A 72,089-nucleotide genomic window follows, 5' to 3' on the forward strand; every position below is an offset into this window, starting at 1 on the left:
GTTCCAAATTAACTTTTCATTTTACCGTACCGTCCAACAGGTCTCATGCAGGAGGTTACGGTCGGTCCATTTAATTATGTCCAGCTACAGGCACTGACCTGAAGGCCATCACCGAGCTGATGAAATGCTATGAAAAAAACTGCATTAACCGAATGTCAGCGACTCATATAGGGCCCAGAGTCCCATCTATCTCTACATGTGATATGACATATGATTGTAATAATGTAGCTTCCATTTTTGGTTTATCTCAAAATCCAAGAGGGTTCACCTTGGTGCAGGTTCTTTTGAGTTGTCAGAGTTCCCCAGGCATTCTCCTCTATGGCCAGTTCCAGCTGAATTGCTATGCTGACTCATACGGGGGAGGGAGGGAGGGAGGGGGAGGAGTTACCTGAAGGATCGGGTTTTTTTGCCATTGGCTGTGAGCGATTCCATTTCCCTCCGGCACCCACACGAAATGCCGTGTGATTTATGGCCGCCCTCACAAACTTAACGACAGATGGTCATATCACCTTCTCTCTGGAGAGAAATATCCACAGTGTTTGTGTCACACATTAAACAGGGTATTCGCTTAACATCTGCACCCTGTGTCTTCTCGCACCCCCCCCCCCCCCCCCCCCATCCCATCCTACCCCACCACACCCTCCCCGAAGCACGAGAGGTCCTCACAAAGGCAAAAGGCTAAGTGTGTTGACCAAGAGGGAACTGTGCCATCTACTGTTCCTTTTCCCTCTTTTCATGTGAAGACGTAAACAGTCTTGATGAGAAAACGTTTGGAATAAGAGTGAAAATGAACCAAATTTGAGGACCAGCCTGCGATATTTGGCAGTGGTACAAAATACATAAATAATGAGAAAAAAAAAAGATATTAATGGGAAAATGTTTCATTATTAAGTCGAGAAATTTAGGGTAATGAAAAATATTTTCACTTGGGAAATTAAAGGAAAGAAGAGCCAACATGAAGATATGGAGGACTTTAATTCTGTGCTTTGTGTCAAATGAAGTTTCTTGAAAACTAATTAATAAGTATGTTAATTATATCATAGATGGATGTTTGTAAAATGGTGTAGCTCTGAAAATATTCGACGTGTGTTAGTATCCTTAACATAAATGTGACATCACAAACACAAACATGTTATTACGTACACAGCTTCTACAGCCTGACGTGACCCCTAAAAATAATAAATCTAAAATAATAAAAGTCACATTTAAGTTAACATTGTTCTGAAGCCTCAGGACAAAAAGACATTTAATGTGGTCCTCATATACACTACCATACTTGCTAAAAATGGCAATGTGTCTCTCCTCAGTATTCTTTGACAAAGTTTTCTCAAAGACAAGTTCATGAGAGAATGTTTAAAGAATCTCTGGGAAAAATCGTAAGCATACTGCTTAGGGGAGCGTTACATATTTCAGCCCCTTGATTCTTGATACAGAGAGAGAGAGAGACAGAGAGAGAGAGAGGGAGAGAGAAAGAAAGAGAGAAGATGAGAATGAATCAGTTGAAGTTTTTTTTTTTTTTTTCCATTTTTTGGGGGTTTGACTGTTAGAGTTAACACGTCAGATTGCACTCCAGTTATTAGCATTGAAGCAGGGTAGTGGGGAACACACTAAAGTTTGGTTTGAGTTATTTCTCATGTCTAAATGTGGCTTATATAACTGGATGTTACAGGGAAATCTTTTTTCTTTTTTCCCCTCAATGAGAAATTAAGTCCGAGGCATACACACCAGGCCAGGTTTTGATTTCACATCAGGATCTCAATACAGAAGTTAATTATAGAAGTCACTACCAGACAGTGGAACAATAGCTGTACCTTTTATCATTGTACTTGCATAGTACTCACCTTGTAATAATTACATAACAGTACATCATTACATCCTGGGTAATCAGTTGCTAGTGCACCAGCTAAGTTGAATCTGCCATGTAAATTTACAGGCGTTTGGTTTTACGACAAGACAATCCCTCAAGATAATTTGAAAGGATGACTTTCAAACATGCTTAAAAACTGATAGCGGCTACCCCTGACACACCTAAAATATGACATTCATTGTGAGTGATGGAGCCACTGGTAAAAGAACACAAACATCTTTTAAATCAGCTGAGTGACTCACTCCTACCTTGTTTATGTGTGAGCTCCTGCCACAAAGATACACTTAACCCAAGTCCTGTGAGAGTGCTCTGTGATGCATTGAGGTGCAGCATATATATATATATATGTGTGTGTGTGTCTGTGTGTGTGTGTGTAAAAGAGCGAGAGAGAGAGAGAGAGAGAAAGAGAAAAATCCCCACAGGTTTTATGCATTGTATTTTCTTTAGTACTTACATATGGGGGGAGGGGATACAAGGATTTGCTTGTCAGGAGAATACAGGTTGTAAGAGTGAGCTCTGTACATTAAGAGTGAGGCATTTACTGCCGCATACTGTGCTGAAGCAGGTCCCCAATAAGGTAACACTCAGAGTACTTCACCACACTGTGTGGTCAAGCCCAGATTCTAGTAGCAGTGGTGTAAACAAATAAACAAACAAACAAAAAAAGAAACTCCAATACATGTTATGCACATTGTCACTGTTGGTTATGCGATAGAAAAAGATGATTTGCATGTACATATATACATGAATGAAAGTAGAAAACAGTCAGAAAACAGACATAGATTGAGAAAGAGAGTCATAATTCTCTGATAGTGTTAAAACTGAAAACTGAAATGTATATTAATAAAAGAAAGAGAAACGACCCGCTACTAGAAACTGACCAGTAGTTATAAAGCAGTACAACTGCTTGGGGGTTGACCACAGCAATACACGGAACAAAATACTTATTTGATGATGATCAAGGTACAGTCAGTACATTCATCCTGAGACACCATCATTGGAAATAATATTTGATACTTGAGTCTAAACCGAAACAACAACAACAACAACAAAAAAGTCTTCAACCAACTCTGTTCCCTTCGCTGTGGCTAAACCGTTAAAAAAAGGTTGAAATTAGAAGTTTGAATTATTGGTTTATTATAAACTGTTTTAGCTTGAATTCTTGACAATAACTTTAGTACATTATCATAGATGAGTATGACTCAGCAGAGACCTTTATGACAGACAGGGTGACTGTAAATTATGTAAGGCAAAGGGGAAATGTTTTAAGGAGTGATACGGTTTATATATAGACCTTCTATGACATTGTGCCAGGATGAGAAAAGACATTTAACTAAAACAAGATGCTGATGCCCAAAGAACAAAAGCAAATCTTAAAAGAAACGATGTAGACCAATGTGACAATGGAGACATTAAAAAGACTCCCTTTATATTGCGCGCACACACACTCACACACACACACACACACACACAACAGGGGAAATGATCCAGACTTGCTTGGTTTATTTTTGTATACCACCTGAGGTAACCGGGGAGCTGCACTCCTGAAACAGATTTTGAATCAGTAAGAAACATCCTTTTCCGCTCGCTGTCATTCCCAAAGCCACTTAATACTTCAAGACTCCTTCCAATCTTAGAAACATTTCTATACTACTAAAAGTCATCGTTTCCTTGATTGTATGGACCTGAATGTGTGCTATTTTTAATGCAAAATAACTAGTAATATAATGAATCTACGGGGCCATAAGGCCAGCTAAAATCTTTAATAAAATAAAATAAAATAAAAAATTAGAAAAGTTTATTTAACATGGCATCAACACCAGCAATTCCTAACAACATTTACTAGTGTAAAAATGACAAAAATCTTGATGAATGAGATCTTTCTGATCAAGTATCTCTCATCATACTACCCAGAATTGAATATTATCATGTAATCTGGGCCATAAGAGACACTTTCATAGAGGACTGTTTCATGTATAATTTAGCATGTGACAGCCAGGCAGAGCAGCTAAAACCTGTCAGATAAAGTAGACTATCTGACAATTGCTACATGGTTTTCAAAGCCTTCAATGTGTGAACCGTTCTTTGTTTTTATTAGTTTATTGATTTTATTATTTTAAATGAAGGTTCGTCAATTGTTATTTACTTGGGCTGTTTTATATGATGGGCAGTCATGGTTAATCTACAGGGAGCGCAGATTAAATTCAAATGTTGGAACAACACATAACGATTTAACCAGCTGATATCCCTGTTGTTAGCAGTAAGAGACCGATTTCCAGCCGAGGTAAACTGCTGGTTATCGTATATACACAAAGGGGTGGGAGTCGTGGGGTGTGGGGTGAGGGGGGGTCCGACACGGCATGCACGTAATGCATGATAACCTAATATGTCCTTTATTATTGTTTATGTATGACTAGATAATTATCACAATACAAACATTTACAAATTTTGAAAAAAAAAACCAAACAAACAAAAAAAAAAATCGCCGATTGTGCCTCAAAAATTTCTCCTTTCATGCAAAACAAATGTTGGAGAAGATATCGTATGTCACAATGTACAAGCTCTTGCCTTTCCCCAAATGTATTTGAATAGAAACCGAGTTATTTGGAGAATTTACCCCACCCTCCCCCTTTGCTTCGGCCCTTTTCCAGAAGGAACAAACCTTCTGTCAGCGCTAAAAGAGGCTGTGATAACTGAAATCTGTTTAGTAAGGCATTTGACTGAATCAGGGAAAGGGAATGGCCCGTCTGTGGCATCCAGTATTAAGCTGAACATGAAATGTTGTGGACATATATGAAAACTTAACTCAAATGAAAACCTGTGGTGTTGTGAAAATTAAAGACAGAAAAAGACAAATTTACAACAAGGGAACAAAAAGACAACCATTCAGTGTATGTCAACATTGGCAAAAAAAAAGAAAAAAAAAAAAAAAAAGAAAAAAAAAGAAAGAATTCACAGCATATCCCAACAAATGTCTTTAACAATTATTGTGGCTGAAACGTGGCTGAGCGTGTCAGGTCATAAGTGATGGCGTGAAACTAGCCTGCTCCGAAAACATCTCTATAGTACGTGAAATCTGCACATCAAAGGCCTCTTTGTTAGAGAGAGAATACTTGGATTTTCGACAAACCTACAAATACAGTGCCAAGATCGTGCACATTCCTCTGAGAGAGAGAGAGAGAGAGAGAGAGAGAGGGAGAGAGAGAGAGATCCCGTTCCATGGCAGAGTGATCCACACATTCCGTAACAGGAGTGGATAAGCACTAAGAAGAATCCACTTAGAGACCAGTGCTCGGGACTAAAAATTTTTTTTGTTTCCCTTAGAGATTGCCCCTTCCTACACACCGAGGAAGGAAGGAACAGACGCGCTAAAGCCATTTTGCTAGCGATTGAAAATCCTCTAGTCTTTGGCCTTTCCACATTTTTGATGTGTTTTTGCAACTTCTCAGAAAAATGTGAATGTATAAGGGAAACAGCACTGTGCAAAGGAAACCCAAGAAAAAAAACCAAAAAACAAAAACCAAAACAGAACTATTGGCCATATTGGTCATATTTGTGAAAAGGTACCTCCACTATAGTGAAAAAAAGAGAAAAATAGAAAGGAACGTCTTTTTAGAAAGCTCTAGAAAGCTCCCAGCCCCATTAGGCTATTTCTTTTATCCTGCGCATATAGTCGTGCAGTTCCTGGGGGTCCTGGAAGCCCATGTCTTGGCATACCCATTGAATGTCCTCCTCATCAGCTATGGGGATAGAGTTGTAGGGCATGTCCTCTGTGGGCAAAGTCGTGAAAGTGGTGAACTTGACTCTCTTACGTTTTGAAGTAGGGGAATTGGCCTCCTCACTGTGCTCTTTGGTTGAGCCACCAGAACTGCCGTCCCCGCGACCGTGAACTTGGCTTTGGACGCTGGTCTGGGAACTGCCGCTGCTGTGGTGGTCTCCATGACAGCAAGTCTGTACCCCCTCCAAGGGGTTGCTGGGACTCTCTATTTGCTGGGGTGAAAGGTCACCCTGAGTGCGCAAGGGTTGTCCATTACCCAGAAAGACCCAATGATGGGAATGGTCCATGTTGGCTTGTCCCTCGGGAGGTATACGCTTGTGACGGTACTTGAGGACAAATACAATGCAGTTTATGAGAAAGACCAAAATAGCGAGACAGAAAACACCTAGAAGAGCGTACATGCCAATCTCCAAATCCGTCATGCTACGGGGCGTGTGTACAAATTCATCTTCCGCCCCTTCCTCTTCTTCCGTCGGCCGTTCCTGGTTACTGATTGTTGGGAAGTTGGTGTAATCGATGGGAACGCTCGCAGGCTGCTCGTTGGACGGTTCAAAGCCTCCGCCACCGACACTGGGATCGATAACCGGTCTCCCCGTGTTCACTGGCTCTTTGGTCTCGCTTTCCGTTTCCACCTCTTCCTCGGAATCTTCTTCCGGGCCGAAGCGAACTTTAACGAACACCGCAGAGGAGGCAATTACGCTCTTTCTCTTCGTCTTCTGGCAGGCTTCGCAGATGGTCATTTCGACACGAATAATCTCTCCAGATCCCTCACCTTCTGCGACAATTAGCGGCCACCGCTGCTGAGGCTCCTGGGAAACTGTGGCCACCTTGTCATCCAGCGTGGAGGCGTTGAGGTTATAGTCCTTGGGGTCATACATGCTCAGAGGGGTGGCTGTGTTATCACTATAATAAACCCAGATGGATAGGCTAGCCTCCTGTAAACACAAGAAGCAACAGAAATCATTCTCAGCGTGAGATTATCCTTAAGTACCAAGCAATTACTACTCGGTCTTTGAGATAAATTGCATAGTGTTATCAGGGAACAATGCACCACGGTGTGATGGAGGGAGAACAAACTACAGCTTTTTTTTTGTTACTACAGGAGTTATTTCTTTTTTCTTTTTCTCATAAACATGAAAAAATCTAAGTTATAATGACAAATGTGTTTGATGCACTTAAGAACTGCATGCCTGCACAGTTCCATGACTGAGCTGCCGCCTTGCTAACATTAGGACTAACTGCCATTCGTAGTTTTGGAATTACGATGCAAAAGAAGTTTTTCAGGGCAGAAATGTGTGTATGTACTGTCAGCATTGGAATATTAAAGTGCTTTCACTTTATTTCGTTTTGAAAAACTCATTTCACTTTGTTTAAACCCATGGATGCACAGAGGACAGCCTTAGGTACGGCGAGCGAGAGACACTGTTGTCCTACGGGCTACGACTGGGGCTGTCACACAGCTGAACACGCTGTTTTCGACAGTTTGAGTTCAGGGTTTAGAGGAATGGCGCTGAAATTTTGCTCGTGTTCATGTCACAGCAGAACAAGGCTGTTCTTGACAGTACCCTCCCTCTGCTCGGCTTCCTCTCTGAAACTAACAACTACTCTTGCCTTACACCTGTGAAGAACCAGTTTAAGGCAAAGACTCTTTGAGAGAGAGGGTTTTCAACTGGCAGCGGTAAAAGTGTTTTTTTTTTTTTTTTTGTCTATTCGTGGTACAAAGTTATTTATCTGACTCTTTCAGTCTGGAGGGCCCCGTTGCGACATTATAAAACTCTGCTGTCGTGTGTTATCTTCAAGGTTACCTTGGCATTCTGGCGCTCAGCTTTTGTTACCCACCCCCCCGCGCCCCCCCTCCCCACATGTCAAATTGAAGGCAAACTTTAAAACACATGATTTGAATACTGCATCAAACAAGACGTGGCTTCCTGACGAAACTTGTGGTATTCAGACACATCAGAAGAGCCTGGAGCAAACACGGACATGAAACACCACACGTGTGCTCCTTAAATTAAACAGCATCAGGCTTCCTCTGCCAGAGCAAGTAGATTATCTCTGTAATCCCATACTGTATGTAGAATACCTCAGAAATGACTCCATTTCAAATTCAGCATTATGGCGCCCACTGAGGGTACTATGAATACATATATTTTGTAAATGCTCTTGGAAAAAAAGATCTTCCTCAGTATCTACCTGACAAGATGTAATTTGAAGAGCAGCATCACAGTTTTGGGAAAACATTTTAAGTCTGTTTACTGGGGGGAGGAGACAGCCGTTGGACAGCAAAAAAAAAATATATATATACGAGTTAAAAGTAAGTCTTCCTGTCCTGAGAGACTGTATATAGGCACTAGGACATCTTGTTTGCTGATATTATCTCGACTAATGTTTTGAAACATCAGGAGACAGTGGGTGTGTGGAGAGAGTGCAGCAGAGGTTATGTGGGCAGGAGAATGAAATGACTTCAGCGTTCCTTTGAGGACTGGGAGAGGGCGGGAGGTACTGAGATGAAGCCGACTTTCACTGCCAAGTAACCGGGGGCACTCAGGACAAAACATTACGCTAATTAAATCTAGAGGTGGCCGAGGCGTGGAAATGGAGAGCAATTGGATTTTAATGCACGAACTGATGGATGCCAGGCATGGTTTTGATACCGCATTTTAGTCAAAGGATGTGTTTCAGGAGACTTCTGTTCTCTACCTCCTGGCTTCTGAGACCAGCTTGAGGCACTAGTAAATTAGCAACAGCCACTCTTGTCTTGCACTGAAATGTAAGTGAGGGGGAAACCCAATTATGGTTTTCTGAGGATTACAAAGCAGAATTGCTACCGCGCACCCCCCCCCCCCCCCCCCCCCCCCCCCCCCGACACTTCACCGCAGACTAACACAAGCAGTAGCATGTTTTCACTTCCTATTATGCAAGACATTCTCTCAATTGGTGTGGTGATTCTTGGAAGTTTTTAGATGTGTCTGAATGCCAAGCAGGACTTTTTTTTTTTTTTCTTCCGTACCTAAGGGGCCTCATTGGCAGGCAGCGTAGAAGCTAATTGGCAAATATTCTGTCACCCTCATGAATATATGCATCATGAAAAAACATTGTGGTTCATTTGATACAAGTCGACAAAAATCAATATAATCTCTGAGCAAGGAAAAAAAAAAAAAAAAAAGTAATTAAATAAGAAAAACGTCACAGGGAAAGAAGTTGTATTTTTAGATTTCACTTTATCTGTCTGGTAGGATTAATTATTCTTGCATTAAATGTTTTTTGTTGTTTTTTTTGGGGGGGGGCATTGTGAATGATAAAATTATGCAGCACATTACACACAGAGTACGGATATTAATTATTAGTCTTAGTGCTGTCCAGAATCCAACACCAGAGCAGTCTTCAACATTCAAAAAGGCTACCTGAAATTTATGACCTAAGAGAAGCCATATTTTTGACTTTTGGTGAGAAAGCCTGACAGTTTTGGGGAGATGCTGGTAGTATTTTGACTATGAATAGTAACTGTTGCCATGGCAATTACTGAAGAGTTTAAGACCTAATAACTTATTCTATTAAAGCTATTAAGATTGCTCAATAACTTTAATTTATACTTATTTTCTCCTTTAAAAACTTGTATGAAACATTTAAAATGACATCTGAGAGCACTTCCTGTCGAACCTAAGCACTTCAGGGAAATATAGCTTTTCTGAATTTATTTCTCAGATCACCCTGATATATCTTCATTTAGAAGTTACAGTGGTCTTGTTTCTGTGAATGCAAATGAATCACTATACTTCACTATGAGACACGTAAACTGTACCTGCTTAGGGGTAGATAGTGTCTGTAGGCCAGTTGCCTTGGCGACCATGGTGTGGCTGTTGCCAGGGCTTGGCTGTATAGTTAATGCCAGTCCAGAGATGGTGTGTACTCGCAGCTCCGTTATTGACACTTTGTCGTCGACAACTGAAAACGGTGTCTCTCCCAGCACCGCCTCCACAGCCAGCGGAGACTCAACCTGGAAATGATAACGTAAATAAATCAATCAATAAGAAGCTACATTTTTTATGTCTAACTTGCAAGGGGAGGGGTGGGGGGGGGCAGAGAGAGAGAGAGAGAGAGAGAGAGAGAGAGGGGGAATGTTGTATGGAGGGAGAAAGAGAGAAGGACAGCCAAATAAGGATGTTAAGTGAGTGTAGAGCGTATACTTTGTGTGCATTGTAAGGTCATAGTGTTTGATACTGAATGGAGAAACTCCCCTCTCAGGAGAGGTTCATGAGTCCAAACCAATCTTCCTCCATGAAAAATCTTCAACTGCCAGTTAAAACCCATTTTGTTACCTTCCCCTCACCTCTTACGGCAGTTAAAGGTCACCTGGGACTTAAGAAGGGAAAAGTCATCTGAAGAAGGTCTCCATGGCGACTCAGTAGAGCTCATTTCTCTCTCTATTTCTGTAGGTGAAGCATGACATCTCTGATGTCCCCCTAGACCGACACAGCCCACTAACAGGAGAGGGAGCTTCATCTTGGGTCCATTTTTACAACTCCATAATCGAAATAAACAAAAAAAAAAAGTCTACATTGAACACTTGGATTTCAGTCAGGAAACTGACAGGTTGAGGAAAAGAGAGGTTTTTTTTTTGAAGTCAACACAAGCTGCAGCAAATTTTGAAAATAACACAATGAGATATGGAAGCCATCTGATGTTTACATTTTGTCAGTCTTGCTGAGTCTCTTGGAGCAAAAAAAGCCAAACCAAAGAGACAGAATAAAACCGAGTGAGAATGCTGCTGAGTTTTATTTACGGGTTAGACTTTAATACTAATTTTCTTGTAATTTCGAATATATTTCCCCTTGCTCATGACGCAGTTTGGTACAAGCAAAACTGAAAACTAAAATACAGCCAGAACTTATTGTCATTAAAACCTGAATACATATGCTATTTCAGCCTTTCATCTGAAGTCACGAACAACCATATTATCCTTCTTCTCTGTTCTTGACTCTTTGACATTTGGGAAAGTGCAATCAAGACATGACTACAGATAGCCTGGTCAATTTCCATCCTTCTTAATGTGGTCCTTAATGATAGCATTGGATATATATAACATATATCTTCAATCTAGACACCACGCATTTGACTCTATGCTGTTACGCCGGCTGTACTCAGAAAACCTCTTATGAGGAACCGCTAATGGGGAGTGTAGTTAAGGTCATGACTGTGAAGTGAACTGGCTCAATTTGGGCAGTTATTTCAAACCGTGAAATAGCACCTCGCTGAAAGAGTTCGGCCTTCCGACACACGGCTTTCCGAAAAACCACACGTGGTTTTCGGGCTCTCCGCGCTCCAATGTCCATCGAACAAGCCACTCAAGAAAATGAGTCAGGCTTTTCACGATCCAGTGAATTCCTCGGTCATACGTCCGAGATGCACGTTGTTTGTCTCCGACGATGCATTAATGTCCCAGAACAGCAACTTACACTTCAATGACCATCCAGTTCTATATGTGTGTTTTTTTGTTTTTTTTTTCTCGCTCTCTCTTCAGTCTGAACGGATGCGGCCCCAGGGGGGAAGCAAATGAATGCATAATTAAAGTCAGCAGTTTGTTCCTGCAGCTCTCTGAAGTTAAACGCAGGCTTCAAAGAAACAGGATTTTTCAGAGGGAAAACAGATTAGCAGAAAAAAAAAGGGTATGCCACCACCTAAATGAGTAACATTGTGCTTTGTATCCCACCTGTCGTTCTGGATGGTTTTGTTTTGTTTTTTTGTTTTTTTTGTCGCTCTACTAGACGCAGCATTTTACTCTTCAAAAGAGAAGGGTGAGAAAAATTTAGACTCATTTTCCTCAAACTTAGCAACAGCAAGTAAATTCACCGATGTGACCAATTTATCTCAAATTACGAAGAATCCAAAAAGAACATTGCATACACATGTCTGAAGCAGTTTCCAAAAAGTTCTCACAGACTACTGCTAACTGATACTCAGAGATTGTAAAAATGTCCGTGAACATAGTTTTCCATGAGAGCGTTTTCAAAGCCAGGCTAAGCATACACTCATCTTTGTGTTCACAACCCCACATAAAAGAGTGTGCTATTCTTCATTATTAAGTTAATATAGTTAGAATTTCACGGGTAGTTCTATGTTGTTAATGTTTGATATCGTCGACAGAACACCAGGTTTGCTCATCCAACTGAAAAGGTTCTGTGTGTATGACCTAAAAAAATATATAGTGCTGTTCTGAGTCTTATTGGGGAACAGAGACAAATTACTTTTATTTACTTTTAATTTGATTTTTAATTTTTTTTTGGTGATAAATTATTTGCAGTTCCGAGGGAGAAAGGACATTCTCAGATTTCATAAAGTTCTGGTCTGCCCTTTAATTAAAAATGACCTTGGTGATTTCCTACTTTAATTAGCAAACTTTGTATGTCTGACTGAGTATTGAAAAAAAAAAAAAAGTTTGACTATCAAACCAACACCATTTACAAAGCGCCAGAGATATGATGAGATTAAACTCCTCTGTATTGTTCTATTATCAAAACTCCCAGAACTGTTCAAAACCAACTGAATGAATGTCTGGGTAGGCATATTCAGTCATTAAAGAACGTATTATAAACGTGTTTTCAAGTGTTTCTTATGAGGTAAGATCATTTCAGAGTTATGGAAAAGACAAGGCATGTTTTTGCTACTGTCTCAGCTCTTCATTGGACCAAGGTCATGAGACACATAAGGTGGTTCTGGTAGTTCTCTTAACCCACTCTGAGGTCTTTTTTTCTTCATTATCAATAACCCAGTTTAACCCAGTGAGGCACAACATACTCTAGCCATTTTCAGGTACAGATATTACTAATAAATATTACTTCAGGTGATCACTGAAAAAAAAAAAAAAAAGGATGTAATTTTTTTCATCCACTGACTGACATCCATTATGCTATGTGTATTACAGTATCAAAGCCATAAAGTTGGAGTGGAGAACTAGAGCAGACTAGCGACTTTATTATATGAGTTAAACCATTTGGGTAGAAATCTCCCTGCAGCGGAGGAGTGATATTGAACGGGTCAAATGGCTTTCAGAAATTTTGTCAAGAGCCAGACATAGTACTTGCCAGAAATATTGGCCTGAGTCATTTCAGTCACCCTGCCACCCCCAACTGTCAACGTACATTAAAAAAAAACAAAAAATGACGACAACAACAAAAAACACACACACACACACACACACACACAAAACAAAACTTTGAGTGTGTATGTTGAACCCTGTTAATCAAATTCATCATAACTCCATGTTACGACTTCTAAGCTTACCATAACAAAATAATAAACATGGATGAATGCTTCAGCTGAAAAATGATTTCTTAGGAGTGATGAGCTCCCTATTAGAGATACTAAAAATGTTTATTATTGATGGTGTTCTTCTTAAGAAGCTTCTAGAAACTGTACAAGTCTCATATGCACATTCTTTATGAGTCAGTTTTGTCACCAGTATGTTACAGAGTAACACCACTCTATGAAAACATTATCATGTCTTGTATGTGGAAAAAATGAGCGTAAGAGGCCAAAAAATGAAAAAAAGAAAAAAAAAGAAATTGAAGCAGCTATAACGTGGCCCCCATATATTCCCATAGTTTCCAGCTGAGAATGATAATTCTGCTAAATCTTGAAACTTGGCTGCGACACCCAGTGGAAAGCATCAAATCCAGTTATTTTTATTTATTTGTTTGTTTGTTTGTTTGTTTTTTTTCAACCAAGAGCTGTTTTAAGGTAAATAACACGGCGGACCTCTCCTTTAAAGGAACCTCGAGCTCTATCGTGTGTTAGGTTTATTCCCCGACCTGCTTATTGTACCTTTAGCACAGACGATCCCAGCTCCAGGCCCACGAGCACGGTCCGGTCCGCGAGCTCGGCGACCCGCGGGTCCGCCACCTTCAGCGAATCCTGCACCAAATCGGTCACGTCCACCCGCCAGTCCGGTCCCAGCATGGTGATGACCTGATTGGTTCCTTCGGTCGAGGTGGTGTGGAACTGCGTCAGCACCTTGACCTGGGCGCGCTGGTACTGCAGGGTGCACCCGCGGCTCACCTTACGGTCATCCTCATCATCGTCGTCGCTGTCTCTGGCCGTCCTGAAGGCATAAAACGGAGGTCACGGATTTAGTGCACGGCAGCTGATGGTGACGGTTACATTTTGGACACGGTTCCCCTTGCGAATTCTGGTCATTTCCAAGTTACGAAAAAAAGATATGTTTTTCTCCACTTTCTCAGCTGTTCAGTGGGCCAAGGTCACAAGAACCATCCTTATTATTCAGAAAATAACATTAACAGTAACTGTGTTTTCTGTTAGTTCTTTCACCTGTCTGACAGTTTCTTATTCTACATTTCCAGTCATTGGGTTCAAGGGAGGGTTCACAACATAGCTAGTTTAGCTCATCTTGAAAACCCTTGAATTGATATTAAGGGTACTGGTATTGTAGATGCATACAGTGAAAGCAGATGTGTTAAAATGTATCTACATATTCTTTGTTTGCTTTCATCTTCTGTTGCTTAGGGTTTTGGTCACAGTTGTGACTCACACATTTGGACCTGCTTCGGGACGACATATTTGCAAATAACAAGTACCGTCTGAATATCTTCGGTTTGTATCTATTTTCAGACCAACGATTTAAAAAAGAAAAAGGGGGGATTTTGCACGGACACTCGTATCCAGGAGCGTGCACATCAGCACACTTCACATGCCTCGCAGGTACCAGTCAAGAGCAATCATTCAGGCGCTACCATACCTCCCTCTGTGGCATGTCATCCTGCAGGAATCTCTGGAAGGTTGAGAGCCTCCCCACCATTTCTGCGCAACCAGCTAATTAATCTCTGCTTTGATTTTATCCTCAGATAACCCACAATGCAGAGAAGTGGGCTGTCGGCCGTCTGTCCGTGACTGACAAAGCACGTCCGATCAATTGATTCACACTGGTCTCCGGAATGTAAAGCGGTTCCCCGTTATGTTCCAAGCACTGCCGACAACACTCATGCATGTAGGGGCATTTAAAGTTTTGTGTGTGTGTGTGTGTGTTTGTGCGTGCGTGAGAATGAGAGCGAGAGAGAGAGAGAGAGAGAGAGAGAGAGAGAGAAATAGGGGTGGAGGGATGGTTGTTTGTCTTGTTTGTCCTGCGTTTCCCAAGCTCTGTCGATTTGTGTGTGTGTGTGTGTGTGTGTGTGTGTGTGTGTGTGTGTGTGTGTGTGTGTGGTGTGCGCGTGTGTGTGTTTGTGTGTGTGTGTGTAAACTGAAAGATGGGGGTAGTAGGGGTGTTTGTTTGTCTGATGTCTCCCAGTTTTCTGGTGAGTAAAACAAAAGGTCTAGGTGCCACGGGGAAACTGGAGACATCAGCTCAGAGAACAGTGAATTCAACAGACAAGCAGACTCTGTCTTTTCTGAAGGGGGCCCAACACTCACACACACCCACCGAGCTTTCAGCCAGGTCAAACCGAGTTTACAACCAGAAGGACAGACTGTACCTGGACCTTTTTTTTTCTTTTCTTTTTTTTTTTTTTGTAAATATTTGTCCGATTTCATTAGGATCTTGCAAACTCCAAGACAAATGGAGCTCCGGTCCACAGCAGCCTCCTCTTCAAATAAAATATCCTTCCTCTTAAAAACAGAAAAAAAACAAAGACTCATTGGGGTGCCGTCCAGTAAGAACCTGACCTGCTATCACACACTGTCACCCTGACATGTCTCGGTGTGCACTGGCACAAAGTGAGAATTAAAACTTCGAGTGAGAAAAAACGGCATAAAATGGCTTGTATTTTAGACAAAACCTTACGAAGCTAAAAAACAACAACAACAAAAAAAACACCATATATTTATGTTTCCCCTCTTTCTCCCAGTTCAAAACGGCTGCTTATTCATAATCTTGGAGATCTCTCCCACTGGCTCTGTGGTCACCTCAGTCAAGGTGAGTGGGGTGAGGAGACGCTCTTTCTCTCACCGTGTGTGAAGCCAGATACGCACCAATGGTCAGTGACTGTCACCAAGGAGTGAGAATAAGACTGACCCTGGCCGACCAATGGGAATCGAGCCAATTACGCCTTTCCCTTGGGCTCCCAGTCAGAGGTGGCATGAGTGGGCCAGTGAGGGCCAGCACTACGATTCTCAAATGAAGAATGAAGGACACGATTCTGCTCGGTTCTGGTGACTACACCTGGCCTGGCAGACAACCTTCAACCCCCCCCACCCTCAAATGAAAATGAATAAATAAAAATATGAGTGCCAAAAGTGTCTCATGTCCGTCAAGTGGATGGAAATTCATCTTTTTATGTCAGTTCATAACAATAATGATGACGTAAGAGGGATGCGGTTGTTTTCATTTGCTTTTGTTGAATATGAACTACTCAGTACTGGCAGGTGGGAAGTCTATCTTTTGTCTTAAATATGGTGGAAAAAATGTGATTTTATGCAGGATCAGAGGAGTTTGATTAGATCTCAGTATGCATTTTAGATCAATTTAAGCTGAATTAGAATTTTCAAATCAGATCATATTCCTATCTGGGCTAAATGTCTTTGAATGAATACAATAAGATAAGAATGTGCCAAGGTTTATTATAATCTGCTATCTGCATTTGGCTGTGACCAGCGACCTGTAGAGGAACAGCAGGGAGATCTCTGACAGTCTTTAATTTATGTGCAGGATCAAAATTTTTTTTTTTTTTTAACATTCTCGTGATTCTCTCGAAAAGGGTTTATCAGCTCCAAACACTTGCGAAAACGAGCAATGCATGTTAAAGAACCCAATTTCAAGTTCGTCAAAATCGCAGTAAATAAAGTATTTATGCCAACGGAGGAACCGCTCACCCCTTTCGGATTCATAGTTATAGTCAAACTCTGTGATAACCACCACTGCCACGGTGCTCGGGTATAGAGGATAGAATTTAACAACGAAAGCAAATAACATCAACTGGTACTAACTGATTGGATACGGGACTGCCATATCTGTTTCCCAGGGCAACCGGACTGATTAGGATGTACGGTTAGGCAGCTAGCGAGTGGAACTCATGCGGCTCTTACCTTCGGTCGGGTAATATCGGCACTCTCCAGCCTTTGATGAAGCTGAGCCGGCTGTCTGACAGCTCCACCCTCAGGGGTAGTTTCGGCACCCACACGGTAAGCTCCAGAGGAGCGCTCAAGTGCTCGTAGCTGAAGATCACCCGCGCGTTCATTGAACCTCTCGTCTCTTTTCCGTTCACGAACACGTAATCGCAGTTCATGGACACCTGTTAAGAGACACAGAGATAGTCCGCTGTTTCAGCGTTTATAATGATTACCAGAGCCCTCACAGACGGCGGCAGACAAGTACAAGTTTCATTTAACTCTGAATATAGAGGATCGGCAAAACGTGTACAATGTATTTTTTTTTTTTAAAGATGTTTATGACTCCCAACAGAAGTCAATACCATTTGATAAAGTACTATTTTAGAGAGTGTATAGGAAATCAAGACATCATTCAAAGGACCACTTGGGTAATACTTCCTATGACCCACCATATGCATAACCCATTTATAGGCATTGATAGTACAACTAACAAACTTCTATGGCAGAATGGTTGTGAAGCATGGTGATGCTTGTGTGATTATCCTACAATCACAGGGCACTAATGCAGCATCCATGTTACATCCTGTCATTGAATATAAGCATTCATTGGAATTATGAGCAGCTGACAAAGCATTCAATGCTATTTTCAACCCTGAACTACAGTGATATGCTGACAAGTTTCGACCAAACTATACTTGGCAGTTATAATACAGCACTTCTCCTCCCGTGCTCCTGTGCATATGAACTCTGTACTCAATCCAGTTCTTTCATTTCAAACAAACAAACAGACAAACAAACAAACAAAACAAACAAACAAACTAGTCTAGGAATTGTGCCCTCTTGACCCATCCACTCCTGTGGGTGTTTAAAGGATACCCTACAACTCCAGTAAAGAAAGCTCAGGAACTTTACCTCCACAAATGAAGAGCGGAGACAGCTGCAAAATGGCGGAATAACACAGAGACAAACGTCATACATGCTCCTGCCTCGTCTTTTGTGAGTCAACTGTATCCATAAAAATGCTACGTGTCCTGCACATAAGGGTACATTAGTTGTACGGGGGCATGCTAACTAAAGCAACATACTGATAACTTCCAAAATAAAGGAAACAGCTAAATGAGTAAGTGAGTGACCTGGTGTTTCCCTATGCTATACTGTATTATATAGACATTATAAATTATTATGAAGGTACTACACTGTCTTTTTGGTGTATTTGATTATGCACGTGGTATTCACAGTGAGTCTTATTTTTGCATAACGAACCAAAAGAAATGTCAAGTTCAAAAGTGTACTTAAACATTGTGAGAAGTTCTGCTGTGACACAAAAGAGAACAATTATTTTAAATTAAAGCACAGCTGCAGTGACTTTTACCTCTACCAGGAGAGTTATTTCAGGAGACTAAGTATTACTCAAGATCAAATAACCTCACACGCACACACACACACACACACACACACGAACAACGCAACCAATAAATACTGAAAATCTACACATATTTAAATATTACAGATGATCTGGGAAAGAAAAAAAAACAAAAACCAAAACTTGGCAGACAGTGAAAAAATACAAACCTTTAAAAAAAAAAGTTTTATTCTTCTTTCTCCAAGTCAGCCAGCAGATTTCTCATAAACACAGCATTCTTTAATAATAAATAATGTACTGTAATGGATAGTGGGGTTTGCTTTGGGATGCCATCTATGATTTATCTGGGGTCTCACTCTGCTGACACTGTAATCAGAGAAGCTAATCTCCCACAAATGGAGGTCAGGATTTGTGGTCTTCTCATGGGTAGGGATTCATCATAGTAAGGCCATATCTACAGTGTGTAATAAAATACTCAAGCCTTCCAGACAGCCCAGACCACGATCCATACCGGCCAACTGAGAGTGTGGTACTGAGAGAATTGATCAGAGAAGATAGACCTTCTCTCTCTGTCTCTCTCTCTCTGTTTGTCTCTCTCTGTCTGTCTCTCTCTCTCTTTCTCTCTACAGATTTTTTTTTTAACACAGAGCATAACCAAAATCTACAACACCACTTTTAAGCACCTTGCCTCTTTTATAGGTATTGTGTTCATCACATGGAGGATGTAAGTAAGACAGAGCAATCAAAAAAGGTCATTCTTTCTTTTTTTTTTTTGCATTGTGGAGAAAGAGAGCGTGAAATAAAGAATTCCCTTTAATGATGCCCCGAGTAATCGCAATTAACCTGCTGTACTTAAATTTTTTCTTTCTTGCTTTGAGCAGAAAACAGAAGTCTCTGTCTTTTTATACCCTTGTTACAACTGATGTTCAGCACTTAGTCGCTGCATTGCTGTAACTCTAATAATATGAACTAGTAGTACATCTGTTGTGTACATATCCATGTCTAACAGGTATTCCTCAGGACATTCAGCAGCTAACACACATCAGCGACTCCTCTCCTTATTCCTTATTGGCCATTTTAGTGCTGCAGCGCTGAGAGCAGCTCCGTCTCCCATGGCGGCTGGGGAAAAAAAAAAAAAAAACTACGAGGGCTAATTGGAAGTCAGAAGCTGTTACAGACTACGGGCGTCAACGCCCAGAAGGTGCTTGTGGGAATGCCCTCATTTACGAAGATAAGAGTCGAACGGCACCGTGTGGCTAATCCGCGGTGACACCTTCCGCACTGCTAGCCCAGCATTGGAGGGCAGGGTCAGGGCATCGGGGCATCCAAACAAGTACCTCCAAGCCCAAATCGTACCCAAAAGCAGAAAGGAAGCAATCGCGGGCCTATTACCCTTCCCCGAAAACCTCGGATCAGGCAAAGATCAAATGGGTTTAGCAAGCGTGCTGTATTTCGCTGCTACTGTTGCGTTATGGTCTGTTCCTACGTCTCACATTGCCTTAGGAACTTAACGAAAACATACTGACTACAGCTTGAAGCATGGAGGCAGAACCAACCAAGCTCTCTGATATAACAGGATGTGATTGTACGATTATTTGTGATTTAACTCACTGACCTAATCTCTTTTTTTCTTTTTCTTTTTTTTCACTGTGGATTTGTGTTTCTCGTTTCTTGCACGGTGTTGTAGCATATTTGAATGTTAAATGTGTCACAGACACTTTGGCATTTTGCTCTTGGAGGAATTCCAAAAAATTATGCTTGTATTGTTTTCCTCTGGTTACAGCGGTAGTCTGCTGGGCTTTTCTAACAGGCATTGTCAGAGGCGGCCATTGTGTGAAATGATGTTCCCCGAGCAAAAAAAAAATAACAAATAATAATAAGAAGAAGGCTTGTTCAGTTAAGTTCCCGCTGCTGTACGAGGCTCTGTATTTCCATTTTAAACTGTGTTTCACCGCTTCAACTTTATCTGACACGTGCGTCATGTATGAAGTTAGCCTGTGTTGGGGGGTGGGGTGGGGTTTGGGGAGCTGCCCTCAGATGGCCGCACTGACTCACTTAGCCCCAGGCACAGGGATCAGCTGGGAAAATGCTGTGCCCAACTTCTCCTGCACAAAAACCACCAAAGGGTCCTCCTGTCTCTCTCTCTCTCTGTCTCTCTCTCCCTCTCCTTTTTACACAAACACACACACACACACACACACCTCAGGACACCTCAACTGTCTAGATATGCAGTATATTAATTTTGACAGTAATAAACAAACACAGAAATGAGCTCCCTGCTATGTAGTGTCCCATTTCATTTACATAAAAAATGAATTAGAACTGCATTACAGGGCATGCTTTCAGTTTGAATAGATAAAACCTAACCACATGCATTATATGTACTGTATACTTACCATATTGTAATGACTATTGATTATGCTAGTGTATATTCCACTGACTTATCTATCACAGCTGGTAGACAGCCCATCAGTGGTCAGGCCAAAAATCGTTATATGAAGAATCTTATTACCATAGAATAGATATTCTGCCAAAAAAAAAAAAAAGATACTGCTCTCTCTCACTGCCAAGATAAACGTGTGCCTGTCTTACGAACCCGCTCTCCGTATAGGAGGGGATGTTTCTGTGAGCTGTCAGGGGTCCTGAATGTATCTGCTTGAGGTGCTCACTTTGCATTTGCTTTCCAAATTCAGCGGCAAAGGACAGTCACAGTGGCCTATTTAATAACACATAGCTAATGATTGTATTTCTACACTGCACAGGCAAGCTGCAATAATTCCCTTCGTATTTTGCTACTGATTTATGATCCTTTGTCTGGGCAGACATATTAAGTCACAGTCGGATTATACATGCGCTATAGTCGCTAATCGTTTCTAAAAAAAATATCGACAAGCTTTTAACGCTGGGGAGGATATTTACTTCTTCCACTTTGTTACAATGTGAGGTAGGCTGTAAAGATCACATGAGAGGGTTTTTTTTTTTAACTTGTCACAGTAGAAGATAATTGAAAAACAAGTTTAATATCTGCTTTACGGTTCTCGCCCATGAAATATGCTCTTTAGCAGACCGGCACAATGTTTGTTTACAAGCCCATAACGCTAGTGCTGAGATCTTCTGTAAATGGCAGGATTCAACTCTTGGCTGTCATGAGCTTTGCGGACTAAACAGGGATGGAGCTACTTCATCCACAGAAAGAGACGAACACAGTATTGAGATGAGGCTTAACTATTAGTATCCTGTCACCTCTGTGACAGATCTCAGGACAGTCAAGGACAGGAGCATTGCCATTAGTCATTTCAGTTTACGTAACAACATGGACAAAAAGAAAAGAAAAAGCCATTTTGAACTGCAATAATTTTCTATGGACACTTCAGACAGTGATTCACAACACCACTCTTCCTCCCTCTGTCTTTCTCTCTGTCTCTCTCTCTCTCTCTCTCTATGTCCCCTTAGTATAGGTTCTGAATATTCTCAAAAGCGGAGGACCCTTTTTTAAGAGGCCATTACAGTGTTCTCCACTGTATTGATTGTGACGGATTGCCTTGGAATGAACAATGATTGATCCTTGTTGAAGTTCAGTGTGTGCTCCGACTGACGGCGGGAACATGTATGAATGCCATTTAAATGAAGTTTTGATGCTGGTTTTATGGTTCTTCAGGAGTCGCTCTTGACGTTTTATTTTTTTTCCCGGCAGGTGGGATGGAATGAAATGGGACCAGATTGCCGTCCTGGGTTTCATGCTTTATGACTTTACCTTAACAATGTCTTCGTTGGACGACTTGCACTCGACGAAAGAAGAAACATCTGTGACAGTGCCACTCGTTTCTATGGAAACCACCTTCACAGGGATAGCTACTGTTCGGCCAGTCAGAACTGCAGTATTGATGATCTCAGTGTCCTGAAAGGGAGAGAGAGAGAGAGAGAGAGAGAGAGAGAGAGAGAGAGAGAGAGAGAGAGAAGGAAGCATCAGAAGAGGTCATAAGGAGTTCACCTCAGCCATATGAATGCCATATACAAACCTTTTGCGCCTAATATACCCTTTTAACGTTTTCTTCCAGGGAGCTGACTTCAGTCAAGCCGAACATTTCATTTTTGATAACATCCCCTCCAAAGTCTTCAAATCTTACACAAGTATCCAAGTTTAAAAGATGCATTTGTTTTCTCCTCAAACACCCCAAAAGAGTGTTTGGAATATGTAGTGAAGCAAGAATAGAGAATAGAGTTTTTACCCAAAGGATATAATGAAACTGATTATGCATAGAGGACAGAATGTGCCATGCTTTTTATGGGCTCTCTGAGGTTTTTGTTTTTTCTCCCTCAAAAATCAAAACACTTTTCTTTTTTTCCCCCCACAAGTTGAACGAAAAAGAGCTTGCGACTGAGAGAAACCGGACTAATTGGGCATTCATTAAAAATGGCTGAGTGATTATTCCCCACTTGACAGAAACACAAGGGCGACCTTAAACGTGTCCCCGCTGATTATACAACAGCGTTTGTACACATTTGCGTACAAACAACGACATTTGTAACACATCTGCGTTACTACGCTGATGATTATAGCATTTGATGTCTCAGCGCAGTGTTAGACCCAGTTAAGTACAGTGAGAGAACAGAACAAATATGAAAATATCATGTCAAAGTGCATCCAAACTGAGTGTCTCTCTTCCCTGTATGTGACCGGATATTCACACAGAGCATCAGAAATCCAAACACACAACGACTGCATGAGAGACTGTGTGACAGGATGAGGGTGTTTTTTGTTTTTTTTTTAATTTCTTTATACACAATATTGTGCATTCATTGATTGGTTCATGATTCAAAAAATCCAACCTTGCCCCAGCTTTCCCTGGGCTTGGCTCCAGAAACAGTTAAGTCTGCTTTTCAAACAAAACCCCAAGTTTCAAGTTTCTTTAAATTGAAAGTGCCGATGCCGGAATAAATACCAGTTGCTAAAGAGAGGGCAAAATTGTTTTCTTTCTTAGTAAGAAAATGGTGAGTTAGTAGGTTTATTCACTGTAACTAAAGTGATTTTATATCTTGTGTTTGCTTTGGCGTATGTAGAAGCCTATAACTCCAAAGTGCTGCAGTTGTAGCTGCAGCTAATTAAAACGGCATTGCATCTTGAATAGGTTGACAGTTTCAATAAATTCATTATGTAGGTGGAAATTTAGCTGCCAGGATTTAACATATCTGAATGTAAATTATTTCCCTTGTGGCCTTATGGATAAAAACATTACGAAGATCTTTTTTTTTTCTCTCTCTCTTCCATGTCTCTATCAAAAAGAGGTTATTTGAAGAAACCGTGTCCCTGGCATATACTTGTCTTGAGGCTAAGAGCATAAAGTAAAACACGGCCTCATTAATTTCTCTCAACACATCTCACAAATGGCAATGGAGAAAAAAAAAAACCCTCTCATATAATGAGCCTGTAGTGATGTTTTTGTTAGTTTCATTGACCTACCTTAATTTTGTTACACGTTTATATTTTTTGAAGACTGCGTTCACGTTTGGGCATGTGACATTCAAAAAATAGCATGTAACTGGCTGCGAACACGGTCAACGCTAGATCTGCTTGCTCACTCTCGTACACTTACGAAACTTAAAGAAACTGCCAGGGGAAAAAAAAAAAAAAGAGTTGCTCATAAAGAGCAAATCGTTCTTTTCATTTCTTATTTAACAAACGACGTTTTTGATGAGGCTGAACGATTCTTGGACGAATACCTCCCTGAGTAAGCACGATGATCTCCGGCGTATTACCTCAGCGCTGCGGCGAATGTGCTCCTTCCTCGCACCCCAAAACCCATAATTCATAAGTACAGAACATTCTAGATCAGCCTCTGCCATTTGAACACTTTGCAAGGATCGTTCTCAGACAAAACGAAAACTGATTGCAACAGGAGAGTGAGGCTGACTGCTAGACGTTGCAACCTGTATCATTTTCATTCTCGGGATTTTGGCTTTAAAAGAAAAGATAAATGTATATGTCTGAAAATTTGAAAAGAACACATCTTGAAACACAACCGTTCGTGTGAACTGACTTTCCAGGAAACTGACGCGCGTTTCTGCATGCATTAGCGTATCTAGAATACTAAGAATGTCACGTTTGAATCTTCTGGGAAAACCCATTCCAATCCACAGTCTTCAGAATTCGGCGATTTCTGAGATACGACAAGCGTACTTCCGGAGAAACTGAGACCAATCAAAGCAGAAGAGAAACTCTGCAGTGATATCCTATGACTCTTCTAAAAACTACATTTTACTTTGGCATGAGAGACAACCCAAACCCCATCATCATATCTGAATAATTCAAACGTCAGGCTGCCGTCTGCTTGGCTCTGATGTGCGGAATGTAAATCAGACTGAGAAAAGTTATGATGGTGATGCTACTGAGCGCCAGGTCAGGTGTCGAGAGTAATGAGTGAAGATTTCTTGCGAATAACAGTGGCAAGAGCCCATCGATAACATCAAAAAGCCCTTAGAGCGGAAACCATTCAACACTTGAGACACACTTTGACGTGGGTCACCACTTTTCTTACGTCGCGTATTCAGACAAAGAGGAAGGACAAAAAAGAAACATAAAAACAAAAACAACAACAACAAAACAAACAGGCATAATGAGGCAGTGACAAATTTGCTAACTTTGGCATTTTTTTTTATTATATTCCTTTTCTTTGATCAGTGCTACACTGTAAGATACAAATACAGTTCGTACATGTTTGTGACTGGATGATTAGAAATCCTTATGTCCAATCAGAAACGTTTGACAGATAGAGAGAGAGAGAGAGAGAAAAAAAAAACATTTAGACTGTCGAAGCCATTTGCAGAGCCCTTCTACCAGCCCCCCCAACCCCCCCCCCCCCCAAGAAAACCTCACCCCCCCCCCAAATGCCCTGTGAAGCCTATTCAGACAACACAGATATTAAGGAACACACTTTTAGCCCTGACAGGGAGAACTGTTTCAGATTGCAAATGTGTGCCATTGGCCCAGGGTGAGGACCAAGATATGTTTTATTTATGATCTGTCACTGTGGGCAGAAGATCCAATGCACTCACACTCTCACACACACACACACACACACACACTCACACACACACACACACACACACACATCCCATTTTACCCCTGCAATCCTTCTGTCTACCCCTCCCTCTCTTTGGCAGACCTCCGCCCTTGTTAATACAGGGCCTGGGAGTCTGTGGAGGACGCTGGGCACTAATTGTACCCAGACTGCTCCTGCCAGGGGACTGGGCTGCGTCTGCCGCTCTAGACTGATAGCCCAGGCTGATTTAACAGTGTCCTCCCCCAACAGGCAGGGACACACTGTAAATTCCCCTCTGGACGTACTGGCCAGTGGCTCAGCTACTCAACTCAGCAGACACAGGAGGAGAGGAATCTGCTTACCGAAGCTTTTCTGTCTGTGTTTATGTGTGTGTGTGTGTGTGTGTGTGTGTGTATGTGTGTGTGCGTGTGTGTGTGTGAGAAAGAGCGAGAGGGGAGTGCAGGGTGTTGTATATGTGAGACAAGAGTAATATTGAAGTAGATTTGTGCGTGTGTGTGTGTGTGTGTGTGTGTGTGTGTGTGTGTAAAGATTTGCTGGCTTAAATCTGGGAGGAATTCATTCTGTGCCCTTGGTGTGCCATGTATTGGATCATCTTTGTTGTGTCTCTAAACGTCTCTTGTGTGAGCTCCTGTGATTGCTTCCCTCTTACAAATCCCCTGATAAAGAAAATAGACCTCAGAGCTTTCAATTTTATAAAAATCGCTCTGCTTACACACAGGCGCAACAAAACCTCTCAGTTCTGTACTTCGGATCGGTTCGACTACCTGACCACACACACGCTTGAGATTGAATGACGTTATATTATCGCTCTTACATTTTATGCCGGTTGCTGCTGACCGTCTTGACCCTGGCTACAGTTGTTTAAGTATTTCCGTTACCTAAAGTCTAACTGGTCACACTGTTCAGCTTGTGTCTACTTAACACCTGCCTGCTTTGTGTGTGGTTATTTAAGCATACACAGACAGACAGACAGACTGACTAGCCGGCAGTCAAACAGACATTCTCTTTCTCTCTCTCTAGCACACACACACACACACACACATCTGACACACACGTGAATCTCTGGAGAACTGAGAGGACATGGTGTCCTCTCCTGTTATCCCGTCACAGAGCGGACAGCACCGGCTTCAGCACCTGCATATGCATGGATATGAACCATGTTGAATTTTCGGGGCACGCTGCGGACCGGGGCTCAGCGCTAAGCTATGTCGTAACATTTGACCGAGCAGATGATTTTTAATGACACAATAATGATGTGTCCCTCTTCTGGAGCCGTTAGCCTAGCACTCAGCAGATGGCTAACCACACAGGGAAACCAGGGCCTTGTAGGTCTTCCCACAGTGGACTTATTAGTTGGTAAATGTCTGATATTGTACAACAGGGTACAGAGCCTTATTACCAGCCTTCTCCAACAGATTGAAGAGAAAGAGGGAAGGGAAGCATTTAGCGTCTAACGGAGAAGAACGGAGTAATAAATGAAGGGACTTCCATTAGTGCAAATAGCAACAGTTATCTGAAGGGTTCCCATATGACTATACAGCTTCATTTGTCTTTAGGTCCCTTTGGTCACAGGCATTGGAACAGGCAACCTTAAAATGACCATTTACTAACAAAGTGCTTATAATGTTACTGTGTTTATTATCATAAGGAAAGGCTTCAGAGGTGGTGTTTAGAAAATGATTTTTTTTTTTTTTTTTGATACATTCCGGAATTTTATTTATTTTTATCAAGTAACAACTGAAATTATTTCAGATTGTTCTGTTTGTGACATTCTGCATTTTTTTTTTTTTTTTTAATTGACAAATTCACAAGCTCAAATGATTCATGAGGTATCACAGTGAGATACGTGAACACGCCTGGTGTAGAGAGTGCCCTGTGAAAGTCGGGAGCTACTCACCATTGACAGGGGAATGATAGCCTGAATATCCCTCTGAACCACTGTCAGCTCTGTCACCACCTTCTCTGAGTCAGGGGGAGGGTTCTGACCTCTGTAATCGATATTCCAGTTGATCCTTCTGGTCACCGATTGGCTGGTGAAGTTCTCCATCTCAAAATCAAGCTGCATGATTTCAATGCTACCAGTGGCATCCCTAAAGAGAGAAAGAGAGGCAGAGAGAGAGAGAGAGAGAGAGAGAGAGAGAGAGAACAAAAACAACAACAAAAAACACAAGTTAAAAAAAAAGGTAAAAAAAAAAAACCTGTGAGTATCCTCTGTTAAATGGACATTAAGTGGAAAATATGGGAGGGCTGGCCATCAAATTCAGGCATTAGATACATTACAAAAACCCTAATTAGGGTCAGGTACGTATTAGATCACTGAATGCCTTAATGTGCTAGCCATCAACGCGAACATCTGTTCTGTCATGTCTTGGGCATTATGTATCGAAGCAATCAGTGAATGAAACAATTAGAGAGCGCAGCTAGCCCATCTGTTGTTTTGGAATAGCTCATGAGGTCTCAAATTTGATTTCGAAATACGAGATTTGAAACTATTCATGCATATACCGCCCGACCACCACGCGTAGTAGTCTTCACATCTATAATCTTAGTAATAACCTAATTCTAATATTTGTGGCATTTTAAATATTGCATATTGCTGGATAACATCTTACCGAGGATATACGACCAAACGTTACATCCGCGCTGCTTTGGGGGAATCTACTTTTGCTTTACCATGCACAAGTGTCGGAAGCTAATGCTTTGGCATGTCTAGCCATAGATATTCATCTTTCCTCGGAGCTACCGCGCTCATTAAAGCGGCGAGGCTGAGAGTGTGCTTTATTTATGCCTCGGGAGGAAATTGTCATGCGACACGAACTGGATGTAAATGAGACACTTCTGAAGAGTCGTAAAAGGTGTTGCGTAACCGCTGACTTTTGTCACGTCGTAGACACCGTCGTGTTCGGGTGACAGGCTGGCCCGAAAAAAAGGGAGTGGAGACAAAAGATTTGTCCCAAAGGTTGCGTCTGAGACGTCAAAACGAAAAAAAAAGCATGGCGTGAGGTTACCATGGAAACCGTGCGGCCTGTCCTTGAACCATTAAAGCCACGCGACACTTGAGCTATTGGTCTCGTCTCACAGTAGACTATTTTTCCCTCCCAAGCAACTTTAAGATATTATTAAACTTTCAGATATTATTACAATTACTCACAAACATTGCAATTGATCAGTTCTGAAAGTAAGTACAGTATATGGCGGAAATGGACAGGGTTACGTTTTTACAAAGACAAAAGGCTGTCCTCCATGCTTCTAAAAATAATTATTATAAAAAAAATACATTTTGATCGAAATTTCCAAAGATCTCATAACTGTGGTCTAAACAAGACACTCTTCTTAAAGAATGGTGTTTACCTTTAATTACCTGATGTGACGGCCTCAGTGTATTCCGTGCGTTTGCCTCTTGGTCACTACCACAACATTATCTCCATTTTTAAGAAGAGAAAACATATATATTCGCTGACAAAAAAAAAAACAAAACAAAAAAAACCCCAGTGGCCTTTATTTGAAAGCCTGAACCCAGAAAACAAATGTACGTACAAATAACCTACTTAAGACTTTGCGTGTCGTTAAAAGATTCATTGTGAGGTTGGAATTTTGCCAAAGAAGGTCGGATCTTCTGAGATGTACTGGCGTGTGCAGCAGAGTACACCGTAAAAATGTAGAACAAACTCTGGTTGGTTTGGCATGCTTTTAGCACTTGCTTTAATGGAAAATAAAAAGACAGTGTTGTTCAACAACAACAACAGCAAAAAAAACCCAACACAATTACTTGTGAATGCTTTCAGTCATTTTTAAGACTGAACTGAAAATGATTTGTTTTTACTGTGCAGTTTGTAACATGTAATGGCTTAATCTTCTACACAAAGATAGTTGAGGGAACGCTCTCTCGCTACAGAAACCGCATGAAAATAATCGCAAAAAAAAAAAAGTTCTGTGCCTTTGTGCAGTGACGCTGGCGACCTCGCCTAGCATGAAGTGAATACACACCTATATGAATCCCGGTTTGTCTATGGGACGTGTGACTCAGGTGGTATCTAGACAACCCTCTGCCAACGTAATCAACACTCCAATCATCTTTGTTCTGTTTACTCAAATTATACCTCATTGCTACAAAGGGTCTGGGGCCACCAGCCCCTATTCATTACAGATCAAAGGTTCAGGATCAGATGCTCTCTTGAACACCTTGAAATATAGCTCATAAATAAGAGACAGTTTTAAAGTACTCGAATGATCAAACAATCTTGTTATAATAGATAAGGGTCTTGGTTGCGCAGAGCTAGGCCACAGCACATAATGATTAGTTTAGGTTTCAAACGCACACACTTTCTCTGCAAGAAGGTGCAAACAGCAACAATCTTTCCTCTGACACACGACCTGTGCGTAAAAAAAGCTTTAGAACTGATGTTGCAGATGTGGATGAGTTCAGTATGTCCTAAATAGAAAACTGCCATGGGGACCAAGCTTTGGTAAGAATTGCATCCTTTACTTTCCTGTCAAAATATTCTATAATCTACAGCAGCACAACATATTTCGTAATATCCGTCTATTTCACTTAACGGCTATGCTTTTTACACCTTGATGTTATCTCTGGTTGGTGTTTTTGTTGATCAGTAGATCACAAATAGGCTAACAGGCAAACATTCTCTAACAAACGACTGAAGTGTGCTAACTGTGTGTGGCTGCTGGCACTCACCGCTGCTTTTCCCAAATGGACGTGTTGTCCACTATGCTAATGTGCGTGGCTAAATCAATACGGGCAATTAAACTTGCAGAATCTACTCAGGAGGGACAACCAGGGCCAAAACTCTTGATTGCTTTACCCTTTGTTTAAAGGCAAAATGTTTCTGAAAAAGAGCAAAAAAAAAAAAAAAAAAAAAAAAAATTAAATGAGAATCAATCTCTATCAAAGATGTTGGCTTTTCCTGATGACCCACTGCAGGACATTGCATTTACAAAGTTAATATTGGCCTAATTAGCCACCGGGAGGCAAAAGTCGATAGCCGAGCGCAACACCCTTGGGAAGCTGCGAAGGGTCTTGTCAACGATCAGTCGTTACGAACTGCATTCTTAGGCCTGGCACAAAACTCCCTTCGCATTTAAGACTCATTTCATGGTTGATTAACCCCACAGTGCAAGAGAGAAACTTTGAATAAACAGCCAAAGCAACGAAGAATTATCACCAGTCTGGTAAAACACCAGCTCTAATTGAAAAATATACCAAGTGAATGATGGGATTCTCTCAGTTAGACAAATAAAGTCCACGCGGCGTTCGAGCACGGGCATAAACTATGTCTTTCAGTGGCGTTTTTTTTTTTTTTTTTCTTTTTAATTTTGTTTGTAGTTTATAATGACGGCATTTAAGGAGATGGATGCTCAGACAGAAAATGTCTCCTCAGCCCTCCCTGCTTACTCCCTGCCTCATTTGACCCTCCCCGAGGAGGAAGCGAATTTGCCTTTTTTTTTTTTTTTAAATGAGGGGTAATTTACTTGTGCAACAGTAACTCCAGACAAAGTTTTTGATTGAACAGCAGGTGAAATGGTTTTTTGCATCTTGGCCAAAGAAAGAATGAGAGCGCAGAAAGCTTTTGAGCAAAATGAGCCAAGAAAGCAAAAAACAAAAACAAAACCTTACTGCAGAGGAAATAAATCTGTGCTTAACTAACATCGAGGGTTCTGTTATGTAGGTTGGGGAAGACAAATAACTTTGGCTATGATAAAGAAAATGTTCCATTACTTTTGCATTGTCCCATAAAAAAAAAAAAAAAAAAATAGAAATTCAAACACAAAGAGGATAAGCTTCAAAGACCATTTAACACAGTAACTTCTTTTACGTGCACACACACAATCTTTTCAGGACCATATTCAATATAGAGGGGTACATTTTCCTTGAGCTGAGTCAGGGTGAGGTGGGCCAATGGCGGCCCTGATCAGGCCTTTGATCAGTTATTGGTATTGTTTGTTGTTAATGTGCTTTGTCAACAAACAAAGTGGTGACGATCAATCAACTGCTTTCATTACTCATAGTCTGGCCACTTACCAAGCGGAAAACAGTAAAAGTGATATGCAGCCCTTTTTTTATTCTGGCCTCTGTAATATAGTGTAGTGTGTGACCAGAACTGATGACTTCATGCAGAAAAATTAGATTTTTCCGGAAGAAAACGACAGTCTTTAAACTGCAGTTTAATGATACAACAGTATCCCAATCTTTCACGACAAGGACAAACCTCTGCTTTCAACGGCAAATTTATAATCCAACAAAGACTAGCACATTATCTCTAACACGGCCTTTATGAAATAGCACACATAGTGGGAGAGAACTATATCACAGCTAAAATGTGCCCTTAAAAAAGGTTTCCCATTAATGTTATTGCATTTAGCAGGATGAAGTGAGCTAGAAATAGCTTCAGCGCAACTCGATCTTTATTGCTTTTGAACAGCTCAAAGGCTAACGATGCTAAATCAAATGAGGAAGGGAAGTTGCATATTCAGCCCGTGAGATCCTACCTGACTGAGAATTGTGAGTAGACACAATCAGCCAAATACGGAAACCCGAAAGACCGGTACTACACAAAGTATAGCGGTCTAAATGGGGAAATCAAATGATTTGCACTGAGTCAACTGATATTAGCAAAATTCCAAATAACACGCCACCTCCAGCGTTCTGTGTCTAAAAGCGTTCAGCGTTCTGTGTCTATTCTCAGATGAATTGTTGTCGATTCAGAGTTACCGTGTGGTCTTTATCTACTAGATGTTCTCTCAGCAGACAACTGCGAGATATCCAAATAAAAAAAAAAACAGGATTAAAAGGTTTCTCTTAAACTAAATAACACCAATTTACATCTATATACCAAGTGTCTTTCAATTTCTGAATGGCCTGAAAAGAAAGCACTTCAGAAAATCCTTCCCTAAATTTCCCGGTATGCGAAGTCCTAGGCAGAGGTATGTGGCGTTTCATCGTTAAACATGTTTGACCCTCCTAACAGAAGTTATTCTCACCGCGTTGACAGGATGACAAAAAAACTATGTGACAACTGTCCCTACTCCAGGAGAGAGGGAGGAAGGCAATAAGGATTGGAACACAGCACAAAAGGAAGCTGATGTTTTATTCAAGTTATTTCACTGTTTGCCTCTACAATGTCCCCACAAGGTCACTCTTTATCGCTCCACAATGCACAACTGGTAAAGGCAGTCAAGCAAATGCAACTGTTATTGAAGCAATGACACACTCGAACATGTGCATTATTATCATTTGTGGATTGAGATAATGTGGTCCGTTGGTATAAACTAAAAATGAGTTCCATCGACTTCACAAAACTCACATTCTGTCATTTATTACTGTCATCAAAAAAATGGATCCAGGATCTATCTAGAGAGCTAGTCATCAAACAAACTAATGCTTAATTGTGTAAAGTTTACTACATTTTGTGGAACTGATTGAAAGTACTGACACCTATGAAAACAGTGCACCTCCTATAAGGTACCACTGCTAGGCGATGATAAACAACACTCTCTTTTAAGCAGTTACTTCACAGGACACAAACAGCATGCGGATAAATATTAAAAGTGATTGGGGCTGAACGTTTAAGCCGGAGTGTTTATGCTGTTCCAACTGTGCTGTTATGCTCAATATCGCCACAGCCGGGTACGTGAACCGAATGAAGAGCTAGTGCTGAGATCCATTCTTTTTATAATATGTTTAAACCATTTCAGATTGCTCTCGTCTCCGTTAAGGTGATGCAAAGGCCCGACATTTTTGGGAAATATTTCCTTCAGCACCTTTGCACTGAAATTAGACGACCTTGGTGATATTTGATGGGGGGGGGGGCTTAGTGTGCCATTTTTATTAATCTCCCAATCACAGTGTTAGATACAGGTCATGTGACCACTTGACTCTCACACGGTAACGTCTGCAGTAATGGAAGCTGTTCAGTCAGTGACAGTGGCGTGAGACGAAATGAGCTTTCACATGCAGACGCGTTGAGCCATAATTGTTAAAACATAAAAAAAACTGGTCTTGCTGGCTAGGTAAACAGCCAGTGACAGTCTGTTATAGTGATAGCAGTGACTTGCAAAAAAACTAGCCGCCTCTCTCTTACTTCATTAATGATTACCATAACGTTTACAAATGGCAGCCTTTGGGGGCAGCTTTAGTCCTCTAATCCTGCTCTGTTCATTTTCATTACCCTTGTCTGCCATATTTGACCGTGTCCGTTGGGGTGTCATTATTGTTTCTTCTTCCAACATTTCAAGCGCAGTCATAGACGCTCAGACTATTACCTAAACAGATTCTTAATTTTCAATCATTAATTCTGTAGATCACTTCAAATTTGATTCAGCTCTGAAGGTGCCTGACGGCACCATTAAGATGATTTCAACCACCTGGCGACTGAAGATGACTACAAATGCTTAGAAAATCCCTTCATCTCTGCTGGTGTCGGTTTCAGGTGATTTACAGCGTTACAGGTGTGTGAGAGAAGACGTGAAAATTTCCTTTAGGATTTCGTTTCAGCTGAACCACACACGTTTCCTGATTGACTGCAGAATGAACGTACCTGTTTCACAGATAAAAAAATCAGACCCTTAGATAACACACATGAAAAGCGTCGGCAGCGCGACCTGTAGGGACCGAATCCCGAGCACCTTTGATCTAGATTCATTTACGCCGTCGAGGCTCGTCGAGGAAATTCGTGAGATTTGTAGAGGTCTTAAAAGTGGAGCTGTAACACATACATGCTTCATGCCACATTTCAAACCAGCCGCTGCAACTGCATGTTAGCTTCATCCACACTTGTGATTTTTCCTTTAAACTCTTCTCTAATATCTTCATCGGAAGCACAACCGATTGGCGTGTTTGATCGCGGCGCATTAATTATTTAAGGCCAGTGGACTGTTTACTTACCCAGACTGCACTCCTTTGTTCTTGCTAACGTCAACAGTGGCAATGGAATGCTTGGCCCCGGACTGCACCTCCCAGTTCACCTTCCAACTGGTGCTCTTGGATCTGGTGTTGAGAAGATTCACTCCTTTCTTTGCTTTCACCCTGAAATGGATTTAGACATGATGTTAATGAATAGCCTACTTCCTGATTCAAGAATTTGGCCATATTAAAAGAAAAAAAAAAAAAAGAATTGGAATACTTCAGAGGTGATGCTTAAAACGTTTTGTTCGCGCTCAGAGAAATACATACTGCTTACAGAGACAGAGAATACAAAAAAAAACATAGAGAGAACAAAACAAACCATGGAAAACGCAAATTTGTTGAGGAAATATTCAATGCAGCAAGAACCCCCCCCCCCCCCCCCCCAAAAAAACAACACACACACACACACACACACAAAAAAAAACAACAACAGACATTCACACAGTAGGCCTGTGCAGCACAACAATAAAGCTTTCAGTGTGTGTTTAACCGAATTATTCTTCTTTCCCACAGTATTGGATTACTGAATATTTGCATGATTGAGAACATTTTCTGACAACCAGTTGTATTTGAACCACAACAATTCCAACTCTATATTCTACTCAATACCTTTATCTTTCAAAGAGCTTAAAATATCATACAAACATGACTAATGCCATGATCCATTTCATAAGTGTGATTAATTTTTACATATGAGGAGGTCTGGGGTATTTCTCTTGTGTGTGCCACACAATTTGACCCAGTCAAGAGCTTGTTCACAAAGCTGATTAATAAATGAATAAAAAATTGGAACATTGCAGTTCAGGGGTTGTAATACGCTCGCATACTTTTTACATAGTTACTCTCTCTCTCTCTCTCTCTCTCTCTCTCTCTCCCTCTCTATCACTCTCTCTCATACGTACGAGACTGTGCGCACAACTTTGCTTCACTGATAAAACCAAATGAAAAAAAAAACACATGAACTACTTCTGTGAAGGCACTGCAATCATTTATTCATGTCACAGATGCCTTCTGCCAGCAGCCTCCATTAAAGAATGCACTGAAGTGGCAGACTGCTAAACAGTTAGGGCACCGATTCACTGAAGCCTTTAGTGAGAGCCTAAATTTTTTTTTTTTCCTTTTTTGAATCAAGAAGAACCAGTGGCATGATCAGTAATTGGTCAATGTTCCCACATTGCACCGCTGACTGGTCACTTTATCAGTTCTACACATGTGCACATGATACCAATAAACCTCTTAGCCTTCAAACAACTTGAGGCCTTTTTTTGTTTTGTTTTGTTTTATTTATTTATTTATTTTTAACAGGATTGCACACATAGGATATCGGTTTCAGACTTCAGCGTTTTCAAAAGCTATCACATATGCATTCAGTACGCATCTTGTTTCTCCCTCTCAATTTTCAAGATTAATGTTGTGTAAATCTTTTAATGTAACCTCTTTTCATTCACACATTAGCATATTTGCTAAACGTGTAGTCATCGCTCATCTCTTCCCTGTCAAACTGTTCTTCGACTGTTGCTCCGTTAGATGAGCTCGTGCTTCAGATGGCGTTTTTTTCTTTCTTTCGTCATGTGTGCTCTTTTTCCTCCTGTTTGTTGACAAGAAGGCAGCGCAATTGGCTGTGGGCCTTTGATATCCATCTAGCGTATCAGTGTGAGCAAACAGCTTTGAGTTTTCCGAACACAACCAACGCCTCAAAGTCATCCAGCTATAGCATCAGGAGTGGAGCTTACCTGCCAGACACTGAATACTCACTTTGGGGTGGGTGGGTGATGAGTGAGAGAAAAAGGGGATGAGATATCAGAGGACAAATCTGCAGCCGCTTGTGTTCGCGCTGGTTGGCAAATAAGCTAATATCCTGTACGCGGAAATCAGAACTAGAATGCAGGGAAGACAGAAGCAACCAAATGAGATGTGGGTTTGCTTTGGACGCTGTGCAGCGAGATGATGTTTATTGTTACCTTACGTTGGTAGGTAGGTATGACACATTGTCCCGCGCGTATAAAATCCCCTCTGATTACTTTTGAGAGGGAACATCAAGGACACTGAGGAGGAGGTTTCCAGTGGAAATCCTATGAAGATTCATCTATTGTTCTCTGCCTCCTTCTCTCTCTCTCTCTCTCTCTCTCTCTCTCTCATTTTGTCTTTTTTTTGTTGTTGTTGTTTTCCCAGAACTCCCGTGACCATATCAAAAGATTGACCAAACCCTTAAAAAGTGACGAGGAAACGCTGAGGAGGAGAGAAATCGTTCTGGGGGATTAGACTCAAGCAGGGTTTCAAAAAGCTCACTGCCACTGCCTTTGAACTAGGGCTCTGACTGCACTTACCTGATAAAAAAAGGCGGCCGCGCTTTGAGAACTGGACCATGACGGATAGAAGAAGCTGTTGGCCCCATTTAAACGAGGCCTCACAGTGGCCTTATCTCTCTGCCCATGACCTCATATCACAGAAGAAAGTGATAGATGATGGGGAACAGCAATTTTTTTTTTTTTTGAAATGTTAAATATCAGAGGAAATGAGAAAGAGAAAAAGAGAGAGAGAGAGGGAGAGATGGGGGGCAGAAATGGTGAGTTTTGAGTGATGGCTATTGTCACTAAGAAGTGAGAGCCTGTGTGCTTTTTGGGAGACGTTCCATGACGTGAATGTGATGCTGCTTAATGCTAAGTACATTAATACAGGGTGGGATCTGCAGGGCTCAGATGATGTTGGAACTCTGCATGATGTGATATATGAAATGTTTTTGATGTTGTGTGGGGAAGGGAAAGTGCCAAGGCAAACCACACGGCGTTATAACACACAAAATGTTAAAAAATGTAGAAATCCTTTTAACTGGTCTCAGATTTGGGCCAACATTCTGATACGTTTTCAAAAAAAAAAAAAAAAAAATCATGATCAAACATGAGTTAATGAAAGATGCTGGAACTTTGTGATGTGATAAATGTACAAAAAGGGAAAAAGTATTTGCGTTTTAATGAAATATTAAGGCTCTCGGTTACTGCCAAAATACTGAGTAGCAATCAATATTTATCATCATTTAGATGCTAGACACTTTTGACCGATCAAAATATTAAATTTAATGTCCCTCTCTTGAATGGGAGTCAATGCTAGTTTGTGGAATGTTTCCTTCCTGTCCAAAGTCATATATATATATATATATATATATATATATATATATATATATATATATATATATATATATATATATATATATGAAAAGAAACCTGCAACACAACAGTGACACAGTCTGCAAAATAACTGGACAACTTTCCCAGCAGCCATTTCAGCAGTTGCTGGTGCGGTTGTGTTCTGGTTGATGGCCTGTGAGGCTTGGATGGCAATTAAAATCAGCATTGCACACGGCGGCATTGGCTCACGCAAGCCCGCGGACTGGGAGCAGTAGCATTCGGAAAACTAAAGGGTGATGGATAACTCTAGCCTTCACGCCCGTTCCCTCAGCGAAAACCCCAGAGCACAAATACAGGCAAAAGCAGTAAATAAGGAGGAAGCAAAATGTCAGCAGTAGCGTGTCTCAGAGGGATTAGCTACACTCCTGTTTGCATTACTGCTAAAGAAGTTCCTCTACAATGTCTAAATTTGGCCAGGACTGTCTTTTTTTCTACCCATTTGTAGAAACAGGCTCCATTAGTTTCTGTAGAGGGGGCATTCTGTAGACAGTTTTTTTGTTGTCGTTGTTTTTTTGCTGCTGCAGCTCCGTGGTCACGACGAATTTCCTCCCATAAAAAATTTATCGTTTGATCATCTATGTATGTAAAACGCATGACTCTAGTTCATGACTCGATGTGCGTGTGTGTGTGTGTTTTGAGAAATGCCAAGAAGTTATGAACCATACCGAACCGTTTTTGCCAGCGTAATCGAAAATGCTGTACATGAAACCTCATTTCAATTCATGCTGATCATTTCATCCAAAGTAAACTGTATTTGGCTTTTCCTTCGTGTCCGCACAAACCGGACCACATTAACAGGGGCTGGGTATGTACCAAATACGTGGTATGGATGGTGAGTTCCTGGATCATTAGTCCTGTTGGCTGTACCAAACACAGAAATCCAATGCTAGCTGGATGCTCATTATTCAGGTAAATATGAGAGAATGAGAGAGAGAGGGAGAGAGAGAGAGAGGGATAGAGAGATGTCATTTCGTGTTTTTACTAGTCGGTCTGTTTTCATTGCCATTTGGGAAATCTAATTGACAGCAGAGCAGCTAATCAGGCAGATGTTCACTTTGTGCACTACACCATGAAAAGATCTGCTACTCTCCAATATAAACAAAGTCAGATAAAACACAAACACAAATGAGAGAGAGAGAGAGAGAGAGAGAGAGAGAGAGAGGTCGGGGGGGGGGGGCATACAGCAGGGTAGCTGCACAATGAGAGAAAGACAAATTGTCATCTTAAGTAATCTTCAGGGAGAGACAGAGAGGAAAAAAGATGGAGACAGCCAGGCTTGACCCAACTTCTGGGATTTACACAAAAATGACTTTTTTTAGAGGAGATGAGAGAGAGTGTCAGAGAGAGAGAGAGAGAGAAAGAGAGAGAGAAATAGAGTCATTTCATCCCTCTTATTCCAAGATTTGAAAGCATCCACTGTGAATTCATTTCCAGGTCAGTCTGAATCCTGGCACGATTTCAGTGTCAGGATCGAGTCATCTCTGCAACAGTTCCTAGACTGCCCAAATGGGACAGTAAAACCCCGTGTGTCCATCAGCCGGGACAGTAACACAATATCAGCCTGCGTGTCCATCTTATGTGTACCCTAACCTAATCACACGATCACCACAAACGGTTCCTCATATATTGCCCTGAAAACCGACAACTGGCCTCTTAAAAACCAAACAAACCAAAAATAAGAGGGAAGATCGCAGACGCGTTCATTTCGTTCCAAATGGACGGATAAAGGCGCGGTTGAAGAGAGGCCAACGTTGGCAAAATGTCTCATTCACATGCCTAACCTAAATAAAAACATTCAGAATTTTCTGAAATGCTAGCGCTATAAGATCTCTGTAAGTCACTAGTCGCTTGTTCACTGTACCCCCCCCCCCCAAACTTTTATGGTATCTCTGTTGTGCCAGAGATCTGCACTGTGCCAGTGGATTAGATAAGGGACGTCTTCTCATTTGATTGTATTTTGTTGGTCACGGTTAGCTTGCCTCTCATCTCTATGGGGGTCACAGTTAGTTTGTATGTTATTTGTGGATGTCATAGTGTGACATTAAATTTCCCGCCACTCACTGATCTGAGCCCACACACTTCAGACTTCCAGCATGAATCCTACAGTACTGTTATTATATTAAATTTCTGCGGGCATACATAAAACATATGATCGTCAATATTGCCCTGAGCCCTCTACAATCCTCTCGTAGTGTTAATTTGGACGGAGAAACTAATTAGCAAGTAAATTAATAAGTTATTAATGAAATTACTATTAAGATATTAAGAAACTAACTGTTACTTAACTATAGATCAATCTGATTGAACTTTATCATTTGAGACACGTGCTTCAGCCCCCCAAAGATATTAAGACCTAGAATTTATACTTTGATATGTATCGTATTTCATATTTAAAATATGACAGCATTTGATTTACAATACTGGGATAGGTCATGCCTTCATATCCAGGTCCAGAATATGAATAGACCACCATGTGAGCTGAGAGTAAAAAAAAAAAAGGTATTTTTAAAAATAATTCACGAGTCTGGGAGTAGGGGTAAAGTGACTCAAAATGAGGTCATTTTGTCTTAATAATAGGACACCAATACTGCTGTCAGCACTAATACTAACACATATACCAGTAACGGTGACAGTAAGACAGTGACTCCAAAATCACTATCATTGCTGGCAACAACAGCAAAATAGGTGCATCGGTACTGAAATTCCAAGACCAGAACAATACCGGTGCCTCTAGCAGTACCACCATCAGCGCCTCCACAAAAAGCAGTCCACATATCAGTATTGACTCCAGACTCCTTAAAACATTGCATTCGTTCATTCACGAAGTCTGTGGTCACGGCAACGTCAAGAGCCACACCTACAGCCTCTGCTTCGAGTCTGAAGGTCAAGGCAAAGGTCAACGATGAAATTCAAATAAGGCTTGACCAGACAGGACCTGGGGGGGGGGGTCTGCGTAGGCTGGAGGGAAAGGGGAGAGACAGAGAAAGAGAGGAATATGGAGAGGGAGAGAGGTGCAGAGGAACAGGAAGAACGAGAGAGAGAGAGAGAGTATGGGTTGGGGGGGGGGGGGGGTGTATACTCGAGGTTAAGTGCTGGTAAGGTGATGTGTTTGGTCATGCTAAAAAAACCTGGCTCTCTCTCTTGACTGAACTAACGCGGACGCCTGATTTCTAACAGAAACACACGGCAGCCTCGCCTCACGGCCCGCCCTCCTGAAACACAATTATTCTAAGTAGTTTTCCCATCAGCTGAAGGCATGGGCAGAAGACCCTCGGGTAAGCCAAAACCTTTTCTGTGGAGGCAATCGGGGAAAAAGCCACTCTCCAATTTATTTGATAAGGCGAGTGGAACTCAGCCCTGCCAACAGCAGCAAAGAACAAGGAGAAATCAGACTCTCTCTGTGGCTGGGGCTATGACATTTCATTGGCCGCGTCAGAGCGTGGGGTGAAGTAATATTTTTTGCCTTGTGCTTAGATGAAGTATGTGACTTAGTTTTAAGAAAAATTAAAAAAAAAGAAGAAAAAAAAAGACAAACTATAAAAAAGAACAGTCCAGATGTTGTCCCGTGGGAATGTGACGCAGCGTAAAACTATGAGATTATGACACAGAAAGACAAGAGTGATGGATACAAATAGAGAACGCCAACGAATTTAATGAGTGATCTGACGGCGCACGTCGACAAGGTTGAATCACCGCTGACAAAAAGCACCTGGGTACGAAAATAAAATCGAATCCAAAAAAAAAAAAAAAAAAGCAAAGACCTTGTGTTGCAACTTGACTGGATAAATGGATAGCTCTGTTTTGGAATTAGCATAATTTAGATGTCTGGTGTAATAAAATAATTTCGGGGGCTGACAGACATCACAGGAAGACGTGGTGAAGGATCAAGTGCTTGGGCTAGTGTTCTATTGTTGTGCAGCAGTTTTGAAAGATTTTTTTTTTTTTCATCAAAATTCATGCATTCTTATTCCGCTAACCCTGATTTTCTCTCTCTCTCTCTTTGGCTCTCTCTCTCTCAGAGAGAGAACAGAGAGACTGACGCCATATATTAATTTGATAGGGAGATAAATGTCATGCCAAGCACTTCTGAAGATCAACCAAATATCAGATTCTATCCTGTGCTGAAAGAATGTCAAAGACAATAAAAGAGACCCGCAGTACAGCTGAGGCACAATGAGAAAGAACAGCACAGGGAAAAAAAAGAGAGAGAAAGGATGGAGTGAGAGAGAAAGGGGGCAGAGAAAGAGAGAGAGAGAAAGAGAGGGGGAGAGAGAAAGAGAGAGAGAGAGAATGAAAGAAAGAGAGAGAGAGAGAGATTGAGAGAGGAGGTTGAGAATGTAATCCTGAATTCTTGGAGCGAAATGAAGGGCCTACACAGGCCCCAGGTTCTCCGCCGTTAATCTCTCTCCGATTGATCAAACCGCCAGGCAGGAATGAAAGCACAACAAAAACAAGAGGTTAGCCCAGGCTGACGCGGGTGCTAATGCTAACCTCTCTCTTTTAAAACAATAAACAGCGGCGCTTTGCTGCAAAAAACTGAAGAGGGGAGGGAAGAGGAGGAGGAGGAGGAGGAGGAGGAGGGGGGGGGGAGGCAACTCCTATACCGAGTCGCTCTTTCATCCATCAGTTCGCTCACATCAACACTTATTACGTTCAGACGACACTCCGTCAGGCACACGCCCCTCCACCCACGCTCCGTCTCCACCTCTTCCTCCTCCCTCTCTCTCTCTCTCTCTCTCTCTCTCTGTGTCTCTCTCTCTCTCTCTCTCTCTCTCTCTCTTCATCTTACATGCCTTTTCTCTTCAATAAATCACTTCCAGTACTGTACAGCCACTCTAGGGAACTCTGAATAGACTTTGCCACTGAATTTTACACCGCGTCAAGTCACTCTTCGCACTAAGCTCCTAGTGTTTATATGTAAATCCCGCATAAAGACTGAGACAGTGTTTCAGGTCAGTGCGGTGTCCTTGTCAACACACAAGCTGTCAATCACAGTGAAATCAAGATATAACGCTAGAAGAAGCTGCATTTCGCTGTTTGTTCTAGAAGTTTTCCTCACTCTAGGTGGTATGGCAGTATGACACTATGCATTATAATTGACTGATAACTGATTTTTTTTTTCAGTTGTGATGTCATAGACAATTACTTTGGTTATCTCTCCGGGCCTTCCAATGGAAATGCTGCAGTCTAAACAGACAAGTCATTAACCTGCGCACTCTCCTACACTTCTGGGTTAAATCATCTAGCAACTGCCACTCTTGCATGTGTAATGTGGTTAACAGTCCAGCAGGAGGCCAAGTGCTACACGCAGCTGTGTTCATTTTCACCTCTGCTGATGAATAACAGCGACAACCCTGCAAAGGGCTTTGACCTTCCCGGGAGAGGTCACATTCTCCACCAGAAGGTGAGGTTTGCGTTGTTCCTGCGTCGTCAGTGTACACCCGCATCGTTCTGTTTACAGGTTACACATTGAGGCGCATACCAATGGCCTATGCAGTCACCGGCCGGTGATGTCATAATACGGTGTTCCCTAATAATAGAGCGTTAGACCGTCATTACCATACAAAGTGCAAATCATTCCCCTCTTGATCACCTCATATCCTCTTTTTCCACAGAAGGAGTAAAGGTAATTGAAAAATAGCAGGGAAGTGATAGAGAGTGTGGAGTCGAATATGGAATGTGAGACCAGGGTGGGTGACCTGTGGAGGGGGGTGGGTGGGGGGGTGACCTGTGGAGGGGGGTGGGTGGGGGGGCGGTTGGGTGGGTGACCTGTGGAGGGGGGAGGTGGGTGGGCGTAAGGGGTTGAAAGAAGAGTGTAAAAGGTCCATTAGCCTATGCTGCGGATGAAACAAGAGACTATTACTCCTTGCGACCTCTGGCTCACCCCCACGTGCAAACGTGCTGTTGTTTAATAAACTCGGGCCTGTCCCCACTCCAACCTCTCTCTCTAATCGACTTACCCTGGCTCTGCTTAAAGCACACCGCTTTAGCTCCTTACCCTCACTTGCTCTTTCTCTCTCTCTCTCTTCTTTTTTTTATATTATCTCTCATGTGCTCTCTCACTCTCTGTGTGATGTACATATGAGGCCAAGATCTCTCTCTCTCTCTCTCTCTCTCTGTCTTTAATTCACTTTACTGCCTCCTGTTTCTTTGCGTTTTGTCTAATGTCAGTATGCGGTGTTCTGGAAGGTAAGGATGGAGAAGAATGTTGTGGCACGGACTCTGTAACACACACACACACACACACACACACATATTTGTATTCATATGTAAGTGGGGAATTCCCACTGACTCCCATTTTGCTGTAACTAAAGAGTAATAATGAAGCCCATACCTTACCCCTGACCATAACCTTTAACCTATCCAAAGAAATACTTTTTATTTACCAATAACAATCATGTATTTTAGAAAGAAGTTGTGGGGACCTGCCAATGTCCCCATAAAACCACCAATTGTCAGATCAAATCAAAGGGACATTTAGTCCATTCCATGACACAAAAACCGTAGCGTGCACACACACACACACACACACACACACACACACACACACACACACACACACACACACACAAGTTACATGAGGACAGCAGGGGGGCTTCCCTCTGGCTGTATAATGGGTGATTACAGAGTCATGTTGCTATAAAATCTCTGTCTGTCCATTTCAGACCTTCTGTTGCAACTCCAACTCAGCCAAATAAACTTTATACCCGAAATATATCCGACCTTAACGCAGCAGACACACTCCATATTTTTACTCTCAGGCATTTTTCACCGCCGCGGTCATCTCAGAGACACTGGCACTTTGAAGAGCGGAGGTCTGACGAGGTAAATGGAGTAGATCAAAGTGGCGGCGTGGGTGACTTTAATTACCGCTGACCCTGATGACGGCCGATAACGCTGGGCCCCCTCGACTGTAAAATATCAACTGTCCGCCGGAGCTCATAAAAGGGAGGAACGAGGATTGCGAAACTCCGCCGCTCCGAATCGCTCAAAGCCCCTTCGCATTAGCGAAGTGTGTGTGTGTGTGTGTGTGTGTGTGTGTGCACGCGCGCGCAAGGGGGGCGGGGGGTGGGTGGACAGTATGGGGCCTGCGGACACTGACCCCAGCTGTGTTTTAATAAAAGCCGTCCATCTAGAAATAGAGCCGCGTCTCGGGCGCCCGAGCTCACTGGACCGTTCCACCTCTGCCTTATCACTTCTTTCATTATGTGTGTGTGTGTATGTGTGTTTGTGCACTGGAGGGGTGCCAAAAACATCACAGTCTGTGACAATGACAGAAAATAAATAAATTAATAAAATAAGGCAACATTAAAAAAATAAAATAAATTAATACAGAGGGAGTGGTAGGTGGAGGGCGAGGGGTTGATATAAAAAGAACAGGGTCAGCCAGCCGGAACAACGGACGCGAAAAAGGCCCTCGTCATTGCGGTAATCTAAAATCAATGTACCATCCAGGGTTCAGACCAGATTACAACACATCACATCTGATGAGGCGTCGTTTACTTTTCACATGCTCCGTGGGGCCAAGCTTTTCTCTCTCTCTCTCCCCCCCCCCCCTCTCTCTTTTTAGCCTGTGTTTGCTTAGATGGAACAAAAGCATTCTTTTCTTTTGTGGTAGAGAGAGAGGACTCCGGAGGAGTGGCTTATTGGGGGTGAGAGAACTTCCATTATATCGGGAGTTTGATTAAAGATTCTGAGTTGCTGACGGAGTCTATCTGGCTAGCTTGCGTTGTGTTTTCTCCTCAAACCTACAGTTCAATAGCCTCGCAGTGTTTTATAGATGGAAAACTTAATTGGCTGCTCAACCAGAGGTGCCAGATGCAGAATTGGAAATAAAGCCAATAACTGCAACGCTAACTACTAAGTCACTGCTCAAACAACCAAGGGTCCAAATGAGCCCTTTGATGGAACTCTTTGACTTTCAAGTATGCCTGTCCTATCTAGTCAATGAAGATAACAAAGAAAGTTCAAATGAACCAGAGTCATTTGGTTGCTCAATCAATCCTCCATTATAACAAATGAATATAGAATGATTCATTTTCATATGGGAGGGATGTGCTGACCATTCCATCGCCATGGAGACAAATGATGCCATGCACCCAGCAAATTACTTAATAATGTGTACCAATTTGTAGGGAAATGAGTTCTTTCACTTATTTTACAATGTCCCCTCCTGGCAAAAAAAGATTTGAGAGACTATTAATTCGCTATCTACATAAATGCTATGAGGAGAATAACAGGTTCCGTCCACTCAACAATCTTCCCGCGACAGAGAATGACACGGTGAGGTTTTTACTTTTTCTTTCTCCAGTGATCAGCATGTTAAGTCAGTCAGCCCCTATGCCTACCATAGAGTGATGCGGCATGTAAGAGCGAGTAAACATTTGAGAGTGTTTACATTGGAGGTTCAAAACCCAAACAACCTCAGAGAACATGTGACAGCTGCAGCTGAGTTGAAGATAAAAAAAAAAAAAAAAAAAAAAAAAACGTTTGGAAAATATCCAATGTATACCTCAGAAAAACGTCAGACAACGTGAACTTTTCTGTAAACTTTCAAAAATATACCATGTACACGTGCTCAGTTTAGAAAAAAAAAAACCTATATAACAACCTATGTACACAAAACGTTTTTCTTTTGTCATGAAGAAGATTGTCTTCATCTGCTATTCGTGGTTAAGATGCAAGAAAGCACCGTGTCATTTTGAATATAAAATTAAACAGCCCAAAATAGCCATAGCCTGATACTTTTATAACTTTTTTTTAAAAATGTAAGAGACAGATAGCTGTTCTTGATATCTGGGAAAGAGAAGCGTGTCTTCAAGTGGAGGCCCTAGAAGGGTAGTTTCTTATGACATGCATCTTGACTAATGACAGTTCTGTTCCATTTTGTTTTCAGCTGCACTGAAATATGAAAAAGAAAAAAAAAAGAAAAAAAAATTAGAAACCGTATGAATGACAGCCTCAACTTGAGGCTTTTTTCTTACTCTCAAGAAGAGACACAAATATTTTTGCATGTAACTCAGTCATTAGGAGCAGAGAGCTAAAAAAAAATAATAGAAAAAAAAGAAAAGAAAAGAAAAAAAATAATTGTAATGCTTTTTTTTTTTGTCGTTTTATGTTTACAGCTGACTGCTCAGAATTTGCTGACTGGAAAAAAAAAAGAAAAAAAAAAAGACAATAGCCCTTGGACATTTGATATCCAAACTCATGGTGTTAAGCTCCGGGAACATGTGCAGTATCTAACACGTACCAGCTCCCATTTTGCTCTTCACTCATACAAGCACTAGTAACCTAAAATTGCAGTCTATCTACAAACTAAACATGAAGTGTTTCCCACAGAGCAGGGAATACATATTTTCATACATCTCTCTTCAGCTGTTGGTACACAGTTCCTCTTATAAAAACCCCAGGTGAGGGTAACAGTTCTCTGAACTGATAACTCCCGCGACACTCTGTCTCAGTACAACTTGACGTTGCACCTTTTCCAGAACCAGCCCAGACAACGGGAGAGAAGCCCGGAGCTGGACTCCGTCCGCCGGGAGACGAGACTGTCGCTTCCCATAGCTTGGCCCGGCCCGCTCCGACAGAGATGGTTTGGGAGTGTTGAGGGGCTCCAGGGGGGGTTAGGAGGGAACTGGAGACGAACACGCGCGCTGGAACCGACAGTTCCGGACAGGCTGAGAACTGCCCGGCTGTGGTGAGCTGTAGAGGAAGACTTTGCAGAGGGCTGTTGTTTTGGGAGGGAGGGGCTAAAGAAGATGCTTGCTCTCCCTTTAGTACCCTTCAGGACCGCAGGTGGCGGGGCGTCGGCATGACTACAGCGTGACCATGATGACAAAGTTCAAATTGTCGATGCTCCAAGACCGGCTACTGAAAAAACATAGCGTCTTACCGTTTGCTAGGAGCAAATGCTGTTTTAATAACTACAGGGAGATACAGTGTATCATCAGTCCTTCACATTAATACAAAGCAACACAAGCCAACACCTTTTTTTCCCAATTCAGTCTTTTCTTATCATTACTTGTCTAGTTCTTACAAATAAAAAAAAACTGGATTTCAAGAACTTCAATAATGAAAAAGAAAAAAAAAAAACAAAACAAAAAATTGCCCAGAGAACGAAGAACTACACAGTCATTAAAGAGCAATGGAGGCCAGAGGAAATATCCAGAACATATTTGGTCCAGTTAGCTGGGAGGCATAAAAAAAAAAAAAACAAAAAAAAAACCTATGCTCAGATTCTCTCTCATTTAAAGCGAGACAACGCCGCGGCAACAAGCTATCGCCACGGATACAGAGTTATGGATGTTTCACACTCAACAGCCTGAACCTGTCACTAACTTCACTGACTTCTTTGATGGGTGATGTATCGTTCTTGGCAGACAAAAAGAAAGTTGTGAAAAGAAGGGAACCATCAAAAGAAAAAGTAAAGAGCCTCATTTGCTGGTGAAGACATTAGCCAACTGCCTGCCTGTTCTGTAGTTCTCCAGTGACTCAGGCCTGAGGATAATATAGCTACTCTTTTAAACAGTACAATGGCTCGAAAAGAAAAAAAACACGTTTGATAATTCACACATTGATCAAAAATAGCATACAACAGCCTCGAAACAATTATGTATCGATTCAGGAAAATGGCTAAAAAAAACTATTTGACAATCTGCATACTGACCAAAACAAAAAAAAAAGAACTGTCAATCAAAAAACGTTTACTTGTTCACTTGTAGGAGGCATCCGCAGAGACGTGTAATTTTCCCCGTCTGAAATCTCAGCTAGTTTCATTGATTATAACAGGTAGCTCAAACCCAGCTTGCTTAAAAAAAAGAAAGAAAGAAAAACAAGAAAAGTGCCTCTGTAATGCATCACATTTTTCAAATTAAAAGACATTACATCTCCAACTGTCATCGAGTAAGAAACAGCCCAGTTCTTAGAACCCTCTAGTAGGAAACGAGAGAATATGCACGATCTGGACGTTGACATTTTTTCACAGGTGAGTGTGATTTTACCGGAATAAGAGGAGATAAGGAGAGACAGCCAAGGGGTTTTGGGGGTGGGGGGTGAGGGGTGTGTGGTGGAGTAGGGGGGCGGCTCCCTGAAAAATTATAGCCACTGTGTACAAAAACCAGAGGATGTGAAGGAGAGAAAAATATATTTTTCATATTGTCTATTTACGGAGCCATACCACTGACAAAAGCCTATTTGAGGGAGGCTTCGGCCTCGCCTCAGGGCCCAGCTGAGAGACACTCCCTGTGATCGTTTACGGGAGCGAATATATTACACCACACACACACACACACACACATCAGGGCACACACAGCGTATCCACGGCAACCTTCATTTTGGAATTTTCTTTTTTTTTTCCTTTCTTTCTTCTTCTTCTTCTTTTTTTTTTTTTTTTTTTGTTTAACAAATGCTCTTTTTTGTGCATGATGATTAGTGGCTGTGTTATTTGAGATTTGGTGTATATCAGATATTTCAGTGTAAGCACAATACTGCTGCTCTCTTAGCTGATAAAGGGCTCCTCAAGGGAAAACAGAGATCTGGATGTTTTGAGTTCAGAGCAGAGCAGGTTTTATATAGAATCATTTTAAACGGGGCCCCTGAACTAACTCACACTCACTCACTCATGCACACCTGCATCGAAACAGATACACATAGACAAGTGCCCATATGGTCACACAAATGAATAAAAAGTGTCAATAAACAAAATAAGGCCAATATGGCCAATAATAATCCATAATCATAATCATACTCATTAAACATATGTTTAATATGTATGCATAATATGTATAATATGATTTACTATGTCTTTTGAACCGATCAACTCGACAGTGACATAAACAGTTCCTTCTTATTTGATCTATCTTTGTATGTATGTAAATATGTATTTAAGTATGTATATATGTATATATGTACGTATCTATGTGCGTACTTATCTACTTATCCATTGGTTTTCTGTCTATCTATGTACAAATCATCACTAGAATTTCATACCCTTTATCAAAGTTCAAAAATGTAGAGCAAAATAAAAGCCCTATTCTCACATCGTTGGTAGCGAAGCGACTTTTCCCTCTACTCAGCCTTTTCTTCATAAAATTCAGTCAGGGGCTAAAGACGAAGAAAGAGCCCGCGGGGTTTTGGTTAAGTGCCCTATCTGAAATTGATCGAAAAAGGAAAAAAAAAAAAAAAAAAAAGGGAGGGAGAGAGAAGGGGGGGGGGGGGGGGGGGCATGAAGAAGTCTAGCGGTGCAGAGGCTGCTGGGACGTAGCCGTGACACGGAGGCGCGTGCCGTGGCCCCGTCGCTGGAGGGGACCCAGAAGCGTGTACTGTCTCAGATCCATGCCATCTAGTCCCTGGAGACATGGCCACGTCCCTCCCCGCACTGATAGAGCTGCTTTACAGCAACTCTGAGTGCCTGTGTACGTGTGTGTGTGTGTGTGTGAGAGAGAGAGAGAGAGAAAGAGATAGAGAGAGAGTGTTGTTTGAAGAGTATGCGTGTATGTGTGTGTGTGTCTGTGTGTATGTGTGTGTGTGTGAGAGAGAGAGAGTGTGTGTTGTTTGAAGAGTATGTGGTGACTGATAAACTTGGTGCATGATGGTGGTTTGTTCAAGATTCAAGATTCAAGAGTTAAATCATCAAAAAAAAAATTCTTTGTATGTGTATGCATGCATGCATGTGTATGTGTGTGTGTGTTTAGCCTGTGTCTGTGTGCATCTTTGTAGTGTAGTCTTTTTTCTAGGACTGGCTTCTTTGTTCTATTTGTATTTCCATCCCTTTAATGTGTATCAGTGGAAGGGTGTGTGTGCATGTGTATGTGTGTGTGTGTGTGTGTGTGAAGGAGAGAGAGAGAGAGAGTGTGTGATGCGGTCAGTATAGATTTTTTGCTCAGAAGTCTTTTGTAATTTTTTTTGTGTGTGTTTCCCTTGTTTGCTTTATGTGAATGTCTTTGTAAAAGTACTCGTGTGTGTGTGTGTGTGTGTGTGTGTGTGTGTGTGTGTGTGCGTGTGTGTGTGAATGTAAGTGTTTGTGCTTGTGCGCGTGTGCATAGTGTGTGTGTGTGTGTGTGTGTGTGTGTATGTGTGAGTGTGGACACGCTGCGGTGCCTGGAGCCCGGGGCTGATGTCCTGGTTCCTCAGTTGGCACAGCTGCAGCCGTGGCTCCCTTATCTCCAGGCTCCAGGCAGGCCGCCCTGGGGAGTGTATGTGTGTGTCAGAGAGAGTAAGAGAGAGAGAGAGAGAGAGAGAGAGAGAGAGAGAGAGAGAGAGGGAGGGAGGTAGGGAGGGAGAGAGAGAGAGAGAGAGAGAGAGAAAGAGAGCGCGAGAGAGAGAGAGAGAGAGAGAGAGAGTTGGCTGGGCACGGAGAGTTGGAGTGGTATTTGGACTGCAGGACAGTATGTCAGTGTCAGGGTAATTACTGTAATGTACTCCAATTACGTCCCTTTTAACCTCCTTTTACAGCCTTCAGTTCAAACTAGTTCGCATCGGTAAGCTATACTGTATCCATGTAGAGTTACCGCGTAGTTATACAATAGCCGCAGTTACGCACTTCAAACAAATACATCCACTGTGCAATGTAACTATGCCCTGTAGTGCCATTGATTTCTCACACAAAGCTTTAAGACAACAAGCAGAAGCAAGAAGCTCACTATTCTCACTTTACCAAACGTACACACGTTCACTTTGAGCCTCTCTATACACACTTTTTTACCTCAACCAGAGCACAAACGTATAGTGAACCTCTCTCATGAATCCCCCCCCCCCCCCCCCCCCCCCAAAAAAAAGAACATATTTGATGAAAAAAAAACTTGTGGTAAGAGGTGTGGCAAGCTAGTGACAAGAGAAGGACTGTAACACATACACACACACACACACACACACACACACACAAGCAACGCTTACATTTGAGGTGACCGCGGCTCATTTATAATCGATCACTCTTGCACACGTAACCATCTGGTCTTGGAAAACGCGCGCATGGTCAGCCTATAGAAGCTGGTTTCTTTCCTAGTCCCTGAATTAGCATTCTGCGTTAGATCATTTATTTATGCCCCCCCCCCCCCCCCCGCATGCCTCAGAAACGAGCGGGAGACTTTGCCACAAGCCCGTTCTCCTTGGCACGGAGCGCCGTTCACGGCAGAGCCCCGCCCGTGCCAACGCCAGCCACCCGCTTCCTGACCATACCATCTCACTCCATTGTTTACGTCAACAATCTGGTGCCACGCAGAGTAGAGCAGAGCAGAGCAGAGCAGAGCAGAAAATGAATTGTCTCGTGTCAGTTGATATGCGCTTGCATTGTGATGCTGCCAACGAACGAAAGCGTTCTTGGAAAAAAGTGAGCCCGACAACGCCTGTGTTTTTCCAAGAGAGAATCTCTCTGGTGTGAGACGTTAACAAAAAAAAAAAAACACAGAAAGGCAGAGGTCACCAGACTCTGTATTTCAAACTTGCTTTCGGTGTGCTGTCGCAGTGTTTAGACTGAGACAGCCACAGAAGACTGCGACGAGCCAGAACAAACCACACCATATGTGATCGGTACACCAGCAACATCCATCTACAGACTAAGCGGGTGGAACGTCAATATAGCATGACTGTATCGTACAAACCAATGTTTATAATTCGTAATAAGCACATCTGGATTCAGTCACCCTCTATCACAAATTGCTACATCTTTAAACATCACACATACCAGACTGAGCTCAGATCAGATTAATACATATGTTTGTCTTTTTGCATATCTGTGAATGCGTGTGCGTGTGTGCGCGCGCGTGAACATGTGAGGATTACCTCCCGATGTTGTCGGCATCTTAAACAGCACACACTGTAAATTAGATATCTTATTAGAGTCAAAAGTCCTGGTAGGAAACCCCCCTCCCCTCCCCACCCCACCCATGTTTACTGAGCCTCGTGAAACAGTATCAGATAGCGGAATGACTCCTTGAAGAGATTCCACGGGTTTTTATTCAAAATTCAGCCCGTTCTCGTTGCCGCGGCAAATCAGTGATGCCAATCCAAACATTTCTTTTGAGGCAACATGAAAGCGAGCCCCGCCAAAACAAACTACAGAAAACCTTTTGCTACGGAAACACAATGGGTCCAGCACTGACTTTGTTGGAACTGTACCACAGGGTCAATTTGCATTGATCATAAATTCCTGGGCAGCTTAGATGTACGTCGTTCAGGAGTGAATGGGCTTCTTAAGCGAACCGCATTGTTATGCTGGTTATTACGGTTTCAAATAATATTACTTGGCCGCTGCAGGTGACAGAATATATTTCTTTCGAGTTCCATTTGAAAGAACTTCAAGGTTCTGATTTCATTAGACACTGTACTGGAGTATAATGCGTCTTCATGAGCCTGCGGGCATATGGGAATGTGCATGCATGCACACACACACACATGTACACGCACACATGCACATAGGCACACACCTACACACACACACATACACAATCCAGACACACACACGTACATGCACACGTGCACCTACGCACACACCTACACACAGACACAAAGACATGCACACACACACACAGACACAGACGCACACATGCACACACATACGTGCACACACACACACACACACGCATATGTACACAAACTTGTATGAACACGCACACATGAGCACGTACCCACAAAAAATGATTCCTTTTAACACATCAAAAATCTATTTTCTCTTCACTCACAGAGGAATACCTGATACAGTGAGTATAAACCATTCAGGGTGTAAACCAAAAGACCAAGGTTAAGTACAAGATAAAAAGGTTGGTTAAGTACATATCAGCATGACCCTGGTTGGTTGATCTTAAATGGGACAATATTCTCACAAGAGCCATGTGGAAAGGTATGACTGTAGCTTTTGTTCATGCAATATACCACATATAGCTTAAAGACGACTATTACTGCCTGAACTTTTAGTTATTTTCTGAAACTCAGTCTTTCAGTTCATTCGTGCAGGGTCACAGTCAGAAGTAGTCATAAAAATGCTGTCTTTTTGGATATTGTAAATGTCACACAGTATGAAATTTCTTATTAGCAGGTTCCCCCAAAATTCTGCAGCAAGTTCTTGCCTGAGCCTTGATTCTTTCCAAAGTGCATAAAATGGGAAAGATATAAGATCGGGTTTTGGTACGTTAATGAATTGTACCTGTGACAGTCTAACCGGGTCAAACCACTTCATTTCCTGCAAATTCATCCTTTTTCTTGGGGGGGGGGGGGGGGGGGGGGGGGGTGGTGCTGCCAATGCGTTCACGTCAAGGCCATAGGAATAGATATCTGGTCCCATTGTCCAATTGTTAAATGGTTTTCCCGATAGCCTGCCGTTACATAAATAACTTTAGGGCAGTGAGAGTGAGAGAAGCTCTTTGCAGGTGGTGAAAACGGAAGACAGGCCGAACAAAAGGGGGACGGCACGGCGATAAGGATCGCAGAGCCGCGCGGTCTGCGGAGGTCGGTTCGGATCCCGTCGCGTTGGAATCGGGACGAGCCCCCAAACCTCCCGGGCCCTCCCCCCTCCCCTGCCAGCGTTGATGAGCGCGGGCGCGACGCGGTCAGACGTAGTCGGACAAGCCCGAATGCGGCAGCGCAGCACTTCTGAGTCACCCAGTCAAAGAGCGCGCGGAGACGGAGAACAACGCTCTGACACGTTACATCAGCGGCCAGAGTCGCGAGAGAGGCTTCACCTCACATGAGACTAACACACCGCTACGCGGAACGTTATCATGTTTCTGGACGGGAAGAGCAGCCCAGGGGGATGACAAATCCGTGTCTTCTCTATAACCTCTGGCCTTCGCCAATGCTGACGCTTGATCCACTCACTTCTGTAGGCTGTTATTTCCATCTTTTGTTCATGACTGACTAAAACATTTTCTTAAACAGAACTGATCTGAATCATACATTAATCATGCCATAATACCATGCGAGGCGTTGTTTCTATATATGCTCTTTGTGCGCTTTAATTTAGTCGTCATTCTAAACAAATGCTAAATTGTCCATCATTTCTGAAACAGAACAGACAAAAGCTGACGTGCACATGTAATTTGTGGCATCCAAGCGAGCTGGCAAGAACAATGGCAGGGATGTACTGAAACCAATTAATTTCACAAACATAAAGTATCATCAAATTCCCATGGTAACACATACTTCAGTTAAAGAAAGGACCTTTCTCTCTCTCTCTCTCTCTCTCTCTCTCTCACACACACACACACACACACATGCACACCCATACAGAGTTACGCTCATACATGTGTATAAACACATCAAAGAGAAACACATAGAGACATAAACACACACACACACACACACACACACACACACTTTCACATGTTCAGGCATGTAACCATGTGCTGGAATAGAGGTTGACAGGTATTTCCACATCCATACGTCTCTCCTCTCTGTGCCTAAGATCAGATCCGTGGCAATAACAGATGAAAACAGTCAAGGCCATCAAAGAGGGATGAAAAGAAAAGGAATGGAGGGAAGGAAACAGAGAATGGGGACCGACTTGCTGCTGAGCTTAATTCATATTTAAAGACATTCTTTATTACATCTTTAATAGCTTTTTTTTTTTTTTTTTTTTTTGGGCACCCCTCAATTTTGTCTCCAAGCGCTGTTTTATTTCACATCCCATTGAGTCTTTCGGCTCAGGGTTTCAACTTCTGAATTTTTCCTCCTTTTCTTCCACATTTCATTTTTTTCTTTCCCTTTTTTTTTTTTTTTTTTTATGACTGAAGTTTTTATTGGTTTGCACTTGGCCCTCGGAGACTTTATGCCACAGCATTGGACCAGGGGCAACCAAAAGCTATGGTAAAAGTTCTTTGGTCAATGGGACTAGCTCTTGAAATTATGACAGTGAAAACAAACTATAAGTCTTCTTAAAAACAAATCTTTAATTTTGCTGTGTGTCCTACAGGACCACTTAAATAGCTGCTCTCACATGAGAATACTGGCCCATTTAAATCTGTCCAATTAAATCTGATGTTTGCTTGTGTGTGTGTGTGTGTGTGTGTGTGTGTGTGTGTATAGGAATACACAAAGCTGAGCGTCTCATGACACTCTTGATAACCTTACAGCTTGAACGAAGACTTGTCAAAGCATGGCCTGTGGTCAGAACTCTTCCAAACAACTTTGAGAAACGTTCAGTGCATGTGCAGAACACCCCATCTTCACACTTGCACTCAGATACATACTCGTTCCTCCACGCACATGTATAAAACTTGCAGTTGGTCAGATAATGGTAATGAACTCTTAATGCTTGCATAACTCATACTGCTGCTCTCCCTTGATCTGCTTAATGAGTTATCGAAGCTTAATTAATTCACTCTGAACTCCTAAATTGAAGCCTGAGAGTTTCCATTACGATTAGGACGGACTGTGTTTACGAAGCGTTTTGTCGACATGCCTCAAAAAGCAGCTAATATCAACCCCTCCTCCTGCAATTCTCTTGACTAGGATGAGCAGGGGGAAGAAAAAAAAAAGAAAAAGATCATTTTCTTGAGGCTTTCAAGGATTTAAAAAAAAATAATTTTCTTTCTTGATGAACTCTAACCCTCTCATTATGTTGACGATGGGAAATAAATTTGAAAACACACAGGGAATGCCAGCAAAGGCACGCTTCATATCCCTTAAGCTCTAATTCCACAAGAACTGGGTCAGCTCACAAGGAATTAAAATTGAACAGATGTCAATTAATGCCCATTATATCCTCAGTTTGACAGACAGAATTTTCCTAATACCCATTTTTTTGTTGCCAGAGAACGAGGCGATCCTGCATGTTAAACGTTTCTCAATCTCCCAACATGGTTTTCATGGCAACTTTACAAACCAGTTTTCTTTTTTCTTGTGAAAAATCACTGCTCAGTTTAACATTCATAACCATGTCTGGATTGAAACAATATATAGGACAACATGTGCAAGTACTCCATACTTTATCTAAGTTGTGAAAATACAGGGAAAAGTATCCACACAACTGATATTGTTACACATTAGACTAAATGATCCCCTCAAAGAACAAAAGTTGTAGACAATGATAAATATAATCAGATGTAAAACATGTTTATCATAAGATGGCACTTACTTGAGTGTGAACTGCTCAACGGTGGAGTTTGGCACTAGATAAAGGAAGATATTCAGTGTCTCTCCTGGCTTTAATGGTTTCTCTGGCAATCGAAGAAACAGGTTCTTGTCCAACTGTTTGTCCACGACCAGTTGCTCCTGACTGGGTTGGTACAGGTTAATGCTCCCAATCCGGAGGAGAGGCTGCTGAGAGGAACTCTCCCCCCTGGACCCCCCTCCTCGACGAGGGACACTCTCCCCACACTCGTCATTACCATCCGGATCATGGAGGGTGTAGTAAAGCTCCACCTGTAGCGTCTCTCCGCTGAGCTCAAGCCCGTCAGAGGCCGTGGTTTTCCTGCGGCCCAAAGGCGCCACGTTGACGTTGAACCAGGTGGCGGGAAGGTCTAGCTGAGCCAAACATTGTGCCAGGTTCCCCTGCAACCGGCAGGAGGTCTTGATCTCTCGGACGTCTCTGAAAGCGTGCAGGCGCACACACGGCAGCTTGTCCTGGACCTTGAAGTCATCCCAGTCCCGCCCGGCAATGTAAAACAGCACCTGCACCACCGGGTTACTGGCAAACACCCTGGACTGTACGATGAAGGCGCGCACCTTCCAGTTGACCGTCAACCTGCCCGGGATATCCAGGGGGCTGGATGGCTGGAGGAGATCTTTCGAAAGCGCCTGGTCCTGAGCGAAAGGGCCCAGCGTGATGTTGACGGCTGGCAGCTCCTTGGTCTGGAAGACGACAAAGCTCTCGGAGCGCTGCAGAGGGTGTCCGCCCTGGCTGCCACGGCCTGGAACCCGGCTCTCCTGCAAGAAGAAGGCCAGCTGGGTGTTGGAGAGCTTGAAGCTGGCAGGTAGGTAGACATCCGGAGGGCTGGAGGTGGCAGTAACAGATGGGACACTAAGAAGAGCGTCAGAGCTGGTGGGGGAAACTTTACCTGCAACTGCGGAGACAGGAAAACAGGGAAAGATGCCACGTTAAATGAGCACGTTCTAAACCAATTCAATTAACACATACTAAGGACAACATTTAGTTAGTGCATTTTTTGTCTAATCATAATTGCTTTTTTACCCTGCGTGGACTGATCAGTGATCATTCTCATTACTACAAGATATCTTAACATCAGACATCTTTAACTTAATTTCTTGTGGATCATGAACTTCTGTTTCAGAAAAAAAAGCCCTACAATTTTCATACAAAAACTGTGTGTATTTTGTACAGATAGTTTTTTAACCTGTGTGCGCTGAAGGCTAACACAAAAATCTCACATATTTCAGCGTAGTTTTAAGATAATGAGAGATAAACAGATCACATGAATATAACACATTGAGCGCAGAGCGAAGAAAATCAGCATCAAAGGAGATTCTTACTATTATACCGCTCAGAGCCTGACAAGCTGTCAAATAGTGTGCGCTGGTCTGTCCAATAGTATTTTGTACATAGACAGCATTGATCTCTATCTCACAAACTCCTAAGATTAACTGCCTGGGACCACATGCTTAATCGATTCCCAGCATGTTCAATACACTGATTATAATCCAGCTAACTGAAGTAGGGACAAATACTATGACCAACAACAACAAAAAAAAAAAACCCAGAAACAAACAAACAAAAAAACCCTCCACCAACAACAACAAAACAAAATGCACCACCGCTGAAAAAAAAGGCACACAAAAAAAGCTAAAAATTACTAAAGCTTTTAAATAAAAAAGATTGAACACAAATCTCCCGGAGCAATAAAAATGCTCACAACTTGTGTGAGAGACAAGGAATGAAGCAAAAGAGCAGTTGAGTTGATTTGAGGACACAGAAAGGAAAGAACCAAAAGGGAAACAAAATTTGTACCCCTTTCAAGCCATCACATGCAATCTGTTCAAAGCAGGAGGCTGCTATCATAATGGATAGCATTAAAAACGCAACATACTTATCAGAGCCACCAAGAATAGTGCAGTGGGCAGCCATGACCTTTCTCTCCAGTCTACTTCAACAACAAAATGTCCCATATTCTTCTGGTGATTTGCATTGAAGCTCAACCGAAATATATTCCGAGTATCCGCAAAAGAGTACCCATACAGATCTCATAGGACTTTCAGAAAGTTGTGGCAACGGGAAAAAAAAACCGCACAAGGCTTAAGTCAGCTTTAAAATCCGTTCCTGCAGTTGTTGCTTCAAACTTTGTCCAAATTCCCTCCTTTTTGTAAGATCCCATCCGTGTGTTGATTCCTCTCAAAGATCCAACTGATGTTTTCTCAACCACACCAGTCACAGGATTCCTCAGACCTTCCCCTGCAGTAAACCTCGTGTGTGGTAGGAGGGAGTTGAAAGAGCACGACTAGCTTACTCCTTGGAGCACAGTTCATCTCCCCTCCACCGCCTGGTTTAAGTGACTCCTCCTTGTGTTCCAGTTATCCTCTCTGGCTCTAGACAAAGACAAGACACCGCCCCTGTCTCGCCACACCTAGCCCCAGACTATAATCACCATTTGAGCTTCTAGTCACTGCTTTTAAGCACAGGCCTCTTAGGATATCAACACCAGCCAACTACAAACTCTTCTATTCCATTCATCTTCTCCCAGTGGACATGTTGAGGCAGACACAGCTTGTGTGTATGTGTGTGTGAGTGAGAGAGAGAGAGTGTGTGTAAATGTGTGTGATTGAGAGGTGGGTGGGGGAGGGTTGCATTACTTGAACGCCTTCAGGCAGAGAGAGGGAAAGAGAGGGGGGATTAGGGAAAGATCACTGACGAATTAGCTTCCCTCTCCTCCTTCCCCTTCCAAAGGCCCGGGAGACATACATTTGAATGGGTGTGAAGGGGGGGGGGGGGGGGGGGGGTGAGGGTATCCACCATTTCCCTCCTCATTCCAAAGACTGAAGTTCTGCACAGCAAGAAAATAAAAGGAAAATAACCGTCTAAAGAACTACACTCCAAACAACACTCCTACAAAGATAATTAAAGTTAATAATTAACGATTAATGAACAGCAAAAGTTCAATACACCTTGCTACACATGTACTCTCACAAGATACAGCAGTATACAACAAAGTGGAAACTCAGTGGTAAATGCAGCGTTTGTCAAGGCTTTTTACTTTAAACACATGTAACTACAGCGTGGAGAACCCTCCTCCCCCCCAGAAAACTAAGATATTGTGATGTGGGTTTAGGGCTTATGTCATACTCCGAAAAGTACCAAAAAGAATTAAGATACAAAACATTTCTTTTGGATCTATTAATTATTTCTGTGTTGTCTCGTGGTGCTTTGAAATGTCTAAGAGTGTGTCAGCTACTGGAGCTGCCAAAAGATTTGGGAACTTTATTAACACTGCAGAGTCAAGCGTAGCTATATCTAAACACACTTGATAATAACATCTCTTTTGCATTACATTCATGCTCCTAGTAAGCTCTGTCTCTTTTTTCAGTAGGGGAACTGGTCTTAATGGCAAGTGATTAAATTTCACTCTCACACTGAGGTCTGAACACCTTTGGCATGGTGTGGTCCAAAGAAACACAAATGAATACCTTTTAAAGCAATGACCCAGTGCTGCAAATGTCTCTACAAATGCCTGTGAAAGGCAATCCATTATAGAAACATTAGCAACAAGAGAATGTCTCTATATACTTCTGCAAAAGAAGGTAAGCTAATGTTAAGTGTCTGGATCCACAACCTCTATAATCATATCATCTTGCTACAGAGCCTATGGGTATTTTTTTCCTCAGTAATTGCAAGGACTGATCTACCATTTTTTTTTCTTTTTACTAGGGTTCTCCCCCTACAACATACTATCCCAAATTGGGGGCGCAGATGGGATTACAACATGAAACCCAAACCGTCCATTCAGCTTCCTATTAGACCTCTGGCTGTAATGGAGTGTCTGTTTCTCCCGCTGCTCTCAGCTACATGATACACATCTGTTGGGGCTTCAAATGTGGCTCAAGATTGTCTTCAGAGCTTTCTGGAGCTTGTCCTCCGACCCAGTAGTATTATTGGAAATAATGAACATGTGTAGCCCTTTGGCCAAGGTTGTGCAGTTTAACACAACTTCCCATCACAATGACTTCCCTTCTTCTTTCTCTCTCTCTCTCTTGCTCCCTCTCTCTCTCGCCCTCTCTCTCTCTATCTCTCTATTATGTCTCTCCTTTTAAGAGGCCCCTTAAAAACCTTTACTCTTAGCCTTCTGTCTGGTGGGACGTCGCTTCCCAGACATAATCCATGCATAATTATGTTTGCTGGAAGCCAAACCAAAGAATGAAAGTTGAAAGGAACAAGCATCAATACTGGCTAACTCTGGAAGATGGCATCTTCAGCATTACCAATATTCTACGCAGGAAGTCAGTCTAACTGCAGACTCAAAGATATTGTTTATTTCTAAGTCATTCAAACTTTGAATTGCTTACATATTATATCTATATATTAGATGGTTTATATTTACATAAATAAATATAAAATAAAAAAAACAGGTATAGAATTGTGTCAGTTAACGAGTTGCATCCCAAACCTTTATCTCTGTGAGTAAAGGAAAGAACAGAGAGAAAATTGCTCATTAGAGTTACTGTTCTAAATGTATTGTATTTGAATATATCCCAACAGAATAGTGTAAAGGAGGGTGGGGGTGGGGGGAATCAAATGTGAAAAGTAGACAGGGTACAAGGAAGGGATCTGGCAAGTGATCAAAGGTTTAGGTGATGCAACATGAAAGATAAAATACTGAAGCTGGGGAGAAACAACATTCAATTTCCAAAAGAACCTTCAAAAACCACCACAATACATTAATGCAACAATACATTCAACTATATCAATCAAAGAGTGAAAAAAAAAAAAAATCTCCCTTGACTAATTGTGTCTTCAGAACAAGGCTTTGAGGTAAAGCCTTGCCTTTTTGAAATGTTATTGGTGTCTTTAAGTTTATATTTTATCTGCACATCTACTCTCTAGATCAAAGCCATCATCAAGCTATTCTGAAGGGTTAATTGACAAAAACGACTGAATAATGTTTCATAATGATTGGGAAATTTCTGTGGCAGCGAGAGAGCTCAAAAAAAAAAAAAATAAGGAAGAAACCTTTTGATCCCTCTATGCTAACAAGTTATTCAGTTGCCATTATTTGGAGGCTAGAGAAAGAGTGAGAGTTTGGAGCTAGCATGACAAACACCGTTTGCAAATGAAGTGATTAGCATACGAAATAGGCACAGTCTTAGGTACCGTTAGAATGAACATGCTCGATTTTTCTAACAGGCAATTTGAGATTGAGAAAATGGAACTCCCAAATGACCAATGAGAGTTAAAACAAGTACCATGCTACGCACCCTTTTAATAGTGTTAGGTATTCCACTAGAATCTCAACGGAGGTTCAGCAGAGCCAACTATTTTCCTGGATTTTGCGTCTTACCAGACACATTGCAGTGTTTCGGACTGTCATGGTGTTGATAATATGGGGTTCTAGTGTAATTGTCTCTCGAGCTTGGACTCTGGTCCTGTCACACACTGCAAGCAGTTCGGTAGCAAACAGCATTCAGAACCATGATGGGAATTTGGAAAGGCATGTTTTATAGCCTCTCATATTGGGTTGCTTTACCTTGTTACTGCAGGCTTACCACTGTATATTCTAGACCACTGGTTTTCAACTCTGTCCTCAAGATGGCATGTGTTTTTTATTTTAGCGTTTTTGAAGTTTTCAAACATTGATGTTAACTTGTCTTTTCATGGCAGTCTTTCTTTCTTTCCTTCTTTCTTGCACACACTCACCAAAAATGGAAACATGGAGGAAGAAGCTAACAGCTAAAGCAGTACTGGCCGGCTCAAACGACATTAAACAAGAGGATTCGTAATTAGGGACATGACGGGATGTAATTTTCAACTCAGTCGATGAGGGAAATCTTCCCACACCTCCATGAAATATTAAAACACAGAATAATAGACAATACAGAAATCCACACATTTATGGGGCTGTGTTCTTAAGACGACAGAAAAGAAAAAAAAAATTAAACTAGGCTTCTGGAAATCCTGAAGGGGTTACCATAGTGAATTTTCTGCACTGACCGAAGTCACATGCTAAAGTTTATAGTCTAAGTTCTTTGTGAAGCTGTTTTAAAATATATGCAAAGAGAAAGGCTGTCTAACGGGCGACTGAAGTTTTTTCTTTTCAAGGGCAGATAGTGCAGTCTTTTAACGGAAGCTTTGAAGACAATCCTTGAGACTTCATTAGACTCAGTGCCACTCTGTCTTGATCTTCTGACCTCACAGTCCTCTGAGTCTCTCCATTATAAGTGGCACAAAACATTAACTTGATAATAACAATATTTCTAGCAAGTTTAAAAAAAGACAGTTGACTGTATTTTCCTTAGAACAGACGCTCACTGCTAAACTTGACCTTTAAAATCTAAAGTCAGCGTAATTATATCAATAGCTTGAAGAAAAAGCAAAGATGTATGCAAGAATAGAGTTTAGTATTATATCGTCATAAAACGCATCCATGAAACTCAAATTTCCGCACCTGGGACTGGAATGAGGACTTTAATCTGTTTGTGATTTTCTCAACAGTGTTATAAACGTTTCTGATTTTCAGTCCTTGCTTTTTATCAGTATCCTGAGAAGACCTTTTGAGAAGAACTGTGTACAATCTAAGATTTAGAAATGTTTGGAAGGTCTCAACACACAACAGAGTGCACGAGGAACGCACAAATTCGATTCCAAAAGTCCTTGTCTCTCAATTATGTCCATCCTCACGTGGTTGTGTGTTCTTTTCCTGGACTGTCCTGCTATGTTGGTGAACCACAATATGCTATAATGTTCAATTAAGAGACCACATTACAACACAGCAGAGTAACTCAGAGAACTTAGTGGCTTCCTGGAATGCTATGGTCAGAGAGCAGCATGATGTTTGCACTATCCCATGAAACACACACACACACACACACACACACCACATTACCACAGAGACCAAGCACCAAGGTACTCCCTTAAAAAGAGCCCTTTGTCCAAAGAAGACTGCTCTTAATGGCTCTCTGGTCCCATTTGTCCCAGGTCATACATGCACGTTCTTTGATGGAACTATTAGCTACAAGACCCCCACAACTTCAGTTTCAAAACTCTGATACGGGGAAGTTGAAAAGAACCTTCTAATGATTCACTCTGATGAACTCTATCTCCATTGTAAGCAAGGCAAAGTGTAATAAAGAAGTCATAATATCTCATTGCTTTTTTTTTGCCTTCTTTTGCCTTCTTAACCCCCTATATGAAGTCCCATATAACACTGTTATATAACACATGGCATACTACACACAACATATGGCGTAATAAACGCATGAGCTGACCAGCTATTTATCACGTCTTTATCGACAGATTAACAGCACTGTTACATCAGCTTTATGCAAGAAGTTCTGCTGAGTTTTTCTTTCACTGTATGTATGTTTCCTACATATCTGGCAGTAAAAGGTTGTTGATGATGTGTTTTGAAAATAATTTCAACGGGAAATGAGTCAGATGTGGTTTTTTGTAGCACTGTAAACATCACTGCCCTGTGTCTGTCTCGCTCCCTCCCTCTCCCTTTCATAATCAAACTCAGTCTCCTAGAGCTGATTGTGTTCCATTTCCTTCTTATCTAGTGCTTGTCTCAAGCCTGAGTTCACACCTGGAGCTTCATTGTTACCTTCCTGTTAACACAAAGACATTGAACTAGCGTGTGAAGTGACACTGTGAGAGTGAGAATGACCAAGACTATTCACACTGAAGCAGAAGCCTTTGGTGAGAAAATACTGCTCATTAGGAATAGATGACACAGAGACAACAATGAGGACATAAGAATAAAGTTGTCTTCAATATAATTACGTTTTGCTGTATTCATCTGCTGGTCAGAAAAGCTACTGAAATATAAGTATGAATACAATGTGAAATAAGATGAGGTAAACTCATTAACTGACCATAAAATTAAATTTGAAATTCTTTAATTTGTGACTTTTTTCTAAAATATACATATATTCATTTAATAATGCATCTAAGAGATAAAAAAGACACACATTAAAAAATTTCAATTTGAAATATATGTACACACACACACACAGGCCCACACACACAGACAAGCACATGCACTCACCGCAGAGTTCTACACTAGCCCTACAAAACAGGATTGATTTCACTTTGAAGACTATTTAATGAGCATAGAGAAAGAAAGCAATATGGATAGATCAAATCCACTGGGAATTCTAATGAGTCCATTGACTGAAAAGGTGTCTGTTTATGGTGATAAATGATTACAAGTGGAGTGCATTGCTTTCACCTTCAGAAGGAGCACCGTCTGTAGCATCTCCAGCACTCAGACTCCAGAGACAAATTTAACCGTGCTAAATTGAGCACTTTTTTTTTTTGAAATTACATTCTCCGAGAAGAAGAAATAATAAAGGAGAGAGCGAGAGTTTCACTGTTCGCAAAGAATTTTAAAATGTCAGAGGTTCCCATCAACATATGCTCGATATTGCTGATACAGCCGTATTGTTGCCTGAGGGTCGTTTTGACAGAGCCGATAGTACGTATTCTCAGGAAGCATACAGAGACGATATCTGAACACTCTGGAAAAGTGAAAGGAAGTTTCAACAACTTGACGTCAATAAATAAAATCGATTCTGGAGGTGGTTTGAGAGAGTGGTCTGCATGAGTTGCTGTTTACAATGGCACTGATGAGTAAATGAACATTAAGATAAGGAGAAAAAAAACAAAACAAAACAAAACAAACTGTGAAACAATTGAACATGGATACTAAGTACTGCTGTACCTTGAACATGGCAAGAAGAGGGGAACCAGAGAGAAAAAAAAAAAAAAAAGGAGGGAGGAAAATGATACCTTTGTTTTTGCACAACTTGGGCCTCACACTCTCCTTTTATATCTGCTTGTTCCCATGGTGATGGGTCCTAAAACTCTCCGCCAAGTCTCCATAACAACCAGCTCAAAAGGAGTACCAGGGCAACCCTCACCAGCTAACAAGAGGGGCTTGGAGGAAATTCCACAATATCTCTTGCTATTCAATCTTGCAACACCATCGATTCAACCAGATTAAGCAGATTAAGACCCACCTGGGCATTCCAAAGCCCACAAGAACACTATTCATCGCAGGTCTCCACCAAAGGCACTCTTTGAAATTGTTTTCATTTAAGGAAAAGCCAGGGCTAGTCTTTGGGAGGAATGACTGCTCTAAGCTTGCAAAGCTTTGGAGATAGACTCCCTGAAAAGGAGCTTATCATCGATGCTAAATACAACAGTAAAGCCTTAAGCCTTGACTATTGCTGTAGATTTAAACAAAAAAAAAAAAAAAAAAAAACTTGCGATCTGGGAATCTGTTTCTACAGCTACAGGATCAAACTCTTGCCCTAATCCTTTACAAAATGATTGAGGGCAGAAAATTTCAAGGTGTGAGGATGGGTTGAAAATTGTTACTTTAATTGTGCTTGAGGGTATTGTGGAGATTATTTCAGTCTTGTGGTGTTTGTGAGTTTGCAAGTTTGCAAGTGACCAGACTTAATGCACTTCTTCAGCAGTTTTTGCTGCTTGTCTCTGAGGCAATAACGAGTTTAAGTTTTTTTTTTGTTTGTTTTTTCATGCAGACGATCAATTAATGTCAGAATTTACAAGGGACCAAAGACAGGCTGAGAATTGAATGGACACACATTTTAAGTGTAAGTCTCACTGTCAACTGTCTACTCATCTAGAAGAGTATGACAATTACCTTGAGTAAAAAAAAAAAAAAAGAAAGAAAACTGCAAAAGAGAGCAATTAAATTGAAGCAAAAATCCTCCGTACTCAGCACAATCTGTCTAATAAGGTAAATCTGAAATATTAAAGAAGAAATTCTGCTCACGTTGCAGACTTGAAGAAACTGGATAGCACGATGTTCTAAAATGAGGTCTTGCTATATAGTTCAAATGGAAACCCCACTGGAGAGACAAGCAAGAGATTACGATACACCTTGCGATAAATCACTTGATCCCAGTATGACGCAGACACACACACACAAAAAAAAAAACTACATATGGCTAAAAATAATCATGCATCTGAACTATTGTGTAAGATCAGGGCAGCTGGCTTCAACAATACCCCCACACCATGTGCAGGTTTTTTTTTTGTTTTGTTTTTTTTTTTATACGGCTCAGCTTTGACGTCTGATCCAGCATACGACTGATTATCAAGTCCTTTACTGAAACCGCTGAGCTGGCCCCTGCTTTGAGATGAGCATATTTTAAAGCATGTATTGAAAATCACTATATCAGAGAGGTGACATGAAAAGGTTTTAATGGCTTGGAAATGAAGCTACGTTAAAAGAGCACTCCATCATTAATCAGAGGAGAATGAGCAAAGTCACTTGCCTAAAGATGATCAGAAATTGAGGACCTGAGATTATCCAGTCATTTAGGCAACTGACCAAGCATGGAGAGAGAGAGCAGTTAATGTGAGGTTTAGGGTCTTTGTTGTTATACCGTTTTTATGGTTCCAGTTTACAACATCAGTCTGGTGTATTCATGATTTTTTAATGGGGCATATCATAAATGCCATTATGTTTTTTTTTGTTTTTTTTTTACCAGTAATCAATGTGGTCCAATGGGCCTTTTAGCTATACAGGGCTATTTTAAGTCTATATGCGGCCTATGAAATGATCTCCGAGAGCGTTCAATCAATAGCTCCTGTAAACAGCAATTTGACTGGAATAAGCGTTGCCATGTTTCCCTTAAAGAGTTCATTCAGTGGGCAAAAGTTTTCTTTTGACTTCAAAAGAGCTGACAAAGCTGACTCCTGGCTTGTGCTGAAATTGTAATGATGGAGTATTCGCTGGTTGCTCCTGGATATACCATAATCTTGGGTAACTTGTGTGTGAAGACCAATTATCATTTGTTATTTACAAATACAGAGAAAATCAGGCGCTCTTTTAAAAAAAAAAAAAAGACATGGAAATGTGAAAAGTAAACATGAGTTAATCTACCTCCTGTTTTTGAGCAAAAACATAAAATAAAAAATATCAGAATATGTTTTATTTGTTCCTGAGGGACGAAAAACACGTGACTGCAAGCCTGAGAAAACAATATAAAACACTGCCCCTGACTGTCGTCTCTGAGAAGGAGCATCTCCAGAAAGCATTTAGGAGCTGGAACACCACTCTCCCGTGGTTCTGCAGTGACATAGGAGCAGAACTGGACGGAGAAACGGTGAGGAGCCTGAAGCTCTTTTAATATGTTTGTCTTTCATTTGCCTCTAGTGGTCTGCAATAACTTTTGTTCTCTGGTCCACTGCATAGATCTTTGCCCATTATCCATTGTTTTTTTTTTTTTCCCCCTATATCGTGTGGTCCAGATATGAATGTGGAGGAGGCTTTTTTGTGTGCGACCACCACAGTGGCAACCAATGGGAAAACCAAGGACCTTCTAAGGATATCTCTGAGTATATACACATTCTCAACCAATTACCCATTCTGTGCCAATAACTAGAGCTCGCAACTATAGAGCTCACCATGACCTAAGTACCCTGAGCTTCTCTGAGGTAAATCACCTTTTAAAATGCCGTTGAGATTTTGAGGACAAGTTCCTTTTTGGCACACAATCGCATTAGAGCTGCGAAACGCTTAAGAATTCTATAAGAATTATGGCTTTGGCGAGCGCACTGTGGAGCAAGAGTCTGATTTAACTGCATTAGACAGCTCAGAAAAGTCTCAACACAAATAGCATCACAGCACACTGAGGACATGCCACTCTTTACAACGACGGTCTGTGTCACATTAGGAAAGATAAGAAGGGATTCGATGCCGCTCACTTACAGAGTGACACGATATCATAAGGACCCAGGTTAAGTCTTTACACTTGATCAGGCTGGTACGCGGCACGCCCATAAAAGAGCGGAGTAAAAAAAAAAAAAAGAACAAAACAAAACAACGACAAAAAAAAAAGAGCAGGAAAGGAGAGAAGGTTGTGCTGCAAGAGCTCTAGTAAACAGACCTCCCTTCTCTCTACGCTCAGGTGGGATTTTATATCCAATGAAGTGGATAAAAGGAAACAATTCTTAGCCAGTGGTTAGGGGAAGATTTCTTGATCTTTCTTTAGAGAACCAGCAGATAAGAAGAAACAAGCAGTGACATTAAATATTCAGGAAACTCTTATGCGCAGGAGCATTGGAGCATATGTTTTATTGATTGGGTGAAACGAACAATGGAGTTGAAGGTTTCAACTTTTTAAGAGCCCCAACAAGCAGGCGGAGGAACTTTTTATGTACAAGGGATACGAGAGAGCCCCAGATCTCTCTCTCTCTCTCTCTCTGGAACCATTTGCTCACTTTGTTGCAAAGGTACGGGTTACGCCTTTTCACCAGTGGCTAATGGACCACACAGGGGACTACACTTAGAGTGTCTAGGTTACCGTTCACTTACAATGGACCATCAAGGGAGGAATTAAATCCGGTCAGAGAGCTGAAAAATGGGTTATGGCAAAGCAAACCAGGAGGAGGGTTAAAGAAATGACAATCAAAGCTGAGACAGCATAGTTTGCTTTTGAATTAAACGCTAGAGACTGGGGAATACAGAATGTTCTAGATCTCACCCACATGGACGGGTCCTGGAGGGGAAATATTATATGCAATGCTGAGCTTTGCTTGCTCCTTAATGGGTCACAGAAGAGAAGAGGGTTTACACTGATGCTCATACACCGTTATGTTTCGGGGGGAAAAAAAGCCTGTCTGAGCAGACACACAAGAGACAACAACAATGCTTAACACAATCAGACATGCAGCGCGAGACGTTAAAACTAACAGGTGTGACTCACTCACTTCACTGACCTTGGCTTATTTTAAAAACTACATAGTTAATGACCTGTTACCCTATCTGTTTGTAAGGAATTCATTTTAGGCGACAACCTAACAGTTGACAAGTGACAGTAAGGCAAAAAGAGCACCACACTGTAAACTTTACTGTAAAATTACAGTAATTTACCGCCAGCAGTTATGGTACAATTGCAGCAAATATGATATTTTACTGTATTTCAAAATAGTTGATTATTTGTACAAGGGTTTTTTGCCCCCCCCCCCCCCCCCCCCATTTTCCCCCATAACTGTACTTTTTTAAATTTCAATTTTACGGGGAGTTTTTTTTGGTCTTTTTAGCCTCCCTTTTCTCCCTTATTTAGCTGGGCCAAATCCCTTGCATTATTGTTCGTTGTTGCTTGTATCACATTGTGCAGGAGGGTTGTAAACCACCCCATCTACCACCTGCGTAGTCATCAACCATCTCTTCTTTTCCACAGACCGCTGAGGACTTTTCAGGGGAGCTGTAAAATGTGTGGAACTTCTGTCTAATCTAGTGCAAGCATCGCTGCTGGGAAATTAACCCTGGTCTCAGCGGTAATGGGCTCGTGTCTTTTCCAGAAGGCAGGCGGTTCAGGGTTAAAGGTAGCTGAAAGGAAGAAAAAAAAAGAAAGAAAAAAAGAAAAGAAAAAGCAAAAAACGCTCCGGAGATTAAAGTTTGGATGGGAAAAATATGTAGAGCGGGGGGGTGATGATGTGCCTTTGGGCAAGACACTTAACCCCGAAGTGTCTCTGGGATTGATGCGCCGTAGGTAGCCTTTTGACCTAACATACGTCCCCCATAAAACACAATGTTAAGGGTCTATATATGTAAATGTTTTGGAGAAAATGAAAAACAAAAAAGTGTGGGTTGGTTCTTGCTGGAGCCTTTACAGAGAAAACGATCACGTGGCCGAGAAGTAGGCTTGGACGGAATTGTTTCTTTTCTTTTAACTCAAATAACCATGTCTAACCTGCAAATAACCATGTCTAACCTGCAAATAACCATGTCTAACCCAATTTTAATTTTCAGGCCCAAATGTCCCGGTGACAGCATTCTAAGTAGAAATAAATAAATAAATAAATGAATAAATGAATGAATAAATAAATAAAAGGGTCCATTCTTCTTCCTCTCTCGTAGGTTGTAAAGGGACTGCTCGGGGTGTCCTTTTTCTCCGTATTCCAGACGTGTTGGGGAAACGTTCCACACAGAGGAAAAGCTAGGCTTTGGATAAACAGAACTAGCAGTTTTGTCAAAAGGATTTCCCTGCTTCTTGTGGAGCGGTCTATCACATCTGCCTCTCTGTCACGGTGCTAGAGGTGTGAAGGGGAGATTAACAGCGCGAGCCCAGCCGGCTTTACCTTGCTCCTGCCCTCCTCGAAAAAAGGGGGAAGAAGGAGAAGAGGAGAAAAAGGCTAAAACCTTGGAAAACAACTGTCAACTGTCAACCTATCTCGAAATCCTCTCTCTGTCTCGGGCCTGACTGTGGAAAGGACGGGACTTGAATGAACTTCAGACACTCCAAAGCGTGGCAGCGGCCATTTTCTCAGCGCACAAAACCAATTAGTCTCACATGAAGGTCAGAAGTCGAGCGTTCCACTGAAACATAAAAGTTAAAGCAACGTTTCTAGAACACTTGGCAGAGGTCAAATGAGTCATCGGCCCTGTTTTCCGTTACTGTGACAACCATACACTCACCACTGACCCATGTTACTCTAAACTGCCAGATGTATTTAGCAAGTGATGAGGAAATAATGGAGGTTATCAAGTACATTGTGGCTGACCAGGTTTCCAAACTTCAGTCTCTGTTTCACACATTTCTATATCACAGTTATTTGTACGTGTTTGTCATCAACAGTAACATTATGCTTGGACCCTGAAATGAAATGAATATTTTATCTATATACAAAAAAAAAAACCAACATAAAAAATTCTGCTCTGAAAAATGAGAGATCGCAAACAAAATCATAGCCAATCATAAATAATTTAATTATAACTTTACAGTGCTTGCTTTTTAATTGCTTGCATTTGTTCTCTCTCACTCTTTCTAGGTGCTTTTGGACCAAACAGTTCTAGGGACTCATTGAGAGGAACTACCCATTGGGGAGATCCCCCTAGAACTACATACATTCAGCGGCCTTTTTCCTGTTTGCATTCGCACCGCCAGTAGGAGCACTGAAGTGATGTAAGCCGGCCAACCGGTTGGTATAGCGACACTTTGGTTGTTGTGGTCTTTTATTTTCTTGTAATCCTGTTTCAACTTTTCGATTTTCTCTTTAAGTTGCTTTGCTGTGCGGTGGATGCCTAATGTAGCAAGTCGAGAGGAAATGCTAGCGAAGATTTTTATATTTCGCTTAAACACGTTAAAATCGCATTGTGTTTCCTCTGTTGCATGTAGGCTCAATAAAGCCTGGAATTCACTGTCAGTCTATTTGTCTGTGTTTGTTTCCCCATTTTTTAACGCTAAGAGCTGTTGTTTACACGGCTAATGTTTTACACGGATTTTTAAAAATGGGGTTGCAATTAACGTACACTTACGCCTGGACCAATCACCGTACACTGACGTCACTCATGGTTCCTTTTGGGAGAGTACCTACCCTGAAGTAGGATCTAAAAAAGTCTATCAAAACAGTGTTCTACGAGCTATGATCATCCTCAATTCCTGTAATGCGGACAGACAAAAAAAGGGGTACTTCCTCCAACAGTTCTAAGAACTATGAAAAAGTTCCTCCGGTCCAAAAGCGCCTTCTCTCTTTGTGCCTCTGTATGTTTCTAAAGTTTTTTTTTACTTATTTCCTTACTTCTTTATTTAAAAAGAAAGGTTTTTATGTGTGTGTTTCCATCTCCATGAATAGAAACAGAAATAACTGACACATAAAGTAAGTGTGTGTGTGTGTGTGTGTATCACTATGTTCAAAATTTAAAAAAAAAAAAAAAAAAAAAAGGAAATCTAGATTAATAACCTGTTAATGACAGCTTAGCACATGAGCAGCGGCACGGCACTAGGGAG

General features: G+C 41.6%; 1 protein-coding gene across 1 annotated transcript; it reads right to left on the minus strand.

Annotated features, from left to right (window-relative positions):
- Positions 1-5,509: 5,509 nt before the first annotated feature.
- Positions 5,510-58,283, minus strand: tmem132e (transmembrane protein 132E). Its single transcript, XM_030792992.1, has 9 exons — positions 58,205-58,283; positions 56,296-57,223; positions 34,024-34,164; positions 27,022-27,214; positions 21,818-21,961; positions 16,677-16,882; positions 13,467-13,743; positions 9,448-9,642; positions 5,510-6,580 (listed from the first exon to the last, which is right to left on the minus strand). The coding sequence occupies exons 1-9, from the start codon at positions 58,281-58,283 to the stop codon at positions 5,510-5,512; spliced, it is 3,234 nt and encodes a 1,077-aa protein (XP_030648852.1).
- Between the last annotated feature and the right edge of the window lie 13,806 nt (positions 58,284-72,089).

This window comes from Chanos chanos, chromosome 15, assembly GCF_902362185.1.
Source record: "Chanos chanos chromosome 15, fChaCha1.1, whole genome shotgun sequence".
Lineage (NCBI taxonomy): Eukaryota > Metazoa > Chordata > Actinopteri > Gonorynchiformes > Chanidae > Chanos > Chanos chanos.

Bases quoted from the DNA above. Each gene is read 5' to 3' on its own strand.
- tmem132e (XM_030792992.1), bottom strand. From the start codon at position 58,283: ATGGGACATTTTGTTGTTGAAGTAGACTGGAGAGAAAGGTCATGGCTG. The intron at 21,962-27,021 runs GTGAGTAGCTCC...TCTCCCTTTCAG, and splicing joins CTATCATTCCCCTGTCAATG to GACACTGAGATCATCAATAC. The intron at 16,883-21,817 runs GTAAAGTCATAA...GTCTCTTAACAG, and splicing joins CCAACGAAGACATTGTTAAG to GTGTCCATGAACTGCGATTA.